The sequence below is a fragment of the Numida meleagris genome, chromosome 3, assembly GCF_002078875.1.
Source record: "Numida meleagris isolate 19003 breed g44 Domestic line chromosome 3, NumMel1.0, whole genome shotgun sequence".
Classification (NCBI taxonomy): domain Eukaryota; kingdom Metazoa; phylum Chordata; class Aves; order Galliformes; family Numididae; genus Numida; species Numida meleagris.
Genome location: NC_034411.1, coordinates 76,265,328 through 76,337,416, shown reverse-complemented (window position 1 = coordinate 76,337,416; position 72,089 = coordinate 76,265,328). Strand labels below are relative to the sequence as shown.

Here is a 72,089-nt window from a genome sequence, read left to right as displayed (position 1 = left end):
CAGGCCCATTTCCAGGCCTGTTTTTTTAAAAAAAAAAATTTTCCCAAGTTGATGGCTTCCTCGGAAAGAGCTCTGGAGAAGGATTTGGAGATTCTCAGCCCAGCAGTGCCACCCAGTTGGGGTGAGGACAGACTGTGGATGCTCATTGTGTGACAGGCATGCATGGACCTCAAGCTGCAGCTTCATAGAGTGCAGTCCAGCTTCAAACTCTGTTTCCAGGGTGTACTTGTGCATGCAGCCTGCAAACACTCTGCTCACAAGTCTTTGTGCAGATAAAATCCCTTCATATGAATATGCAAGAGAGCAATCACCAAGGGAGGTTGCTGGCCAAATTCATTAAAATCTGTGAGTGACAGTGTATGGGAACATCCTGGCAGCGCAACTCCAGCTCTCAAACTTGTTAATCCTTCCAGCACAGCCATTAGATGAGGAGGAAGTGATGGTGATATGTTTTATTGCTGTTTAACAGTTAGATGAACTTTGGCAATACAACACAGACTTAAAGCCCCATCACAAGCAGTTTGAGGGACTGGGTTGAAGGACTTCATCTAAAGGACCTCAGCTGGGAGCATGGCCTTGCTGCCCACTGGAGCACTTTTCCCTAGTGATGTCCTCTTTTGTTCTCCTTTGTATTGCTGGAGAGGACTTTGATAAGCAGTCTCCTCACGCGGGGGCCTCTGTCCTGTGCCTGCAATCAGCTGAGAAGATTCTGTGCCAAAAAATGAACTTTATCTGTTGCAAAGCCACTATCTGAAGAGCCCTTTACAGGCCAGGTGAAGGAATGGGGCCTTTGCTTTTGTGAAAATCCTGGTCACTCACAGGTCAAGATGGACACTATGATGTAGGATTCTTTACAGACATAGTGCAGGAGAATTCTTGGAGGATTTTTGAGGAGACTGGCTGAGCTCTAAGCAAATGGCAGGCTCTGGGAGCAGGAATTAGATCCCCTTCTTCCATACACGGAAGTGTTCTATGGACACCTCCAGGAAGTGAGAATTATTTGAGTGAAAAGCAAATTTCTAGTTCACCTATATGAAGGCCTTTTCAGCATCAGAAAGGGAAATGAGGAGGATATTTTGGGTCATGTGCAAGATGAAGGAGGCTAATGAGGAACAGTAACAGGAAAGCATACATACATGAAGAAGGGAGAAAAGCAAACAGACCTCCAGGTACCAGAGGCTTGTGTAATGAGAATTTCATCCTCACCATATTCACAAGTGGGTCAGGGAAAGTTGCTGATGGGATCAGCTTTCAGATTGATATAACTCAATATAATCAATTCTAATGGGTTTCTTAGGTCATAAATGTTATTTTCTTTAGGCTTTCATCCTGTGCTCCCTGGTAAAATTTCTAAAACCCTACATAAGTAAAAAATGCATATTTAAGTGGTTCCTAATACTCAGGTCTTCAGTGAGAGTTCTCTCTACTGTTTTTTCAAGATGATGATGAGTAAACATTCTCATTTCCTCTGGAGCATGGAAAGGCTTGGATTTTCCAGAAAATACATTCATTCCATATGTACATCTAAAGAAGACTTAATGACCAAGGAGGATCTCTGCTGACTATTCAGGCTAGCCCTAACCCATGCTTTCTCTACTCATTTGTGCAAAGAGCCTTTCTTAGCTGGCAGGTGAGAAGGGCATGGACTCTGACTGGGTGCTGTGTGCTGGCATTGAGTCAGCTGCCCTGACTTGGGGTTGGTGTAAAGACAGGACAAATGGCTGCAGCCATGTCTGCCATCAACGTCCTTCTCTTAGACCCTCTGGGTGATTGTGTGCTCCATGAGTGGGAAACGCTCAAGGAATAATCCTCCCTCTTCAGCCAAAGCTGTGTCATGGTAACAGGAGGGAATGGGGACAGGTTACGCGCGCTCTGTGGGCTCAAGCTTTGCTGCCAGAAGAACGCAGGCTTTGTTTAAGCCTGCAAGCCATGGAGTATGAGCTGAAATTTTTTACTGGCTTCCCTCCATGCACAGAAATTCCAGCTGTTAATCCTCTGGTGTTTTGTTTCAGGCTGTTGCCATACTTTGGAAAGGGATGTGCTAAGCTATGGGATGACTAGTGTGCATTCCCTATCCTAAAACTGTTCACTGATGGTTAGTACTCTTTGTGGTACCTCACAGTATTTTGCTGATTACATAGGTCAACCTGTTCTTTTGTCTGCATAGCCTCTACTGTTTTGGTGTTATCTTGGCTTGGTGTCATCTTTCTACTAAACATCTGCATATACTCAAGGGCAGTTCTCTACCTGGTGAGATCCAAAAATAATTTTAAAGTTTTTATCAAAACTAGAAGTACAAACCAGATCATTAAAAAGAACCAATCAAATATAAAGCAAACGTCTCATATTTATGCACAGTTGCAATTGAAGGTCATTGATTTTGTGAGTCACTAAGCAGAAGAAAGCGTCCAAATGCATTTGGAAAGGAGTCGCAGTTGTGAGTAGGTCTACCAACAAATTAAGAGGGAGAATAAATTTAAGAGACATGACACCTACCCAAAGCCAAATCCAGGGCTGCTGTAGAGGAAGAGGATGCTGATACGATTATAAAACTGGTTGGATAAACACAAGGATACTGTAGCATGTGTTACCACTTGGAAAGGAAGATGTGTTAGTGTTCAAAGGCGGGGCAACTCTGATGCCAGCTCAGAGAAGCTGGATCATTGTTTGAGGAGCTCTGGAGACCTCATTGCATGGGGGAGCAGAAGCAGAGACCAGCTTGGCAAGGGAACAGCATCCTACAAGCACTAAGCGTTACCTCAGCACGACCAGCTTCTTAGGCTTAATCAGTGTCGCACAGCAGTCCTCTCAAAGTATCAAGGGATTAGTTTAAAAGTAGCGAGATCTTTTCCAGGGAGGTTATGACATTTATTACATGCTGTCTCTCTGCTCATGAAGCTGATCTACAGGTGCTAGAACAGAGAAGTAAAGCTAGGAATAGTACTTGGTTCACAGACTACGCAGAAATACAGCTCTGCTTACAGCTGCCTTGGAGTTAGCAGTCCTCTCCTGGTGCTCTCCTGTGGTGCTCAACGCCCCCCTGGAAGTAGCAGTGCTACCCATCTCCCCAGTCTATTCAGAGACGCACTATCCCTTGCTGCCTTACAGGGACCCATTTCATTCTCCTAAGTAGCCTTGCAGAAGTTCCCATGTGCTTGCAGCCTGTCCCAGATGTTTTCTCCACGTCCTGCCAGAGACAGAATCCCAGAATCCCAGTATGGCTGAGGTTGGTAGGGCCCTCTGGCTCCACCTGGCCCAACCCCTGCCCAAGCAGGGACACCCACAGCAGGGTGCTCAGGGCCATCTCCAGGCAGCTTCTGAAGAGCTCCAAGGAGAAGTCTCCACAGCCTCTGGGCAGCCTGTGCCAGTGCTCAGTTACCTACAGAGCAGAGAAGTGCTTCAGGGTGTTCAGAGGAAACTTCCCCACTGGAAAGAAAGTTTCAAATGAATCTTTTTTCTCTGCACTGTACAAACCTGTGAACATAGAAGTATATATTTGGAGATAGACATTGTTTCTTCCTGCATTCTTTGCATAGGCTTCTAATTGGTCAGTTTGCTATGTTTTCTTCTAGAAAAATGTTTAGTATTCCAACAGTTTGATTTAAAAAAAAATTAAAAATGTATTGAAAATGCTATATTGCTTGGAAATGTCCTAAGACTCTTGTACAGCCCCTAAAATCCTTATCCACATCTCAACACCCCGATTTTATTCTACCTCTAATCAGGGGGTGATGGAACAGATGCTGACTTCCAAGTGAGCATCTAGTTTGAGGCCCACACAGTGGAACAAGGAGAGATTAAGCTGCTTGCTCAGAAGGAGAGACGGAAGTGCTGCCTGCGCTGTGATGTTCTTATGCTTGAAGTTTCCTTTATCGCTGCAATATGAGAAGGGCTGACTGGGCTAGGGGAGAGGAGTGATGGCTGCAAGCAAGCCTGGGGCTTGAATCCCACAGCAGGAGGGACTCCAGCAGATGGTGCAGCAGGGACAAGGCTGCCCCAAGCCACCATCTGATGATTCCAACAATGCTGCTGTAATGGGATGCAATGGCTTTAGAGGGGGAGAAGAGACGAACTAGGAACAGCACTGTGATGTGCTCCCAGAGCAATCTTCCTGGGTCATTGGATGAAAATAACAAACACCATGGCAAAGTTACAGGCCCCTTTGTCCAGTCACAGCTCTGAAGATGGTAGCTTAAGAAATGTTTTCCTTCCAGAGCTGCTAAAGGTTTGGAGAAATTAACTGTAATATGTTGATGAGAGGATTTATTAGAGATTCAAGGAGATATGAAAATGAAAGAGTCAACAATATCAAAGCATGACACAAGATAGTATTTTATTTCCATTGCATTCAGTATTATCACTTGGTTGTCAGGAAATAATCTGAGCAGAAAGGCTGCATAGCAGAGGTACAGAAAATGGACGTGATCATTTTCCACAGACGCAAAGAGTAACACTAGATATTTTATAACTTGCTCATGTTTTATGTCATTTCTTCAGACATCTGCGCATTAGAGTGACTGAGAACTGCAAATGATGTATAGTTAAGATATCCCCCTACAATTAAGCTGAAATAATGCTGGATTATTCTAGCGTAATTATAGGGGGCTATTTTAACTATTAGCTCATTAAAAAGCTATGATGCAAATCTTGTTCTAAAAGAGAAGAAAAGACGAGAGTATATGAACAAAATGTCAGTGATCCTCTGCTAAGACCAGATGGAGAGGTATAACTACACTCAATTCATCAGTCTATATATTTAATTACAACCAGGGTTGCATGGAGCCTGCAGTGACCTTTTATTATGTTTAGCTTTTGCAGATTGACATGACAATGCAGAAATGCTTGTGAAGGGAACGTAGTAGCTATGTAAAAGAGCAAACGTTAGCTGAAATTGGTTGGGGTTTGACAGGAAGCCTTGCTATGAGCTCCTCTGCAGATGGGAGACATCATTTAATCCACTTTGCACTTCAGTTGGAGCTCATAGTATTACACAAGCCAGCACTACAAGTCCGAAAATCCATGAATGGGTGTTTTGGTTCTGTGATGAGACCAGCCCTGGGAAGTGCAGAAGTGTTCACAGCTTGTACAATCTCTGCTGGAGTATGGGGTACTCGTCCGTGTCTGATCTGCTCGGGGTCACCACTGATCAAATTCTACAGAGTACTTTCCAGTGGTCCTCAGCGCTAGGACCAGAGGCAATGGGCACAAAATGGAGCACAGGAGATTCCCTCTGAACACCATGAAGCACTGCTGTGCTGTGCAGATGGTTGAGCACTGGCACAGGCTGTCCAGAGGCTGTCCAAGATCTCCTCCTTGGAGATCTTCAGAAGCTGCATGATCCCCCTGCTCTGGGTGGCCCTGCTCGGGCAGGGGTTGGGCCAGGTAGATCCAGAGGGCCCTGCCAGCCTCAGCCATTCTGGGATTCTGTGAATTCAGGCATCACTGCTTCTCGAGTCAGGGTGATTAAGAAAACAGTTTGCTTTGCAAATACGGCCAATTGTGCTGCTCTGCCCAAAGGGGCATCTAATCTCTGGCATCCAGCAGCAAGCAGCAGGGCAAAACAGACGAGCGGAGGCTAAATAAGAAAAATGACTTCTTGTCCTCAAGCATTATGGCAACAAATGGTGAAGAATGCACCCTTGGGGAAAGGAGAAATGAATGAGATGAATGTATAATGTCTAATAAGTACATGTCGAATCAAAGAGCATTCTCTTAGAGGATGGTGCTAGCAGCATTTGGTGAAGGCAAGAAGCAGGGAGTCAGCGGGGGAATTTATTGCTGTGCAGGACTACATGTTATGTAAATCTTGCTGGAGAGCTCTCTGTGACTGCTGTTGGCTTTTGAAAGGAGAGGTAATTAGCGTAAGACTTTATTTTATTGGAAAATCACAAAGAGGTAAAATTAACAGAAAGGCAGGAATGGCAGCTCAGGTGGGCCTGAAGTCCTGCCAAGTCCCTTTGAGGCCTGGTGCTCAGCTCCAAGGGCTGGAAGTGAGTGAAGGAGGATGCTGATGGGGAAGGAGAGGAGGTGGGTTGGGAGAGGAGCCGGAGCTGTATGCCAGTGTTTCTTGTTCTCCCCATAGCTCAGCCCAAGAGCAGCGGTGCCAGGGGCAGTGAGGATGGGGGACCACAGCACTGAATGTTACCTGAAGGACTCAGGGCCAGAGGTGTGTCCCAGCGTTTGGCTCAAGGGGCTTTCTTTGTTTATTGTTGCTTGATTAAAGAACAAGAATTGGACCACTTGCCCCAGAAAGCTGGCAGCATGCATTGGTGTGAGCACTGAATACGCAAGAGACTGGAAACGGTGCACGCGGCGAGCTCGGGTTGGTTCGGTAGCACACCATTGCACCCCAAAACTGCAGAAGGTGTCAAGCGATGCAGGGGAGCTGAGGTCTGCGAAGAGCTCCGGAGGACGGCTGTGGGCCCTGCAGCGGGGAGCTGCTCCGTGGGCGGGTTGGGGCACCTCGGGACGGCGGACGGCGGCAGCGGCACCCCGTGCCTCGGGAGCCACTGGGTGGCGTGGCGACACTTCGGTAGGCGCCGAGCCGGCTGGTGGAAAAACACAGGCTGAAATGGATGGAGATAATTTACGGGGCCTCTCTTCGGTTGCAGGGAGAGAGCAGGTGAAACCAGATTAGGGAAGTGGTTATATGCCATGCCTCCTTTAACAAATAAAAGTCCGAATGATCAAGTATCCAGGAGTAAAGTTCAGAGACTGTAAAAACCATCAGCTAATGACAAATCGCAGCACAGCCTTGCCTTCGCCGGGCAGGGTGCAGAGAGGGGATGGCCACAAGTTCCCTGGGCTGACAGCTGTCCCACGTCCCTTCTGGTGTGTCCTCACCCATCGGGAGTCCCTGTAGACTGTGCCCTGTTCTGCTGGATAGTGGTCTGGCTGTGGGTGCAGTAGTTTGGGCTGGGGGCTGGCAGGGACTGAGAGTCCCACGGGCACAGGTCTGCTCTGGTTTCCAAAGCTGTCCTTTGCTGCAGGGACAGCATCACCTGTCCCACAGGGATGGGCACAGTTGATTCACCCGCAGCTGGCCCCACACTGCAGAAAGCCAGGAGGGAGGCATCAGCACAAGGCAGGAGCCAGAAAGATTTTATCTTGGCACCCTCTGGACGTGTCACATTTTCCTCCCTGGTCTGGCTTGTCCCTGCCTGATGTATAACCCCTGTTATGTTTCACAGGCTCGTTTCCCTCTGATTGTTTAATGCAATTAGGAAAATATTTGTAACATATTCATCTCAGTGGTGCTTGCTGCTTGCAGCTCTCTCTGAAGGAAAGCAAGCCCACAAAGCTCCTTGCAGCTGGGCCTGCCCGCCCTGCAGCAGGAGCTGCTCTGAGGAGTTCCTCTTCCCCTGGCAGGGCAAAGCCCTTGAGCACCAGTGATGAGGAGAAACTGCCCTGATGTGACCAGTGCCCTGACAAATGTTCTCATCTCTTTTTATCAACTGTCAATAAAAATGAACAGGCAGCTCGCTTTGAGGATATTTCTTTTATATGACACAGGGGCTGGGACAAGAAAGAATAGTGCTAGGATAAATGATGTTGTTTCCAGCTAATTCAGATAAACATTTATTCCAAATGCAGCATCATCGCTACGAATGCTCTTCAGCATTTCTGAGAGCTCCCACGATCGTTACAAGCCACCAACGTGCCTTCATGGTATGTAGGCATCAGCAGGAGAACCTCACAAGTAGCAAGGGGTGAAAAGTGGAGCCAACACCGGGGCTGGGGCCATTTGTTCATGTGTCAGCCACCCCCCATCCTCCACCTTTGTTCTTTTGCATGATGTGCAACCACTGGTTGACGCTGCTCTCAGCCACTGGCCATTCATTGCTCACCACTGGCCACCAAGACACTGGGTTAGGGAAAGGTTCCACACCAGAGGGTGACCAGGCTCTGGAACAGGCTGCCCAGGGCGGTGGGCATGGCCCCACTGCTGGAGTTCAAAGAGCATTTGGACAATGCTCTCAGACTAGGGGTTTGAATTTGGAGTGGTCCTGTGTGGAGCCGGGAGTTGGACTCAACGATCCTTGTGGGCCCCTTCTGCCCCACAGCAAAACTGTGGAAGTAATGGCAAAAGTTTTCTGCCTGGCCTTGGAACTGTCCATCCTGCCTCCTGTGTGCCCTCTGTCAAAGGGTGATTGCTGCTCCTGGGAGCTGAAATCCTCAGTGCTTGTGAGTGGTTTGAGCCCCATGAGAGGACGGGGCTGTGGCATTCAGGGGTCTTGGTGGAAGCTGACACTGCAGTCATTTTTCACAGTGAAGTGTTGGAAGAGGCTGCATGACCAGCAGGTCTCTGCCCTTCCAGAGCAGTGGCCTAATGTGCCTGCAGTGATGGAAGTGCAATACTCCAACCGCAACAGGAAAATCTTGCACCCCTGGGAAGGAGGCTATGAGGGCATCTGCCCTGCAGCACCCTTCCCTTGGAGGCACAAAGGTCTTCCCCATCCTGCTGGTGGGAAACTGAGGCAGGGAACAAAACGGAATCAGTTCTCACCTACTGCAGAGGAAGCCCATGGTAGAATAGAGTCTGGAGCAGCTGTGCTGCCCCAGTGTCATCATATTGCTGAGCATGAGGCTGAGCAACCCTCCAGCATGCTGCTGAGGTGACAGCGCTGCATGCCCTGCAGGCAGCAGGGAAGGAGATCCTTACTTCTGGCTTTTCTTCTTGATTCCTTCCAGGATAATAGATTCCTCCCCTTGCCAATGTCATTGTTTGCCTGAGATCAGGTAGTCCAGGACATTCTGTCCTTAAAGACAAAACGGAAAAATGAGCAGAAATAATGCCATAAGGCAGAGAATATTACACTCAAAGAGGAGGACTGCCTGCTTTGCCTCCCCCTGCACTGACCAAGAAAGTGACAACAAAGCCGGGTAGATATGCAACTGCATGCTGGTGCCTGAATGCATTAATCAATTTTAATATTTTTATTTTGCAATAATTACAGCATCAATTGTGCCCTTTCTGTCTAACAGGAAGTTTATGATGCTTGGAAGCACCTGTGTAAGAAAAATGGCTTTTATTGATGTATTTCCTCAAGATGCTTTCATAGAGCATTTCTCATGGTCCTAGAGCACCAGAAAGTGATGTCCCCACTCAGTGCCATCCCCAGGTTTGTGTGAGGGCACAGATGTTGCCAGGTTGAAGGACAACCAGGCTGTGATGTTTCATGATGCACAACTAGCACCTCACAGGTCCAGGTCAGCTCCATTCCTCTCGTACCCACTTTGTTGGACATAGATGTGGCCCACGGTCGGCCTTCCCTCATCTCCTTTTGGATTACAAGTGGTTTTAATGGTTACCTGCATGGATAAATAAAGCTTTTGCCTCGGGATAAGTGTACTCTTGTTTAATCAGGAGAAAATCAGAGTTCTGAACTCAAAGAGAAACACCAAATCCACCGTGCTGTGCTGGCTGCGGGACGGCGCCTGGCAGGTGAGCCCACCAACAACGTGTTTATTTAATTGCAGCATTTCTCAATTTCATACCAATAAAAGGCTGCTCATGTGTAAACTTCCTAAACAAAGGAGGCTGCCAATGGGCCTGACAACGTTTCCTTGGTAACATTTCTTAGCTTTTACCCCAGTGATTGATATCCAAGGATAGCCATTTGCTTTCTTCAGCAGAGCAGGAGAATAGGGCTCAATGATTCCCTTCCTGGCTCCTGGAAGCTGAGAGGAGAAGCAATCCATTACAGTTGTTGTGGTTTTACTCACTACTTATGGGGAAAAAAAAAAAGAAAAGAAAAAAGCAACGGAAAAGAAAAGAGCAATGGAAAAGAAAAAGCAAACAGCAACCCAAGAAAAACAGCAGACCAATTGCACTTGGCACCTGGTCCAAAACAACCTGTGGCTGATCGAAATACTCTTTCACTTTGAAGGGCTTCAGCCCAGGCTGCTGATGTGTGCGCAGGGCTGGCTGCAGCCTGGCCACGTTTCTCTGCCATGCTCTTTGCTTTGCTTGATTAAAACCCTTTTGTGGGGGTGCTGTTCCTCTGCTTGTTTTGGCATATGCCCTCAGTGCCACCTACCTTGGAAAACAAAACCAGCCAGAGGCTGGCTCTGCTCTGGAGTACCAGCAAGATCTCCAAAATTAACACAACCGAGGAAAATGGTGCCTGCAAGTCCAACCGGAGCTCACCCAGCAGCAGCTGTGGGTGTATGAAGGGGGGAACCTTCCACAGGTGGAAATATTTATGGCACATTTGAGCGAATCCAACCCCAGGGATCTGGCAAGGGAGCCAGATTCCTTTGACCCCATTTGCTTCCTGGTGGCTGTGCCCCACAGGCAGCCTTGTTTGAGGGAAAATGTCACATTGGCTCTACACTGTTTGTCATGTCCTCCCCCAGCTTCGCTTCCTTGGAAAAGGTTATTCTCCCTTTCTTGCCCATTTTCAGAGTTTGAGGTAAAAGCAAGTGAAGTTCTGCTCCCCAAATATAGGGGCTGCAAGTCTCAGTAGGGCAGCAGAAATGTGGGAGGAAATGGGGTGTGGTTGCTCCTGCACTTCAGAAATCACTGCAGCCAAGCAAGAATAGACAAACTCATAAAAGAACACATCTGTTTTTCAGATGGTTGGACACCGGAGAGCTTCATCCTTTCTTTCTCTCCCTTTTCCTGCAATTTATCCCAGTTTTGGCTTTTCCCAAGCCTCTCCAACCAAAGGTCCCCTCTTCCTCCTAACTCCATCACAGTTCTTTCCCATCTTCTCCTCATGTGTGCCGCAGGACACTCACCTCTGCAGCCCCCCAGATCCACCAGTGACCCCAGAACAGAAGCCAAGGTGGCTGTGTCAGCTGATGGCTGTCACCCCAGCCTAGACATGGGTCCTCATGGAGGAGGTGGCCCCAGCAGCTGGGGTGGCTAAGGACAAGCAATGAGATCACAGCACAACTCATTCCTGTTGGGAGAGGGGTGAAATCGATGAACACACAACAAATCAATGCTGTTGGGTGGAGTTCTTTTTTCTTTCCCTTTTGAAAGGCAATCTTTTCCATTAAGATGCTGGCTGCTGCTCCATTTATAGTTCGTAGTTAACCATCAGTGCTAGGTGATACCCAAGGCCTGAGGAAAAGCAAAATTAAACAAATATGGACTGTAATTGATCCAGTAAGTCGTATAATCATAAGATACAAGTGGGAGATTTTATTTTTGTAAGCTGAGTACCTTATTTTCCAAAGGCTGAGATACGGTCACACACTACAGAAGCATTATATTGCTTATAAAATTATCCAGTCCTTTTTATAAGCCAGCAGCAGTACAGCCTGTCCCAAATAATTCTTTTTAAGATGCACTCCACGGTCCTACTGTACACGTAATTATTCCTCTTAGTTTTTCCCTGAGATTTGTTTCACCCAGTGCCTCCCTCTTTCTAGTGACAGATTGCTCGTACCTGTGGGCACAAATAAAGTGTGTCAGACCTCTGAGGGCACCTCCACCTCCCAGCCTCTGCACCCCTGTTGCTGCCCCCGTGTCCTAAATAAAGACATTTTGGTGGACGGATTTGGGAGGAGACGGGAGAGGGGAGGAAGGAGAAGGAGATTTTCTAGGAGTTTCCCCAGCCATGCAGCTCTCAGAAAAGCCCCATTTTTTCCCCTCCTGACCCCAAATACCTGCCATAGGGAGCCTGCTTTGGCAGGGGGATTGGACTCAATGATCTCTAGAGGTCCCTTCCAACCCCTACAATTGTCTAATTCTGTGAAATACAGCCACTGGAACAACAAAGCCAGCAGCATTCTTCTCTGCCTGCCGGTCATCCCTTTTGACATGGAGTACAAGATACACAGCCAAATGCAAAGACATGCATTGCTGCAGCTGCATCACTTGTCACAGCCACTATCTCTCCATTTAGAGCACCAAAATGAAACTTTTCCCACACGCCACAGAAATAGATTAGGTCACTGAAAGCCTCCGGACTCTGCAGATCCCAGAAAACATCATCGTGTTGGTAGGTCCATGCTTCATGGCTTTACGTGTGCTCACGTGGATGAGGAGCGTCTAAGAAAAATCAGCTTCTGGGAGTGGGTAGCAGCTTGAAAGATATTCGGCATCACTGGTGCTGCCTGATTTCATCTGAACTTTGCTAGAGTGGATGTGGTTGATGAGTTACTGTGGTGTGAGGGAGCGTACATCCACTCTCCAGAGAAGGAAACTCAGTCTTCAGTGACCTAGACCTAAATGTTCCATGGGAGAGACCCCTTGTTGTGTTTGAATTACAGTCTGAGGCTTTGCTGATCTGGAAGAGGGGACTTTCCAGCTGAAGCAGGTCAGCCTGACTGTTCAGGATACATGCTCCTATCTCTGCCTGAGCTGGTGAAACAAGCACGCTGTAAATCACCCCCTTCCGTGCAGCACTTTTTTTCTCCAAACAATGGAAACTAGAAACTGCCAAGGTGCTGATATGATAAGGGGAGCAGAGGAGAGGAGAGGTCAGAAGTACCCTTGCTGCCGCCTTCCTGGCTGTAGGCACACTCTCTGTGCTGCTCTAAAAGCCAAGGCAGGACTCAGATGCTCTAAAAATCTGTATTAGCTGTGTCAGACCCTTGCCCTTTCTACCTGGATGCATATGGCATGTAACTAGGGAAACTGAGCATGCTGCAGATGCCTTGGTGAGAAATGTCTCTGCCAAGAGCCGGTTCAGACACAGGACATCTATTCTGCAAGAAATCCTGACATTTCCAAAAGTTTGGTCTGGCAGAAAAAATGAGTAATTTCCCTTCCCCCAAAAAAGGAAAATCTGCAGGGAGGCAGAGAAAGGGAAAAAGAACGTCTGGGAAAAATCAAACCGTTCCTATTCTTTATTTCCCCTGGTGCAGAACAGAGGAACAGCTGCCTCTGTCTCCTGAGGATGCCCTAGCCAGGAGCTGAGCAGCTGCCTGTCCCAGTGAGCTCCTGCAGCTTTGGGCTCCGTGGCAGAGCCAAGCCCCAGCTGAGGTCAGGGACATTGTCCTCATCCCAGCATCACTGTGGTGCGCAGCCTGTGTTGGTTTTATTGCTCTTTCTGATTTTGAACCAAAGTTGGTTTTGATGGAAAATTCCTCACTTGCCTTTCTCGATGTATTTGCATGGCATGCTGTCACACTCAGTTTTGCTCCTTTAGAGAAATAGTATCATTCATCTGAAGGGAGGGAAAAAACATCAGCGCAAATCATCACACGTTGGGGTAGAAGCACTCAGCCTCAGCCTCAGCCATGATGACAGCACTGTTGGAGACTGAAAGAGGTTGTGCCGGAATACTGAAACAACCTGTTAGGATGACTGGCTCACTGCTTGGACCGAAATGGCAACGTTTGAACACAAAATACGCTCGAAGATGATTAAGCTGGGGAACTGAAATGATATGTGAAACCAATTCTCATTAATATCAGACTAAAATGCATAGCCTTGTACAAGGGAGAGAAATCTCCATGCTCCCAGTAATGGAGATCAGTGCCTTAATGATCATTACATGACTAAAACTATACACTAATACCACAGTGGGTCACGGGGGTCAGAGCGAATGCTGCTTTCTTTGTATTACACGCTTTTATGTCTTCATTTACTCCACCAATTCTCTCATTATTTCCTCCTCATCTGCTATTCACAAGCGTAATTTCTGTGGCCAGTGCTCCCTCCTCTCTCCAAGAGGCGATCAATGCCCAACATCTGCCTCCTGTGAGGACTCGTGTGCAGTGAGATGTGTCCAGCAAGCTGCTCCAGGCCTTGTTCATAAGCCCGGTGAGGGGACAGGGATGTGACGTCCAGAGCTGAGGCTTCCACCAGTGTTAATAAGTCACTGATGAGGCAAATGACAGCATGAGTTAACTGAGCCTGCTTGTGAATAATAGTGCTCATGGTTGGGCAGGATGGAGCTGTGGGCATAGCTGGGGCACAAGGCAGAAAACAGGTGGGGGAGCTCAGCCTTCCCCAGTGCTCTTCTAATGTTTGCACTGCAGTAAATGGAGATTTCTTGGCATTTACCCCAATCATAGAATCAGAGAATCATTAATGCTGGAAATAACCCCTAAGGTCACCAAGCCCAACCCCAACCCATCACCACTGTGCCCACTAACTGTGTCCCTCTGTGCTACATCTACATGGTTCTTGAACACCACCAGGGACAGTGACTCTACCACCTCCCTGGGCAGCCTGCGCCAATAAAGCAAAGGCAAACTTTTCCCTCTTCTTCATCCGGAATAAAATAAAATCTGATTATCAGGTATTAGCCCTTCCAGCCTTGGTACATGAGCAGCAAACCCTGTCCATCCCCTCTCCGTGCATGCACCCATCAGGGCAGCGCAGCTGTTTCCACAGCACTATCCTCAGCCTTGGATGGGCAATAGCCAGAGGATAAGAGCCTACTCCTTTCTCACAATGCTGAACAGTTTGGGTTTGTTATGTAGCAGTGTTGCCATACAAAACAGTGACCTCCCATCAATTTTAAACACACTGTCGTCTGGGTCAGGAGCGGAAACAACCATGTTTTTCCTTCTTTTTTTTGGTTTATTTTTGTTCTCTTCCTTTATTTCCTGATTCAATACTGCCTGCCTTCCCCTTTTCTTTACTAGCTGGCATTTCCTACTCCTGGACTGTCTGCAAAGGAAAGCTATCTAACTCTGAAATTTAATAAAAGCCTCTTAAGTGATTTGGGAGTGCGTAGGAGAGAGAGATCTTTAAAAGCAAACATTACTGCTGGGGTGTACATGTAGCTTAATAGGATTTTCTTTGTGAATCTGAGCTCTTAATAAGACAATTTGAGATTAAGAAAGAATGGAAAGATTTTATTTATTTAGGTATCCATCTAAACATGCTTTTGCTCCTTTCAGAGAAACATGTGTCAAAAGACAGACAGCCTGCATCCTAATAATGTTAAGTTGGGATTGTACTTTTTTTTCATCGATTCACTGTAAAACATCATTTTCCCATTCTCTCTGCTGTTTTGTCTGTAATTTTGCTTTTCCCTTTACCCAGTCTCTCCTCCAAATTTCTTTCATCCCTCTCCAGTCTTTTTTTTTTAATCCTCTAAGACCAGGCTGCTTCTTTCTGGATGGCTGAGAGGAGTGTGAAAATGACTCGCACCAGACTTACCCACTGCTTCCTCTGTGTTTGCCCTGGATCACTGGGACAGACCAAAGCTCTGCAGATGAAAAGATGCCCACAAGCTACTCTGAGTGAGCTCCTATTCAGGATCCTTCTCTGCAGTGCATGTTTTTCCTAAAACAGGATGCACCAATCCAGCAGCCCCTGTAAAAGATAAGCAATTTAATTATAGCCAAGAGATAAAAGCAGAAATGGCTCTCAGACAAAAATTCTGACGATTGTATCTGAAGTCATGCGAAAGGACACCCACTGAGGAAAAAGGAACTCTGCACTGATAGCGTAAGAAACTACTGCATGAAATATCTTTTCCTAGGGTTTTTTCCAAAATAAGAAACCTGGGAGCTCGTATCAAAGGGGCTCTTGGCTCTGTGTGGCACAAGTTTCTTCCCCTTCTTAGGCTCTCCAAGGCATTCAGGCCTGACCATGTTCTGATACAGTGCAAATGAAGTGTAAGAGAATAGAGAAAATGCCATATTTTGAAATACAATTACTGCAGCATGTCAAAAATAGAGTGAATTGCAAGGAACATCAGAAGGGTCTTTAGAGAGCAAGGTAACTGGGCAATATTATGGCAAATGAAACAGAGTGTGAAAACTCCAGGAGGCAATGGAGAATAGAAGAAATAATTGACTGCAGCCACTCTGAGGAAGGAGGATAGCAGTACCATCAAGGGATGCCAAATGAAGGTGGCTTGTCAGCGGTGGTCCAAAAAGAAGTTGGAGAGATACTAAACTGTGGATAAAAAGTGTCACTGGGAAATGCTGATGTTATAATGTAAATAAATGTGCTCAGCCTTTGGATGTTGAATCTATGTATGGCCACCGTAGTTGGGCAATGGTGTAGCACAGCAGAGAGGAGGTAAAAAAGGCAGGCAGCAAGGAAGGGGCAGGGAGAAGCTGCTCCTGGGGTCCCGCCTGCAGCATGGAGGCAATGTACAGCTTGCAAAGCTGTACTGCTGCACAACGTGCTGTGGAGAGAAACATGGTGAGATGGAACAAGCTGCCCAGAGAAGCTGTTGATGACCCATCCTTGGAGGTGTTCAAGGCCAGGTTGGATGGAGCCCTGGGCAGCCTGAGCTGGTGGGTGGCAGCCCTGCCCGTGGCACAGGGTTGGATTTCAATCGTCTTTGAGGTCTCTTCCAACCTGAGCTGTCCTATGATTCCATAGGGAATCACAACACCTGGGCAAGGACCGAGGCCAGCGGGAGCTGTTGTGCTGACAGGCACCATGCATCACCCTGGACATATGTCCCATGGAATGTGCCCTATGACATCATGGTGATGCTGTGGGAGGAAAGGGGAAGACGAAGTCACTTCTGGGAAGACAAAGTCACTTCTGAGAAAATCTGCCACCATGCAGCTTTTCCAACCACAATTTGTCTATCTGCCTCCCTCTCAAGGAGCAGAGAGCTCACCTCCCTGCCTGCCCCTTCCTTTGCAGCTACGGCGTCTCTAATGCAATTAACTCACCGGCCTCCATTTCACACATTTTGGATGATGGTAAAACCATTTTCAGTAGTGACAATGACCAAAATGAAAAAGTTCACCTGTAATTTGCAGCAGTTGCTCACATTTCAACTCAGGACTGAACAGCTTTTTGAGCCAAAAAGATTCAGACACACTATATACAGGATTGTTGCATTCTCCTAACGCAATGAATGATTCATTCCAGTCGTGACTGAAAAGCTTAGGGCTTGCCTGCAATTGGAAATTTACCAAAAGAGTTATTCTGGAATAACTCTTGGGGTAGCAGCTCTTCTTCTGGGATGAAAATGCCCACACAGCACTTAGTAAGAGTGGGGTTATTATGGAAGGGCTGTTCCGGCCCATTTGCAAACGCAGACTTCCTAATGCCAGGGGCTGGTTATCCCAGCTGTGGGGTTTGCAATGAGAAGGTACGAAAGGTATTTGTTTTGGTGTCTGAACATAACAGTGGATCTGATCTGCAACTGCATTTTGGAGAGATCCATAAAAATAAATGGGTGGAAACAACATAGAAAATTATTTGCACCAAGGTCCTCAGCTAAGCCAGTGCCCTAATGGCACAATGGAACCTAGTTTGTAACTTAAGTTTTCCATCATAGATTGTCTGGGACATAAGGATAAATTGCTATAGTTCAGTCATATTTCTTTCTGGTTTCATATTAGAGCTGCTAGTAGAGAGAAGGACTAAAATAGTAGGGACTGACTGTGGCCTTTGCTACTTCTCAGCGCTGTGATTTCACCACCTGCCCCCAAACTGACACAGTGCAGCACCAGAATACTTCCATACAAGCAAGAAAGCTGGAGAGCCCCTCAGATGCTTTGTTTTCCATTTTTCCCCCCACAGTGCTAGCTGGGAGACTAAGTCTCAAACCTAGCAGGGCCTGCCCATCCTTCAGATTAAGGGTCATTCACTGTGACACCGGCTTCCTTCAGGTGAGGAGAAGACCACAGGCACGAAGCGTTGCTCTGGACAACACCTGTCCCCACATGTGTGGGTACTCCTTGCCATGCTAAGAGCCCAGTGGGGCCCTACGAGGCTCACGGTGTCACACACATTAAAATATGAGACATTAAGTCTCATAAGCAATTTTGACAAAGGCTGTTCAAATTCTTTGGGTCAGAGGCATGTGTGTGTATATACGAGTGCTTTTTGGTTTTGCTAATGCCTGAAGATCCGCTGCTGGACACTGATATTGAGAGGGCTCTTGCCCCTGGGGAAGACAAGCCCCAAGCACAGCAAATGCGGTGCTCAGCGCTCAGCACTCCTGATATTTCTAATTTAAAAAACAACAGCAACCAATGAGACAAAACAAAGCTTTATGTCCCTAGGGAACACAAAGAAAGCTCCAGCAGGCACAATTCCTCCTTTTTTTCCTGCACTTTGCAGCTACCTTTAAAAGCCAGCTGTTGGCAATGCCATGGCCAGATCCAGCCTCCAGCACTATCCCCTTCCATTGGGTGGGAGCACCAGAGCAGGTGCTGGCTGGGGGAAGGAATCAGCAAGAAATAAACCACTTTACTACCTGGGCGATAGCCTTTATTGTTGGGTTCTTAAAATATCCCTGTGGCCTAACATATGCCATAAAGACAGTTTAAGTTCTTAATGGATAAACAAACATAAACAGCAGCGCACAGGCAGGATTTAAGACCATCCACAAACAGTTCATTTGCAGGCATTGTAAACTGGCAGGAGCACATTAAAATCTACGCCTATTGCTGGAGAAAGTATAACTGGGAAGGGAGCCTAGAACATCTCACATGTTTCTGCCCCAAGACAAATGTATTCTGGGCAAAGATTACCCAAGTAATGACTAAAAATTACATCTAAGCTAGGGAGAGCTGGTTTTCAATTTCCTGGGTGACAAGGGGACAGGAAATCTTTGTGAGCGGAGCAAAGGCTGCAACAAAGGATTTGAACCCTGAAGGCTGGAGGAGCAGCAAAAAGCCTCCAAGCATGACCAAGTCATGTGTCCCACCTCACAAAGAGCCCCGCAAGGTGGGCAACTTCCATGGGCTCTTCCCAGGGGGATGCTGTGCCAGGCAGGCAGGAGCTCATTCTCAGCCCCCTCACCACTGCAAGTTTCCTCTGGGCTTGCAGGGATTTATTAGAGCAGCCCAAGAGGGAGCAGCTTCGTGATAAGGGACTGTGGTATTCAAATGTGGATGCTGCAGGTGAGCTCTGCACTGCAATCCAAATGCTCTTATGGATCTAACATCCCACATTGCCCAAACCCTTCCCGCAGTGCAGTATCCCCACACAGTGCACAGCATGATATTTCATATTCATCATAGTATCCCTTGATGCCCACCAACACCTTTCTGTAAACTGGCACCACTTCATTGCTCCTGTGAGGGCTGGAGGCATGACTGCAGCATTTAAATGCAGAGCTTTGCCTGCTTGCCAATGGAGAACCAAGCACAGTTCTGGTGTATTTGGGGAGCACAGTGCTAATTTTAATGAAACGCTGTGGTTAGGTTTAGTCTCAGGATGCTTTTAACAGCAAAACTGCAGAGAACACTTTTACTCCTGTTCCATTGCTGGGTCTCCAGAGTCAACACTTGCCCGTCATGAGAAGCGAACACTGTCTTCAGTAGATGAAGGCTAGGGGGGTCTTATTTTCTGGATACATTTCAGTGGATTGAATTTATCTGTAAGCCCAATACAAGCATGGCAAGAGAAAAAAATAAGATGCATGTCACCAGTAGTTTGTAAAAATGGAGATTTACGTCTTTATGCATGTGCTCATTCCAGGAGCCTGAATTGCTGGAGCTAGCATTTTCCTAATCACCACTATTCTCTGTGTACTCTCTTTCAGAGTGTTACATTCCCTGGAAAACTGGTGCTGGCTCATGAATAGGCAATGGATTGTTTCCTTCTCCCTGCCTGGAGGAGAGAAAAGAGGAAGATGCCACAAGGATGCCTTTCCACTTTGGGAAAATAGTAGCTTACAAATGCAAATGTTGCTTTTTTTGTTTTTATTCTTTATGAGACTCTACATAAGAAAGGCTTTAAAAAACAGCATAACACAGACTCGCCTACAGAGGTTGGGAGTGAGGCGAGTGCATAGTGATGTGGAGGGCTGTGAGCAGCAGTCAGAGATTAACTAGATGTCAGGAGAAGACCTTTAGAGCTGGAGCACAATCCTGGTGGTACGCTGAGAGAGACCAACCCATGGATGGGCTGAAATGAGAAGAATGAGATGAGAATTCCCCAGTGGTGAGTAAGGTCAGAAGGGTTATCCACCTCCAAGCAGGGGTCAGGGTGACAGGGGACTGTGATAGGACCATGGGGTCCCTGTGCCATGCTCGTACCAGGGCTGGGGAGCAAGGCAAGCAGGTTGTTTCTTCCCCTCTGCAAAACATCTCACTCAGACAGTGATTATTTCCCTCCGATGGGCGCTTTTGTTGGTGTTTTCCGTGCAGCCAGCTAGCCACTGCGTGAGAAAAAAATTTCTCTTTAGTTGCAGGAGTTGGTATACCTGGAAGTTTGACTCAAACTCACTTAGATGTTCCAATAACAAGATATTAAAGCTGTAATGGGTGTTATGTTAACAGGCTGTGGTGTCTGTTTTAGTTTAAGGCTTACATCTTCTATAGTTCAGCATGAGGCTCTCTGTTCTTTATGAAAAATGCTAAAACAGCAGTGCTCTCTTAGCTCTCTGTTTAAGTATTTTTCTTTCAGTCCTTGACTAAAGGTATTATTAAAAATAGGAAGTTACATAAAAGATCCTGTATCTCTTTGCCATAAGTGTACCAAATAGGATTACCAACTCAACAAACATTTAAAATACATTTACCCACCCTCTTACCTTCCTGAAATTGATGTACGCTTTATATCAGAGATTAATTGAATTTCCATATTATCACCATTATCTGTAAATATAAAGGGCACAAAGTCTTCCTTTAAGAGTGAGAAATAGATCAAATTGCACAAAGTGGTAGCAGATGTTATTTTTCTCCAAGAAATTCATTTAAATGAACTGCATAAAAACCCGCAGAAAGAACTGGGGAATGGAGCCTATGCTCCTTCTAGAAAAATCAGTTTGTGGCAGTTGTGTCCTGGAAGCACTGTCTATTAGAGAACAATTGAAAACTCCAGTTTCTGTAGTAAGAAGCCAATTTTAAAATACGATTTATTTGCTAGCGATGTCCCCAACAGACTGAAGAACAGTTGAGAGTAGTCATTCTCCCAACCTGCAGAAAGTTCTGCCCAGAACTCAGAGGCCATTTGCTGTCCGATGACTTTCAAGAACTTGTAAGTCTACCCTTAACATTGCAGGAGAAAAATAAGACTGCTCCAAGCACTCAGCCATACCTTTATCAGCAGACTGAAGACCGCATTTCTGTAGCAGAATTTCTTTCTCTCTAAACAACTCATCTATCTTTTGATGCCATCCGCACAGATACAACCTGTCCTGACTTTGTCATGGTGTCACCTCCACTGAGGTGAATATTCATCATGCTCCCATTGCCCCACCCCATCTGATCTCAAACTGCTCTGATTGTTTCTCATGCCTAAAATGGGTTGCTGTGTGCAGCCTGGGACAGTGGCAGCTTTCGGTGGTTTGTACAGTTGGCTCCACCCTGCCCCATCCCATGGCTGCCAAATATCTCAAAGATAACACCTCTAAGATGTAGTAGAATGATTAAAAAAAGGAAAGAAAGAGCTGGTGTGCAGGTTAAATAAGAGAGGAGAAAGGGTAACAAGTCCAAGCAGTGCAGATTGGTTGATTTTTTTTTTTTTTCCACTTTCCATCACTGCTCCTGTAATTTAACATGTTGTTCAAACTCACAAGGAGGAAGATGGCAGGAGGGTCGTGTGGTTGAGGAGAAGACGAAAGAGCAGTTACCCCTGTTCCCAAGAGACCTGGCAACCATCTCTGTAGAGTCAGAAGGGAGGTCCCACCATCCTGCACCTTGGGAGCGGACTGCTTCCCATCCAAGCCCTGGCTCTCACTCCCTGCTACATCTCCATTTACCCATTTTAAAATTCTCATAATCACCCTACACAGAAGTAGAGTACACTCCAGGGACATCTTCTCTTTCACTGCTAAAACAGACTGATGAGAAATTCACCCTTTCTCTCCTAAGATCACTTCTCCATCCTCTTATCATTACAGGCAGATCCAGCCCATGAGCTCAGCTGTGTCAGCTCAGCAGCTTCTTCTTAACACAGGCGCTTGCCAGAGAAATAGAAACTGCAGATTTCCTGGAGCTTATTATGGGAGAGATTTCTCTGGTGACCCAGTGGGGTCCCTCTGAGGAGTCTCAGCATGGAAAGCAGGATTTAGCCCACAGCTAGCTGCCTACAGGCAGAGAGCAGCAGCAAAAAACTCAGTCCCATGGGAGCAGGATGTACCAAAGCCTCCCAAGCCCCAGCATTTCCAAAAGACAACAATGCAGACCCGAATAAGCTATTCTTAGGAATGAAAAGCATATGCAATGAGAGAGACCCTCAGTGCCAACTTAACAAAGCTTTGTTGACTGCAGTGAAACTTTTCAGACAGAGCCCTTAAATGCTTCTTTTTTGGAGTGTATATTCACTATTTATAAAGGAAGGCTTACTTTAGCACTGTAAATCACTCCATAAAAGCCTGTAGGCAGAACTATATTTTTCCCATAAACCAGGCTATGGTGGTTCTATGGCCTATTAGGATAAGGCCAGCCATAGCCACATGCATTTCACAGGGCTGAGATGATCCCAGTTGGAGGCTATTAGAAGGTGCACGCCGTCTGCAGGGATCATGTTGCTGGTGCACGCTCAGGAATGCCTCCTCCCATTGCCCATGACCCACGTCTGCTGGTGGTGCGCTGGCCCCACCTGGAGCTACCTGCCACCCTCCTGAGCCCCGGTGCTCAAGCTGCAAGCAGTGGAGCAACTCTGAAGGCTTTCACAAGGAAGAAAATGCTAATTCTTCTGCAGCTGTACCAGGCACTGCTGCAGGGCCGGTGCACATTTCCCTGACTTTGATGGAGTTAGAACACGACTGAAGAAATTCAGAGAAGACAAACATCTTATGAAGGACTATAAAATACAAATCCAGGGAGTCCCTGGACATCATAGTGCAGGAGGCTGGTGGAGTGACCCAAGGGGTGAGAGCTACATCTGCTTTCTCCAGCCGCTGCTCCTTGGGCAGAGACCAGAAAGTGCCAGGAGTCCTTTCCCACCCCTTTTCACTTCTTGCTCTCCTGCCTTTGCACTCAAAAAGGTACCTCCTGCTCATTCTGCTTCCCAGCACTAGGATCTGAAAAATCCTCCAGTAAATCTGAGAAGAAAGACACATGAGCAGCAGATGGCTGTGCCCTGGCAGTGGTCTTCTCTGAAGACTTGTCCCTCCTCAGCTTTTTGGTTACGGCACTTGGACATGGTGGGGAAAATGGTGTTCCTAGCGCCAGAGGACTGGGAGGTCACCAACACTCTATCTCTACACAGGAGGTGAGGAGAAAGCTCCACCTCCAGAGGGAAGAGCATGGGAGAAGCGACCTGAAGGGACCACCATGGGAATGTGCTGCCTCCACGGTCACCACCAATGGACTAGGGGTAGATTCCCTATTCCCACCTCTGAAATTTGTAAAATCAGCAGCAGCTCAATATGGGGGCGAAGCAGTCAAAAACCTGCCAATCAAACACCCAGTAAGTGCAGCTCCCACTGTTCTTGTCTCAGCTGCTCAGCATTAGGCGAAAAGGACTGACTACAAGGAGCATCACTTAGGTCCCATTAAGGGCACAGCTGTCAGGGAATGTCTTGTCAACCCTGATAGTCTGAAAGTGCAGTGGATCAACTCAGGACACTTCAGCCCTTCAGAGCATGTAAGGCACTGACTGGCTCAGGCTGTCACATAGCAGCAGTGGCATACAAAGTGGCAAGAGGTTAGGGGTGCAGTTTCTGTTTGTTTTAAAAAGCGCTTTAATGTAACAGCTCTGTCCAGAATATGAGGTAGCATGAAATAGTGAATTATCATTCATTTTTCCAAAGCATTTTGAACACTAAACATGAAAACAGCTTAGGACTTTAGCAGAGGTTTAAAAAGCATTTTTTTTTTAATATGTGAAAATAAAGATACACCTTCAGCATCTTGTCTCATATTCAGAGGAGATAACCCTAACCTTGACTTCCCCTCCAGCAGCACCTTCTTCCCTAATGGCACATTCTCTTTGTGTGCATTTTGAAACTAAAGTGCTTACCAGCAGTCAGAGCCCAGCAGAAGCAGCCCCTCAGCAATGGAGCATTTCAATCAAAGGAGAAGGCAATAAACAGACTCAGAGATTTGGACAGAGAGGAAGAGACATAAAGGAAAAAAAATCCTTTAGTATACTTGAAAACAGGTTTACTGCTTTCTTCTCCTTGAAAGTGGATTATCACATTTCAGAAATAACGATTTCAGATACATTTCTCAGAGTATTTTTCAGCCTTCTGGCTAGGAAATAGGCTCTGGCTTCAAGGTAAAGATTTGGAGGCAATATATATTGCATACTACAGGAAAGTCAAGTTAATTTGACTGGTTCCTGAAGTTCAGGTGTATAATATGGAGAAGAGAAAGCAGTATTCCCAACTAAAACTGGATGCCCAGTACCCAGTTTTCAAAAGCTTCTTAGTCTCTTGAAAGCTGAGCTCGAGAGACCTCCTCCAGCAAAGCATGGCTTTAAAACTGTGAGCAGCCCCACAGACTTCAGCAAAAATCCCATAGGTCTCCTTCTGAGGTTTGCTGGATTAACGCCTTCATGTCCTTACTGTGATGCAGATGCCAGTGTTACTGCGTGCTCCCTCTTTTTCTGAGTGGAGAGATAGGGAACCAGTATCCAGCCAGACCTGCTAGGGATGAAGTTCTAAGGCATTGGTGCTACACAAACTCATTCAATGGGTTGTTCAGCTCTTGTGCAACAATGCATGTGAACACATCAGCCCAGTCTGCCCCTGCTTGGAAAGATGGGATTGGGGTACCTCAGGCTGGGCACCTGACTTGCCACCTGCCCTGCAGGCTTCTCCTGCAGCCATGCGCAGCCCATGAGGCAAAATCCCTGCCAGCCCACAGCCCAGGCAGCAGCTGGGAGCCCTGTTCCACAGGCTCTTCTCCAGCCCTGATCCCCTCTGCCAGAGGCCTGCCCTGCTCTCCCGTAGGATGAGACAGCACTGATGAAAGAACCTAGCTGCCATCAAAAGTCTGGGGAGACGTGAAACACTGTGTCAGTCTCCATTCCCAGATCCCTGAACACCTTAAACTCCTTACAGCATCTCTCCATCACTTCGGTTCCCATCTGACACCTTGCGAGGTCTCGCAAACACCTGTCCCTTCCCTCCTGCCTCTCTGACATCTCTTTGTCCTAGATATCAGCACCCAGAGCCCGTGGACTCTTTCTCAGTTTTCTTTTCCCACTGTTCCCAGTGTTTCATTTTAGCATTAGCATCAAACTGCATTCTTCTTACTCCATGAAAAACTATGGCTGGTTTGAATAAAATCTGGTATTTGTGCTTCTGGAGAAGAAGTGTTCTGCAAATATTTAGTTTTATTTTTTCCTGATTTGCAACCCAACAAATTCTGCATTGAGTTTAGGGCTTCAAATAAAAATCTGACAGTGCTCAGTGTGGTCCCCAGTCAAATGCAATTTCTGCTTCTGGCTGAAAAGTGAAAATTCAGCATAGCCTCCACTTGAACCTATAAATCACCACTGGCTTAGAGAGGAGGTTTATGGACCATTCAATCCATGTGGTTCTTGAGACAGATAAATGTCTAATTTTACAACATTCTCAAGCAAGATGAGGTTCATCTGTTATGCTTATGAACCTCTTATACAAAGCAGTAACACAAAGTCCCGAACTGGAGAAAGCTGTTGCTGAAGGAATGGCCTCATGCCAGTTTGCACCATCTGAGACTATCTCTGTCCAGTATATATAACAGCAATTATAGTGCAGGGTGCGCTGTACATCTGACAAACCGAGCTGCAGCATAATCAATAAACTTAATTACCTATCACAGCCTGCCCACGTAGTACACAATTTTAATTCAATTATAACTTCCAAAAATTGATACATAGCAGAGCAGATATATTTATCACTGAGGTCTAAATCAGCTGTGCGTGTCAAGGCTGACACTTAAAAATGAAGACGTTTATAGTTTCTGGAGCCCAAAGAAACCCACATAAAAAGCACATTCTTTTCTTCTCAGAATAACTAAAAATGATTTGTCACTGATGGAGGAGTCACTACCCAGAAAACAAGCCCAGAACCACGGTAAGTAGCACACTGCCTGCCCAGAGCCCTGGCAGCACACAAATCTACTCAGGCAAGTGGCAATGGGAAATGGCAGAGCCATCCCTGCTGGAGTGGCCACTAGGTTGGCCTGCCTGCTGCCCAGCCTCTGGGATGCAGTGAGTCAGGGAGATGCCTCCTAGCCCAGCAGGGCCGCAAAGAATCCCAGCCTGCCTAGCACAATATTACAAAATACAAGCCTTCATCACAGCTGTCCCAAGCACAAAAACTTTCCGCATGTCCTCACCTGTCATTTTCTGTTTCATTTGTAGGGATCTCTTTCATCCACACTGCTGCCTCTGCAGGTAAGCAAGATCCAACAACTGCCCCAGTTTTCAAAGTTCACGTAGCTCTTCCTGTGAGGTGTGATTTCGGCTGTCCCTTCTCTTTTATCTCCCTTTCTCTCACTGACATCAGGAACAGCTTTCCCTATCTCCTGCACGACTTGGGATGTGGGCGGTGGGGGGGTTAGGTACTCTTGCTCTAAATATGTCTTTCTATGACAAATACACAGGGATGTTACACCCTGAGGAATATGAAATGACTAGCTGGCAATGAGCATAAAGCTAATAGCAGAAAAATTAATCAGCAACAACAGCCAGGGGACTCACCACAGACCTTAAAACCTATGGGGTGTCCTGGTCACCGAGGCAAGTCCTTTGCTATTGTAAGCACCATGTCCCATAATCATATTCACAAATGTATTCATGGCCTGCTCATATCCTTTTGTTCTTGTGCAAGTGCTGTCCCTCAGCATAACAGCTGTTTTCCTTCCCTGGCGTCTACCCCCAATATGTTTATAGGCAGCAATCAGACCCTTTGTTTTGCTAGCTTTAACAAGACGAGCTCCTCCTCCTTCTTCTGCATGAGGCTGCCCATTCCCTCTAGCACGTCCCTGGGCCTGTTCCAGCTGATTTTATCTTTTGTGATGTGGGATACCAGGTTGGCACAGAGAGCAGAGGTCTTATTGGTGCCTTCTACATCAGCACGGCTCTTCGCTTTCCTATTGTGCAAAATACCTGAACTCTGAATTGTTTTGACTATTTTTTTGCAACTGTGCTGGGTGGTTACCATTACTGTTAAGTCAGGTTCTATAGAAATCAGCCCATGCCATGCTTCTGGACACTTTTCATCCCGAACCCCACACAGGTCCTTCTAGATGCCCTTTGCCTGAGCAAGTCTCACAGGAATGGGCCTGTGCCCAAATCAAAAATGTCACCTTGCTTCCTTCCTCACCCTTAAGCAATGTTTATTTTAAAATCCATATGGTCTCCCTGGTCTGGAACTGAACTTCAGTTGCTAGTCCCAGTTGTGTTTATCTAGTGCCTGTAACTGCAGTAGTGGATCTCTGGGAGTCTGCAGCCATCCTGGAAGGAGCTGTGGTCACTCACAGCAGTGGGAATCCCGCACGGCCTCTCCAATCTGCTCTTCTTCACTCCTGCCATCTTACAACAAAGCCGTTCTTGGGCCAGCTCATATTCCCATTAGCTTGCTGAGGCCCATGCAGCCCTGATCCTCTCACTCTCTCTGAGAAGTGCCAGTTCTACACTGGACAGGAATATCTCACTCCAGACCTCGTTGTATTGGACTGGAACTGGAGACCCCGGCAGCCATTTCAACTGGAGGCCTTCAGGCAATGATTTTGAGGAACCAGGAGTGCCAGGAGCTGGGCTAAGAGCCCCTCAGTAAATGAAGCTGAGAGATGCTCATTCCCTAAAACCTGTTGTCTCTACGGTAGAGTTGCCAAGCACCTGGCCTGCTGGCTCACTGTGTCAGGACAGTTTATGTGTTTTTATAAATTGACCTTATCTTCATTAAGGAAAAAGACCATACTCCTGCTATGTACCAGCTGTGGCTGAGGACATGAAGATAGTTTGCAGAATTAAAACAAGCCACTAGGGCAAGATGTGATTTTTTTCCTTCCCATTCTGTTAATTTTGACACGTAAACAAGCATGAAAGCTACAGATTGTGTTGGCTTCAGCAGGGCTTTACCTCAGTAGTACTGCACATATTGGCTGATGTCAGTGAACAGCGTATCTCTCATTCCCCTACAAATCCTCTGCTTCTGTATAATCTAAGCAGCCATTAAAAGAAAAGAAAAAAAAAAAAGAGAAAAAAAAAGGAGAGAGTTTCCAGGCTTTCTGATTACGAATTAACCCCCAAATGCGAGCAGAGTGTAGCTGATGCTGTGCAGGCTTCTGCTGCTCCTGGCAGACTGAAACAACGGCTCTGAGATGTGTGAAATCTGCAGCCCTTCTGAGTATGACAGCAGTGCTAACATGGGTACTCAGCAACAGACCCAGGCCTGACAGCATTGCAATTCTGTGTCATTGGGAGGAGTGTGAGTCAAACAGGAGCCAGAGGACAGAGGAGGCACGAGGAGATGCCACGGGGAAGAGAGAACAAAGGGAGGAAAGACAGAGTGGAGTAAAGGTGGGTAGATGTGTGAGCAGCAGTAAGAGGACAGAAATGAAGGATGGAGATCATAGAACTACAGAATCACAGAATATCCTGAGTTGGAAGGGACACACAAGGATCACTGAGTCCAACTCCTGGCTCCACACAGCACCATCCAAAATACAAACCCAGTGTTTGAGAGTATTGTCCAAATGCATCTCGGACTCTGTCAGCTTGGGGCCATAACCACTGCCCTAGGAAGCCTGTTCCAGTGCCTTCTGAGGGAGGTATGCTTTGGAAGTATGGGATAGATGAGTAGACATTGAAGTGGATCGAGAACTGGCTGACTGGCAGAGCTCAAAAGTGTTATGATCAGCAGTGTAGCATCTAGCTGGAGGCCTGTAACTAGCAGTGTTCCCCAGGGGTCAGTGCTGGGTTCAGTCATGTTGAAAATTTTCATCAGTGACCTGGATGAAGGGACAGAGTACACCCTCAGCAAATTTGCTAATTTGCTGATGATATGAAGCTGACACACCAGAAGGCTGTGCTGCCATTCAGAGATCTGGACTGTCTGGAGAGTTGGGCAGAGAGGAACCTTATGAGGTTCATCAAGGGCACGTGCAGAGTCCTGGGGAGGAATAACCACATGCATCAGTACAGGGACTGACCTGCAGGAAAGGAGCACTGTGGAAAATCACCTTGGTGTCTTGGTGGACAACAGGTTGGCCATGAGCCATCAGTGTGCCCTTGTGGCCAAGAAGGCCAATGGGATCCTGGAATGCATGAAAAAGAGCATGGCCAGCACATAGGAGGAAGTGATCCTCTCCCTCTACTCTGCCCTGGCGAGGCCACAACTGGAGTACTGTGACCAGTTCTGGGGTCCCCAGTAAAGAAAGATGGAACTTCCAGAGAGAGTCCAGCAGAGGGCCACAAAGATGACTGAGGGCCTGGAGCATCTCCTGCATGAGGAAAGGCTGAGAGACCTGGGACTGGTCAGCCTGGAGAAGACTGAGAGGGAATCTGATCACTGCTTATAAATTTCTAAAGGGCAGGAGTCAAGTGGGTGGGGCCAGACTCTTTTTGGTGGTGCCCAGTGACAGAAAATGGCAATGGGCACGCACTGGAACACAGGAAGTTCCACATGAAAATGAAGAGAAACTTCTTTACTTCGAGGGTGACAGAGCATCAGAACAGGCTGCCCAGAGAGGGTGTGGAGTCTCCTTCTCTGGAGACTATTCAAAATCCGCCTGTAATTACACTGGATGAGCAATGAATGTTCAGTTTTTATATTTTCTCTCCTGAAAATCTATTCTGATTTTCAAATGATAGACCAGCACTCTACTGATTACAGGATTATGTGACTAACTTCCAGCAGAAAAAGAGAAATCTGTCACTTTTTTTTTTTTCTGCTTGAGATGGAAGCAAAGTCATCAGCACTGAAGATTTGGCATCAAGACTCTAGTTTATTTTCAGCCGAAAATTGAGAATTCTGGGCAAACTCAGCACAGTCCATCACATTCAGATCTTTTCATGAGAGACTTAGCAAGACTCATGGCACTGACGGAATAAAGGAGAATGCAGGGATTATTAATGCCAGCAGTATTATGTAGTGCTTGGTACCTACCTTCCAGGAATAGTAGGAAACATTGCTGACACATAGTACAGTTTTATTTATTTTTCACTACTCAGTCTGTTTCCAAATTACACAAATCCCACTTGTTAAGGCTGAGATGTGAGGCAGTATGATATGGGGAGTGAAGGGGGAGGAATCTGCTTGCATGCAGATATTCTGCGTAGGACCTGCCTCACTGTGATGTCCTGTGTGAGTCTGTCCCAGGCAGGAGTAGCATCTGCTGCTTCACATGACATGTCTGCATCCTACCCTGAGGCGCATGCATCATTTGGAAAGGCCCTGGAGGTCCTGAGGTCAGTCTTAGCCCCAAACCCATGTGGCCACTGCCCACTCACTTGGTTTTCCTGTTGCTTTTCCATATAAATACTCCTAGCAGCATTTTGAGCACCATGGGGCTAAATTTGATGCCACTGGGAACACACACTGTGATCAGCTGGCAAAAACAACTCCGGAGTCTGCTGTGGGTTCACATGCTGCAGTAAGGGTCAGACGCACGACTACAGCCAGAGAAGTCCCTGCTCCTGGAAACACATACAGTGCCACAGCCCCAAGGTTATGGGTTGAGGGACAGGTGGGAAGGCAAGACAGGGGCTAGGAGGACAGAGCAGAAGGGGGAGCTGTCAGCCTTCCCACTCCTTCTTATGAATCCATGCTGAATATTCAATTTCCTCACCAGCCTGGTGCAGTGATCAGAGTTTGCGCAATTCCTGGAGAACTAAATGTTCCAGGTAAGTGCTATTATTAGGTGTCCTGCAAGCAGAGGAGCAGAACAAGCTAGCATCCAGCTTTGTAACCTGCAGGTACTGAATTTGAAAAGCCAGGGAGAACAGAAAGGCAGACTCCTCAGGAAATGAGTTGGACTGGAAGATGGAGATGCTCCTTCTGCAGACACAGAAGGTGCTGTAACAAAGTTGAGCATGTGAGTGGGCAGAGATGCAGGGCAGAAGCAAGGTTTGAGCTTTGGCTTAGAAGTCTTACTTTTGGATCTGCAGTGAGCTGCCTTGCAGAAAGAGAAATGCTGTACAATGCCACAGAGCTGGTTCTTTTCCACCTGGGGAAAGAGTTGTACCTAGAAATCAGAAATGGTGCTAGGGTTGCAGTGATGTCCAGAGAGTAATTTAACTGTTTCTTGTAACACAGGATTGGGGTTTCCCCTGAAACAAGCAGGTTTTGATCTACCACCCACTCCATATCTCACACAGAGCGTCACTAACGGGGGATCTCTTTGCCACAGGAACTGGTGGAGGCCAAGTGTGTTAATGGGCTCAAAACCAGATCAGTCACACTCAGAATTCAGATTCAGATTCTGAGGTGGTGTCATGGTTTTATGATTTTCGGTTATTGGTACTCCACATCATAACATCATGTAGTGAATGTACCTGGTTCTCAGAAGAGAAGGACTACTACATTCCCCACGGCACTTTGCTCCTCTGTTACCATTTTCCAGCCGGAGGGAAAAGATAAAAGCTCACAGTATAAAAACTTGCAGATCACGAGACCTCATCCCTTTTTCCGCTGTCTCTCGTCTTGGCAGCACCTTGCTCTCCAGCCGTCTTATCGTCGGTAGTAGAGTAAGGCCTACCTTGATTTTGGGACATTCTCTCTCTCTGTATTGGATTTATCAGCTTAAATTGTAATTATATTGTATTATAGTGTGTTGTTTTGCATTCCGATATTTTATTTAGTAAATTAGTTTGTTTCTCCTCAGATTGTTGCCACTGTTCTTTGCTCTCAGGGCCATCTCCCTACCCTTTTCCCCTTTTCCCTTTTCCCGGGACGTGGGCCCGTGGGTCCGCCGTCCCCTTCGTCACGGAATCGGGCCTAACGCCCGTAAACCGTTGACAGGTGGATATCAAACGTAATGATCCACTGTGATCTGCTGTGGAAGCCGACAAAGCTCGGTGCCAGAGGAGCACAGCCCAGTGGGTGAACTGCATACGGGGATAGCCCAAAAAGGAGCTGGAGAAATTAAAGAAGCAGTGCCCTCCCCCTCCCCCCAAGCCTTCCAGCTGCTTCTGCCTGCACAGCTGCTGCCTGACAGCAGGCAGCAAGGTCTGTTGGACCCTGGGAGAAGGAGGGGAAGCTCCCCTGTCCCCAGCAGCCAGCACTGCCCAAACGGCCCACCCCGGCTCAGGGGGAGCCCCAGAGGGATGCTGTAGGAGGGCAGAATAAAGCATAAAAATGCCTTGCCCATTTGCAGCCCCCAACTGCCACACTGTCCTGTCCTCAGGCTTGGGACTGGACTCACACGGAGCCACAGCAAAGTCCTCAGTGGTGAGAGCAGGGATGCCCATCTTTGTGCTCTGCAGAAGCTTCCTCGGGGACTGACTGAGCCTAATGGCAGAGAACAATAATTACTGTTGCTTAATTGGGACTGTTTGAGGATAAAATCTATTTAATGAGGATCCATTCTGCATGCATCAGGTAATTAATGGATGTTTAAACAGGAAAAGAGGTGTGAGATTCTCAGCTATGCTTTCCGGAGAGATGCCACAAAGTTAAGTCAAACATGGATTTGGCCAAGTGTTTGTAACAGGCAGAAGTGCCCGGAAGGAGGAAAAATGAATCCTCCCACACTTCCTGTTCCCACACCTTCTGAGGATGGTGCAGGGTGTGTATGTATGCACACACACATGTGAGCAGCCAGACCTGAGTGGAACCTGAGCTCCACAGGAGATCTGGTGCCTAGCTGAGCACCCTGAAAATTCATAGCCCACCATCTGCACACCCCAGGGATCACCATATGAATGATGAGCAAACAGCTGTGATTTGAGGGGCTATCTCACTCTACTGGACAAGTGGAGGAAAACAAAGAGAAGCCACTTTCTGTTTCTTTATATCCTCAATACTCCATGCACCGTGGTGCCTCCCCTCCTTCCCCTTGCCCTTCCTCAGCGACGCCAGCAGTCGTAGATGCTGAAGCACGATAGAAAAAGCTTCAGGGAGAGCAGTGGCTCAAGCGATACTTAAACAAAAATGTCACGTTTGGATTCTGCTCACCCTTGGAGACCTCTCCTCCTCTCCTGGCACTGCCCTCCTGAGTGCTGCATGTTTCCACAGGCTTTGTATTAGGTCTGCAAAAATAGCGATGTGGGAATGAGGAAGGGCTCAAATAACTTTAATTCCTCTCAGCTCACACTCCTCAGCAATCCCTAAGGCGCTCACTCTCCAGCAGCACATACCTCCAGAGAGCAGATCACACCAGCTATCAGTGGCACTGGTGGTGAGGGAGAGGATGGAGACTCCTGGAAGTAGCTGCTCCTCTGCCAGCCTAACCAGAATGACCAGTTCAGATGTGTCACCCAGAGAGATGCATCTCACCTAATTTTAAATGCCTGTCTCATAATGCTAATGCTCCAGACTCTCTTTATAGTCAATGCAGAAAGAGCTACTTCTACATGTGACTCGCGAGAACTCTTTTAGACATATTTTTTAGGATGAGATGTGCTTACACATCAGAAGTGCCTATTTCTCTTCACTGCCAATAAAGGAGCCAGTATGACTAGCTCAGCTGTTGACGTGTGCGCTGTAGGAATCTAAATTTGGGCAGATTAATCCTGTTTCCAACTTTCCAACTGCTGAAGTTAGGTAACTTGAGTTCCACTGTGGGTATGTGCTAAATATCTGAATATATGCTGTTTTTTTAATTCACCTCTTTGCAAGGCAAGCACATCAGTAGGGCTATCTACAGGAAAAGGAAACACAGTGCATCATTAAAACCAGAAGACACCTACATGTCATGCTTTTTTCTAGCACTGATTACCATGTGAGCTACAGTGGATTGCTTAATCCTTCTGCATTTTAAGTTTTACCATTATTTGATTTTCAAATGTTACCTTACATTTTAATTCATGAATGTACAATGCTTTTGAGCACTTTGCTGCTCTGTTTCTTCCTCCTAATATTTTTATACAAACACACCATTTTGTGTCCGGATTCCTTACGTTATAAGAGCTTCTGCCCTTCCTCTGGGAACTGCTATGCATTTCTTTTGTAAATCTGGACCCTCAAGCCTGAAGAATTACACCAGTCTTCCATACCAGATCAGCACTCCTCCACATTTGCTGGCTGCAAGAAAAGCATTTCTCATTTTCTCTCCCTTCTAATTTTCTTAGTTTTGCTGATTTTCTCAAATTCTTTGCTGATGTGTAGGGCAGTATGTTCTGTTCCAGAAGAAGACTTGGGAACAAATGCCTGCCAGAGAAAAGGCTTTTATAATCTATTGTGTGTGTGTGCCATTGTGCTAGTGGGTAGTGTGACACCTATTTCTGCTCGGCTCACAGCTCCTTATGGGAAAAGTTCTTTCACTTTGAAGACTTGAGAGGGAACTACTGAGGGCAACTACTGCTTTCAAGAATGCGAACGTTCACCCCTTTTCCCATATGGCAGAAATGTGATGGGGGGTTTCTTGTTAGAGCTAAATGCTGGTTTAAAAAATCGATGGGATGAGGCTTAAAATCCACCAGAATAGGTGCTGTATGGGGAGGGTTGTCACCGTACCCAGATTATTCTGCCTGTAAATCTTAAGTGGGGCAGACCTTGCTGGAAGCACCAGCAGGATGCTCCCCACCTCCAAGCACATGAGTGGGTCCACAGGGAGCTCCCAGCTCATTGATGGAGCCCAGGGAGCAGCAGGGATGGCGCTGGGGAGTCCTGCCAGGGTCACAGCTGGAAGGGTGGAGAGCATCCGAAGAGCTCACAACTATGTTTGAAATGAACAGGAGTATTTTTCTCAGGAATACATTAGAGAGAGCCACAAACATGGAGAAAGCGTAGAACATGCACCCACAAAGACTAAATTTAAAAGATGTGCTTAGCAGGGAACACATGCATAGCATATGGATGCAGCTGACGGAAGAGCTGCTGGACTCCATTCAAGATACCACTCACACAGCAGATGAACCGTCATAAATTTAAGCTACACATGTCACATCCTTACTGCTAAGGTTCCCTTTAGTCATGTGTGAAAGTGGTTTAGCTGTCGGCTCTTGGCTCACCAGCTAGCTCAGTCATTCTCTGAGTGCATAAGCGTGGTGGGCAGGACACATAACGCAGAGAGATCCCCAGCTTCTCCTTGCCTTCCATGGACTCCGAGCTCCCAGGCTATCTGCAGCCCATACCTTGGCATTTGTCAGCCCTGGTGCTGCCTAATGGCTGTCACATGCTGTCCTCTGGCTTTTCAGCTGCTCCATGACTGACAGGCCATCTTCTTGAACACTTGCTTTGATACATTTTCTCACATTAAGTGAAGCTCCTTGAGCTGACTAAAAGCCTTCCAAGATTGTACCATTGCCAAGGCTTCTACACACACATGCGTGCAGCCTGAGACAATCATTCTGAACAAGGAGACAAATAATAAAATCTATCCTCGATCTCTCCAATTATGATGTTCATAGCTGTCTCTGTCCTCCGGCCAATTTTTTTTTATCAGTGAGCCAGTCCATGTCTCTGATGGATATATAAGAATGGCGAGTTATTATTCTTTGGCAATTACTCTCAGCTATAACAGTCTTTAAATTACAATATAGTGACAAAACTGTTAGAACAAGTAAACATTTACTGAGCAAAAACCAGACCTTCTTTCACTTCCATGCAGCACTGCAGTTGTAAGAGATTCCTAGCAGCTGTTTGTAAGGAATTAAAGGTTTCAGCTTTGCACCACCCTTTTGGAACCTAATTTTATAAGCAGCTGCCTACAGTCCATTAATTTGAACCCAAGATGCCCTCTGAGTTAGTCGAGTGCTAAAGAAAGCATTGGTTTCCATTCCAAAATGTGCTTTATCACACGTTCATGCTGCCCTGTTTGCATATCTGTTTGACTCAAGGCAATAACAGCATGCTATTTAAATGTCAATTACATTTTGGTAATCCACGCAGTATTATAACAGGGAAAGGAAGACGGAATGACCTTAAACCTTGTTAGAATCAGAAAAAAAAATCATAACCACAGACTTAGGCATTCACTGGAAGGATTTTTAGGGAAGTATCGCATATTTCTTGGTAGTGAAGCTTCTTAACATTGTGTCTAATACTCAGATTTTATGGAGGTACAAATCTGGAACTTAGTTTTCTGGATCTTGAGATTCCTTTTTTCTCTAATGAATATAAATTGAATTAAAACTCACACATCATTTTTCTTTAAATAAAGTCAGGTTTAAGAACAATATTTGTCACTAATGCATCTGTATTACGGTAGCAGCCGGTGATACCATTCTGTGATGGCAGTTTCTTTCAGACTTGGGGCTGTATGGTAGAAACACAGATGCAGAGACATCTGTGATGTGATTTAGAGGATAACCTGCTGTTTCATGAGGCTATAAGTGGTGCAGGATTTGGAGGTTTCTTTGTTGGCAGGTTTTGCTGATGTTACGATTACTGACTTGTGGCAAAGATGTAATGAAGAGAAATGGTATGAGTGGGAAAGTAAGATGGAGTAGAAAACGTAGGAAAGAAAAATTATCATTGAGTCAAATAAAGACAGCAGTGGTTGTTTGCTTGTTTGTTTGTTTTTAATATGCTGAGCAGAGGTAAATATTAGTACCTCTCTGAACTTGGAGATTTTCCCCAAATCTAAAAGGTCTCATAAGAAAAAGATGCACCTCTTAGCTGGAAGGGTAGGCTGATGGGCAGAATAGGCTGAAACCACTGTAATGAATGGAACAGTCAATGTCATGATTTGACATATTTGAGGAGGGCTACCAAGATGATCAGAGGACTGCAGCACCTCTCCTATGAAGAAAGGTTGAGGGAACTGGGCTTGTTTAGTTTGGAGAAGAGAAGGCTCCGGGGAGACCTCATTGTGGCCTTCCAATACTTGAAGGGAGCGTATAAACAGGAGGGGGATCGATTGTTTGTAAGGGTGGATAGCGATAGGACAAGGGGGAATAGTTTTAAACTAAGACAGGGGAGGTTTAGGTTAGATGTTAGAAGGAATTTTTACACGCAGAGGGTGGTGACGCACTGGAACAGGTTGCCTAGGGAGCCTGTGGATGCCCCATCCCCAGAGGTATTCAAAGCCAGGCTGGACATGGCTCTGGGCAGCCTGGTCTAGTGGTTGGCAACCCTGCATACAGCAGGGGGGTTGAAACTAGATGATCATTATGGCCCTTTTCAAATCAGGCCGTTCTATGAGTCTATGATTCTATGATTTATTAGTCTAAATAGAGATGGTGAAGATAAGAAAAGATCCTCCATTGAGAGGTGAGAAATTTTGAACCGTCGGATGCACTTGAAGAGCAGAGAGTTGTGGCCAGGGACAAGTCTGAAACACAACCAAAATGGTTAACATTTTAAATGAACTCCGGGGAGCTAAAATTGCCATCATGAAAGGCAACAAGAAAGGAAGTGTTGATGACAAAGAAATTGAGCTTCTGGATACGTGTTACTGGGATGAAAAGACAATAATCAACAGGTGATGTGGGAGGACTAAGTCGAAGGGAACATATCCATGACATTGGAAAAAGGCAAGAAGAAGGCAGAGCTTTGCACAAAGGAAAAACAAGCCAGCAAAGCATGGCTGATATTTCTGAGCCCAAAGTAGCCAAAGAGGTGCAAGGCTTGAGTGGTAAGAGATGGGCCAGAAGAGCAGATTGTCGTTAGGCTCTTCTTGTAAAACACCTGGAGTACAAGGTGAGGACAACAAAGTGAATGACAGCAGAGAATCGGTAAAGAACTGTGTCACAAAACCCCCAAAGTGAACAAGGCTTCAAGAGCAAAGTAGTAGATTAGTTTCAAAAGCCAGACAGCAAAAATTGTAGTATACATGCTGAGACATTGTACTGCTCCATATCTAGCTTGTAACAAAGCTTATGCTTGCGCTGTATTTATAGAGACCCTGTACTTCAATAATTTTTATTTTATTCAAAATTAAATTGACCAAGATACGCCTATGTAAGATTTATAATGTTCCATCTGCTTGGAATTTTAGACTCATGAGCCCTTAACAAGAGGAAAACATCTTGCATTAAATTTTCTGAGCAGTCAGAATGCTTCTCATTTTTTTTCCTCTAGTTTATATTTAAATTTATGTTTCTAAATTTACATGTTCAAAAACTTCATATGAAACCTGTTTTGAATTTGGATGACTTTTTTAATCACATTTCACTTAATTGCAGCTACTTCTGGGATTGAGGCATCACCCCTGCAGCTATTGGATGCCAAAGGCCAAAAAAAAAAAATTGCTTGTAACAAAACTGAAGCCACATTTCTACTCTGCATTTGAGCTGCTGACATTTTCTACATAACACCAAGAGATGTCAGAATACTGGCTGCTAAGGCAGTCTATGTTTGGAGCCTATTAAGTTGAATTCTGAGAGTGAAGGAAATGTGAAGACTTCTGGAGGGACTGACATATACCATTACTTGTTTTATTTCAATTCTATAGAGAAAAGAAAAAAAATTCTTTTTCCTACTTTTTTGACCGAGATTTTTTCTTAAAATGTGACAGGTCCCTGAGAGCCTGCAATTTCACTCTTAATTTCTCTGTGCATTTGAAGCTCCTGCCCTTCTGGTGAAGAAGGGCTGAGAAGAACTACCATCAGAGCCTCCTAATCTCATTACTGCCAGTAGCCACTGCTGACCTGTCTTCCTCTTTGGCACCCGTAAATCTTTATTGCTCCACATTATGCTGCTAAAGAGGTTCAGATTGCCTCTCCTTGTCAATAAAGGTGTAGCTCCCCTGAGGTCTTTGGAGTTACACCAGGGTAAAGTAATCTGGAAAGAGAAGGGGGCTCTGAGCGTATTGTTCAGGTAACTTTGATGTCACATAGAACAGTCAGAATGATCTTGGTTCTGCTTCCTGAGCACTCAACTTGTCTTCCCATGCAGTAGTAAATTTAGGGAGGAAATTGTTTTCTTGTGAGCTGAATTGTCCCTAGAACTCCTCAGCATGCACAGACAATCCGGCAGGACTTCCCTCTAGAGACCTCAATTCCCCTCAGCCCCTTGCTCCAGCTCCTCAGAGGCACCATTCATATATACCCTCCGCACCAATGAGTCTTCTGAACTGTGTTGTGCTGTGCAATGCAGGTCTATCAGCTGCTTCCTTCAGTTGATCCCAAAGTCTTTGATGTCTGCCAGTTTTGGATTATCATTAATATTGTTCCTGACTTCAAAGATAAACAGATGCATTTAAAAGCATTTGAACAACTGCCATCTCTGAGTACAAAATATTACAGAACAATTTCTTTTGTTCAGCAGTTGGCTGGAGGTTTTCTGCTGAAACTCCCATGAAGCTCAGCCTACACTACTCTTAGCACTGATGTTCCCCATTTCCCTGCATCTGCCTTCTCCCATGGCACGATCTTTCAGTAGCACTGCTGTTGCCAGCCTCAAAGACAGCTGGGGTGTGTATCAACCTGACTGGGGCTGCTATAGGACCATGCTGATCCCTTGTTGAGCCACTGAAAACTTAGAGGAAGCAATCCGAGCATACAGAACTGTGTCCGGCAATGCACATCCTGGTCATGAAGGCTGAACTCAAGCAGAAACAGCCCAGAATGCTGAAATCCTTTGTATATGATGGTATCACTACCGTGTGAAGTACTTTGCAGCTAATTTCACTGAATTTAGCTTTCATAGAATCATAGAATTGCTCAGGTTGGAAAGGACCTTCAAGATCAAGTCCAACTGCAACCTAACCATACTACTCTAACAACCCACCACTAAATCATGTCCCTGAGCACCACATCCGAACGGTTTTTAAACACATTCAGGGATGGTGACTGAAAACATCTCCCTGGGGAGCCTGTTCCAGTGCTTAACAACCCTTTCTGTAAAGAAGTTCTTCCTGATATCCAACCTAAACCTCCCCTGGCGCAACTTGAGGCCATTTCCCCTTGTCCTGTCACCTGTCACCAGTGAGAAAAGACCAACCCCACTCTCACTGCAATCACCTTTCAGGTATTTGAAGAGAGCAATGAGGTCTCCCCTCAGTCTCCTCTTCCCCAGACTAAACAGCCCCAGTTCCTTTAGTCGCTCCTCGTAGGGCATATTCTCCAAGCCCTTCACAAGCCTTGTTGCCCTTCTTTGGACCTGCTCCAGCACCTCAATGTCCTTTCTGTACTGAGGCGCCAAAATTGAACACAGTACTCGAGGTGAGGTGAGGCCTTACCAGTGCCGAGTACAGGGGCAGGATGACTTCCCTAGTCCTGCTCACCACACCATTCCTGATACAAATCAGGATGCCATTGGCCTTCTTGGCCACCTGGGCACACTGCTGGCTCATATTCAGCCGACTGTCCGTCAGCACACCAAGGTCCCTTTCTGTCAGGCAGATTTCCAGCCACTCCTTCCCAAGCCTGTAGGGTTGCCTGGGGTTGCTGTGACCAAAGTGCAGGACCCAACACAGCCCTGTTGAAACTCATAGGGTTTACCTTGGCCCATCGATGCAGTCTATCCAGGTCTCTCTGTAGTGCCTTTCTACCCTCTGGCAGATCAACACGCCCTCCCAACTTGGTGTCACCTGCAAACTTACTGAGAGTGCACTCAATCCCCTCATCAAGATCACTGATAAAGATGTTGAATAGAAGAGGCCCCAGCACCGAGCCCTGGGGGACTTTCCAGTGCTTTCCAGTGCTTCTTTTCAGGAGCTAAGATTTACCTCAGTTTGGATCTGTGTGTTATGACTTGTAGCAATGAAGGATGCAGTGGGCAGGGGTAGGTAGCTGCTGCTGGTGGGAGCACTGTGCACCAGATGCACAGAGTGCAATGCAAAGACTTATCTTTTCCAGCACTTTATCTTAACTCGGCCCCTAGATGACTAGAGTGCATTACAAATGGCTCACGCCTTAATGTAAGAGCTCTGATTAACTAAACCAAGGTCAACATAAAATTCAGTGAAGCATGTTTCTTCCGAGTGAAAACATAAGAGGCTGAATGTTTTTCAACCTAAGCAGTAAAATATGACTCTTCCCAAGGCCCTATGATTGTTATCCTGTATCTGAGATAGTCAGAAAAACAACAGACCTTATTCTCCTCTCAAACTGGAATTGAGTGGGAGGTAGTCCACCAATCTCAGGTCACTTAGGAGGCTGATATGCAATGCAAATGAAGAACGAGACCTGTCGATTTTATGATTTTAACTCTCCTAAGTTGGAAGGAAAAAGACCACCTTGAAAATATCAATAGCTATTCCTGAGGCGATCAGAGAGAAATATGTAAACATCCCAACCAGTGCTGAAGAACTGGTTTCCAGAGGGAAAAAGTACTGCTCAGAAACTGAGATGATACTCTAGATGACAAAAAAAAAAAAAAAAAAAAGAAATAAAACCCCTAAATTCCCTTCAACAATGCATTCAAGGACATAATCACATCACTTTACTTAGTCCAGCCTATTTTTCTGATCATATTATTAAGTATATACACCAGGAACCATTAATATTTTGCATATGTAGTTGGTGATTTTATTCAACATTTCAAAAATCCTTAAGCCTGCTGTTTATTTTGATTATTTATCATTTTGCTTGAAGAAGACAGGCACCCAGAGCTCAGAAAAAGATCAGAGTCCAGCTTCCCTCAAGGCTATTTTTTCTCTTTAATCCTCAGGGACCTGATTGAATTTTTCCCTGTTTGTTATTATTTTATATTTATTTTCCACATTCTATTTATTTATTTTGATTTATAAATTATACCACCATGCTAAGGGCAACTGTTCTCTGTGAATCATTTGTCTTGCGCCTGTGACATTTGTGCCAGCCTCATGTCTGTGTTCTGCTCCCACCTGAGCCCTCAGTCCCAAACTACTTTAGGCCACTGTATTGTTTAATTTTTTCCTCACTTGACTAAGCAGCCTGAAACCAACTGCATAATATTCTATTTGACATTAAGCCTCATATATACTTTACAGTCTGTGAGTTCTCAGGGGCAATAGCTGTCTTTTAAAATTATGTACAGCCAGGCCAGCATAATGGGGCCTCAGGCCTTTGGATGGCTCCCTCAGGCACTGCCACAATACAGCACATATTTCTAACAGCAGAGGATGTGAACCACCAAGAGAGTGCTGAATTCTCTGTCTCTTGGTAGCTCTGCATCCCCGCTGGAACACGCACTATAGCTAAATATGAGTTCAATACAGGGGTAAGTGATGACATTTAAGGGCTTGTGGAGGTCAAAAGAGATGATCCAATGGTCCCTTCCAGCCTTCGATCCATGAATCTATGAATACAGATAACAGCAATTAAAAAGCAGCTCTGTGAACAGATTTCCTCAGCCACTGCTGCAGTGACACTGTGAAAGTACTGATGGAAATCTTCTTCAGGAGTGTGATCGTGGAACAGATCTGTTTTCAGTGACTAGGTATCACCTTGGGGAAACAAAACATCTGCCTAGAGGGAGGAAAAAGAGGTGTGTCTCTGGAATAATGTTGTCTTAGCTGAGCTGGAGGTATGAAGACTCTACTGCTGATTCCAAAGGGTTGCCACAAATATATTAATAAATTCCTCAAATGGAATATTTAGGAGTGAGTAACCAGGAACAGCAACCAGCATGGGTGAATTTTGAGGACTGGCTGCTGACCCACCTTTAGATTTCCACCAGTTTTACCACTGGTCATTTCTGCTGGCCCTGGGTTCACACTCCAACTCAAAATAAATTGCAGCTAAAAATCAAACAAACAAACAAAAAAAAGGGAAATTATTTGCAGGTTTGGTCCGGGCAAGACAAAGATGAGGAATCCCAGACAGCCCAGCTATGGAAAAATAACTGAGCAAGGCAGGGACTGTGCAATTCTCCCAGATGGCAAGCAGCTCTTTGAGACATGGCTGAACCTTACCTTGCTTGTGCCCAGATAGGGATTCCCCATGGATAAGAGCTGGCAGGCAGTATGCACCCAGCTGTTAACTTTATGCCCTTGCTACACCTTCACAGAGCACTGCTGAATGGCAATGTATCGTTCACTGCCATGGAGAAAGGAGCTGCCTTTTGCAACTAGCCTACTTGCTTAAACAGCAGGCATCATCAGTAATTGGCAACGAGAGCAAAAAATAAACTTTGAGCAACCTCACCCTCCCACCAAATCCTTTCCCAAACATGTATTGTTTTGCAAGCAGATAATATTTCTAGTAATGAAGCAACAAGGCAAACACAGTTCAGTGCTCTGTAAACACAAATGCACTCAAACCAATACACAAGCCTCAGGATAAAATACTCTGAAGAAGCGCTTCTTCAGATGCTTCCCAGTGATGGAGTATACCTGCCAACACAAAACCAGGACTTTTCAAAAACTGCTTTATAATGCAAAGAGGTTGAAAGTCGTGCTTACAACTTTCCAAAACAAGTGATGTTTGGGTCCAAGTGGCAACGGGAAAGGCTAGAAATGTGAATCTGGTGGCTGCTGGGCCTTGGGTTTGCCTTAGCTCCAAAATGACCAAGCAACAGTTCTTCTTCACTTTCTATGCTCTGCTCTATGTTGGCACAGAAACATCCCTAATGCTCTGCCATGATTTCATGAAAAATTGTTTGATTTTCGCCTGCACATTTTTGCAAGGCCTGACTTGTTTCTCCTACTGCAATGTGACACCTTCCTGACAGGGCTCTTTCAGCACCAGTGCTGCTGCTGCTTGGAGGAGCTGATGATGATAAAGAGTCTGGGTAACCTCGGGCTGCCCGGAGCAACCATAAGCCTGCAAGACTCTCATGAGAGCCAGTCAGCTCCAGACATCTCAGAAGCGCTAGCAAAATTGAATTTTAGTGCAAAAGAGAAGGCTGTGGAGAGTTGGGCTTTCTGTCTCTGCCATGGCAGAGGGCTTGGGGCAGTGATGGGGATCAGGCTGATGGCAATGGTTTGGGGGAAGCCCTCAGGTCTTCACTGCCACCACCAAACCCAGGGCCCCACAGGCTCTGGCTGCTCCACCAGCACCAGGCTGGCTCTCCAGGCTCTCACAGTGACAGGCGGCTGCAGAGCTGAGCTCTCTGGTTTCACCAGCAGTCTGTTGCCATAGGCAACTGCCTATTTTGCCTATACCTAGAGCCGGCCCTGAGCAATACACACAGCAGGATTGCTATGATGAGATTAGCACTCTTTATTATACTATCCCTGCTCTTATCACCAACCCCAGCTCTCGCAAATTCAAGATAAGGAAATTTTTCTCATGTAGTCACCATGGTCTTGAACAGCACTTTAGAGAGAAGCATTGAACACCACAATATTCACATTTACATGGGAAAATGTAGGGAGTCATTGCTATTCTTCTTCTCAGGTCCTCTGAACCCTTCAGTGTCCCAGCTCTGGTCCAGTTGCTTATCAGTTATACCAGATTGAGTAGCTTGAGGGTGTCCTCTGCACCATGCTAATACCAGTATAGGACCACAGCACCATAATCCTCTCAACTGTAGCCCATAATCTTCAGAATTTGTTAAAAGAAAAAATATTTATCTTCTGATCCTTCTAAAACACACAGGAATAACCTGCTTCTTAGGCCAGCTTTAGCCTGTGCAGCCCATTCATCAGCTGGTGCAAGAGCTGCTTCTGTTAACTGTACTTGTTAACTGACATGAAGGTAAAACATCTCTGAAAGAGGTGTGAGTCTCGCTGAAAGTCAAAACAGGTCTTAAGTCTCCACAGAATCAGCCACACAAACAGATTACCAGCATTGAACAAGTCACCGTACACCAGCTGAGCGGCTCAGCTGCAGGCCTGGGCCTAACAAGGCATCACCAAAGAAAATGGAAAGGGCTCCAAATTGGAAACAGTGAGCCTGAACCCTTTCTTGCATGCTTTCCACTTAGGTTCTGAATTCTTTATTGAAACAACTTGTTGATTCTGGAAAATACCTCAGTAGACGTAGCACGCGCTGTCAAAGATACTGCTCTGTAACCAGGGTTAGGCATCTAATTCTCCTGAAAATTGGAGGCTTTAGATTCTTCAGTATATACATTGTTCTAAAAGTATGAGCATCCGAATGGAGTGAGATGTTTATGTAATGTGAAATCTTGTTGTACAAAACAACAAATATGGGCCTAAATTGACCTGACATTGACCTTTTTAATAATAGAAAATCAACAAAATAAACAAAGCACAATGCAAATGTCGATGATTTGGTTACAGTAGATTTGATCAAATAAAACACACAATCTAATTAACCAGTGATTAGATTAAGTAGAAGTCTCTGTATTGAGTGATGGATAATTAACTGGAATTGTATTTACTTATTTTTATTGTACTGCAGAACAAGGCACATCTTTGCCTTTCTTTCCTTTCACTGCAGCCTTTTAATTAAACAAAATTATTCTGAATGTTCTACACAGATTCTAAGTCTCTAGGTAAACACAGTAAGTTGGAATGACAAAGGCAGCCCTATACTGAGATTCAGTCGTAGATCAATACTGCTTGGATAAATCTCATCCGACTGAGCAGCTACAAGCCTGGACTTTCAGAGCTGCTTGGCATTTATAGCTCCAACTGAGTGGAATGGGAGCTGCAGGTGCTCAGCCCTTTGGAGAGCTATGCCCTTATTGTTCAAATGTAATTTATGCTTGAGAGCAAACAAACAAACACGTTCAGGGCAGCTCCTAATTTCTGCACCTGAGCCAACAGAGGTTCATTTTTATCAAGGCAAATGCACATAAGAGAAAAGTGCACAGCTGATCAACATCGAAGGCAGAAATGTATCTTGCTCTTTGAAATCCTTATCAGAATATGATGTGGTGACTTTTAAGTGTAGGCTATGGAAAAGACAGTCTATTAAAGTGACTTAATTCCCTCCTTTTAAAAGCTGTATTCTGGAAGATCAGTTTGGCTCCCCATTACCACCAGGAAAACCCTGTACTATTGAAGACACCCTTTTAATAACACAGCTTGTCAAATGTTAGATGTCATTTTAATTTTTTGTAAGTATTTTATTAATTACAGGTTCGCCAGAGGCTCTGTAATGTCGTATAAAAACTCTGTCACAGCGCAGTCACCAAGTTCACCGTACACACGGCCCATGTACTCACATGTTCCTCTGCTCAGAATACATAACAGCTGATTGGATGAAATGTGTGCTGGGAAAATTTTCCCCCTAGCTGTAGGATTACTGTCTGTCTGTCTGTCTAGACGCTGTTACTGCTCTCATTACCATGGTATCTCAGTGCATCCAGACCCATGGATATCTGAGGAGGAGTTAATAAGCATTTGCTCTTGCTAGGCCTCTTCAGAGGATGCTTCTGCCAAACTGCAGGGGACAGCAGACAAAAACAGCATGATTCCTGAATGTGATCAGCTGCCTGAAGAACAGGCTAGCAGGACAGTGCGGGAGCTCTGGCATCTATTTAGCAGTGCCTTGCTGTCCGCCTCTGGCCAGGTGCAAGGGCATTTGTGTTGGCTTATAAACAGTCGTGTGCAGAGACGAGCAAAGCTACAGCTACTGCAAGCTCTGTGCTAGCAAGGATGCCAAGGAACACCATGTGGAGGCGGGTGGATTCTGGATGAGAGAGTGGGTAAACAGAAAGGCTCAAGTGCCAGAGGTAGCCTTGGGGGCATTCCCTTAAGGAACAAACAGCAGCTGATTACTGGTAACAGACAGAAAGTAAAGCCTCACTGCAACAATTAGCTTTGTGACCTGGTCTAAGGTAGCAGCTAGATTTGGAACAGAAAGATATGGCTAACAGATTACATGCATGCCTGTGGCTGCTTTATTTTAAGGCTACGTCTTTGGTCCTGAAATAACAGTCCATGAATTTTCCCATTTACCTAAAAAGACTCTTTTATAATGCAGACTTTATTTTCACTGGTGTTGAGAGCAAGTCAGAATCAAAACTGCAACCTTTCTAGTACTGTCAGTACTCAGGGCTTGGAGCCTGATTCTCTCAGTGCTACAAAGAAAACACAGAATCATAGAATCATAGAATGGCTTGGGTTGAAAAGGACCTCAAAGATCATCGAGTCTCAACCCCCCTGCCAAGTGCAGGGTCGCCAACCACTAGACCAGGCTGCCCAGAGCCACGTCCAGTCTGGCCTTGAATGCCTCCAGGGACGGGGCATCCACAACCTCCCTGGGCAACCTGTTCCAGTGTGTCACCACCCTCTGTGTGAAAAACTTCCTCCTAATATCTAACCTAAATCTCCCCTGTCTCAGCTTAAAACCATTCCCCCTTGTCCTATCGCTATCCACCCTTACAAACAATCGATCCCCCTCCTGTTTATACGCTCCCTTCAAGTATTGGAAGGCCACAATGAGGTCTCCCCGGAGCCTTCTCTTCTCCAAACTAAACAAGCCCAGTTCCCTCAACCTTTCTTCGTAGGAGAGGTGCTCCAGCCCTCTGATCATCTTGGTCACCCTCCAACATCTCCTGTCCTGCACATGAGTAGGCTTCTAACTAATTGGACTTGCACTTAGTCCCCACTTAACATATGAGCAATTACTCCGACCAAAAGAGGTATAACAGGGGGACCAAAATGTGGCCTCTGGTCCGTACAGATGTAGCAGGTCATTTTAGCAGTCGTTCTCTGTTTTCAGTCTCCCTTCTCTTGGAGTTCCCATGTCTCTAACCTTTCTCATCAAAGCCTCTTCAGAGTGTTAGGATGATGAATGGGACTACATGAGAAAGTCTAAGAATGTATGTGAGTTGTCTGATATTTCTGGCATAAAATCTTTAACAGGTATTGTTGAAAAGGCTGACTGTCAGGAAGGCAGGTGTACCTCCTAAATAACATGAACAGAATCACATCATCAGGAAATTCTACATTTTGTTCTGCATCTATTCTGTGTGATTAACAGAATTCAGCAGGCTGTTGTGCACAAGCAGAAATTCCCCCGTCTTTCTTGTGATGCAACGGAGGCAAAGAATTACATATAAGCCACAGGACTTAGGAGTGTTTGCGTGTGTCCAGCAGCCTATGTGCATCCTAGGCTTTGTCTTCTCCTCCTCTCTTACTCCTTCCTCCTTGCATTCACTTCTGGAAGGCCAGATGTTTAGATGCAGGCAAGAGGGCCTTGCTGCCACTGAGGAAGGAGTTGTAGAAGATAAAGGAAAGTTACTCTAGTTTTTTTTTTTTTTTTTTTTTTTTCAGGTTTTTTTTTTTTTTTTTTTTTTTGGAGGAAAGAACAGGTAACAATAAGTAGATACGGAATACCACATCTCCTGAGAAATGCCATGTAAGAGGAATAGGAGAAGCAGCACCTAGTTTTTCTGCTCAGTTGTGATATGTGCAGACACCAGCCTAAGAACTGTTGGGGAACTCTAATGAATCTCTCTGAGTTGTGTCTATGGTGCTGATTACCACTGTTCCTGCAGAAGCCACTTGTATTTGTGATTTGGAGATGCTTTCAGCAGGCAATGAAATACTAGCCGCTATTTAAAAAATGTACTGCATAATTGCAGAAGATAGCATGTTCCTGTTCTAATTAGAAATGAATAACTAATACCTGAAGAAGCCTTGTGCAGCATCTGTAGGTAAATACTGCTCTTTTTAAAGGAATCTATGCATATAAAAATGCATAATAAGCTTGAGAGTGGTAAAGTTTAGATGTAAAATACTGAAGTAAAAGAATCGCTATTCCATGGAGAAATCTAAGTAGAGTTTGAGATGTTTTTCTTAAAGAGATGCAAAATATATTGCTAGCAAATTGTGCTCTTCTTGACTGCTTGTATATCAATTGGGAAAGAACAACACTTTCTTTTGTGAAAAGTTTGTCTCCAGCTCTTCATGCCACATTCACAAAAACATTTAAACATGGCAATGCTTCACCTTACACCAATGTTTGTCTTTGTACATTAACTGTGCTTGAAGCCATTCTCCAGTACTGGGCTCAACTGGCTCAACCCACGCACACTGACTCTTAAAACCCCTAAACATCGTGACTGTAGCAATCTATTTACTGGGAATGGGCGTGTTTCCAGTAATCATCTCAGCTAGCTCACTGCTAGCGTTGAGATGTGCCCAAACTGCTGGGATATGACAGGGGAATGTAGCCTCTATTCAGCATGTACGCAGTCATTTGGCATGTGTATAGCCAGACAGCTGATGGGCAGGTCTTCTGATAGTGTATGTGCTGAAAGTGTTTGCTGACAGTGCCGGCACTGTGTCTAAATCCATACTTTTGTAGATTCTATCTTTATCTTATGCAAAGCTTCCATTTCTTTCCCATCCTAGAATTCAGAGCATCTAGTCATATCTATGTCTAGTCTAGTTATATCTATGCTGTGGTAATGTTAGGTCTCTACAGAAAGTGCTCATGAACCAAGTAATGAACTTTAAATTAACTGAAAAAATGCCACTGAACTGTGAAGAGAACTAGATCTGGACCCTCAGTAAAAAATGCAACCAGTTCTGTGGCTTAATATCATTCCTGTATTCAGTGAGGTGTTAATAGGACTATAAGGGCTAAGTTCAGGGCTTTGATTAAGCAAAAGCAACTCTACTCTCTAGTCAGAACTGCATGTGCCATTCAAAATCTGATTCTGACCTCAAATATTTGTACACCATGGTTTCATTGCCTTCTTTGCGTAAACGTACAATGCTGAAAGATGTTTGAACAAACTTATTTTATAGAAAGGAATAGAAATATATACAGGGTAAGGCTTCAGGCTTGCAAACAACAGGAATACCTGAAAAACCCTCTGTTCTGTTATTGATCCAAAGGAGTGCTGGAAACATTACTATGGCAACAATTCTTACCCAGTGGAAGAAGTATGCCATTATCTGTGCATAGGAAAAAAAGATGAGGGGGTGTTTTTCAGAGCTGTTGCCTACCTCCCCCGGACCACTACAGAAGTGCTGACCTTCGGGCATGAACTCCTGCTGCAGGAGCTTTCAGTGAGATATGACCTACAGAATTATTTATTGGCCCATGCACAGAGAATAAAGCAACTGCACTGAGTAAAAGAGTCCTGACACAGAAAACAGCACTGCATGGAACTCCTGTTTTCTAAGAGTATCAAACATCTTCCTTACAATGTTAACAAGCTGAGTTCTCGTGAATAAAGGAGATAAGAGTGCTCTGGCTTACTGTGTTGTTCATGCCATGTGGTTGGATGCCTCTTGAACCTTTCACAAGTACAGTTATTAACTCAGAAAACTAATGAGCATCTAATTTTGCCATGTCCTTATTGAGAATGAGTTCATACTAAAGTACAAATCTGCTGATGTTGTGGTAATGGCATTATTTGGTCTATTAATTAGCAACTAGAATAATAAAACCAGCAAGAAACCATTTCATATTATATGGCTAACTTGAAAGTCCACATCTCATGTAGCCTGAAGGCAGAATTGAGAGCTAATCATATTCCAGGTGTTTGTGACACTTAGGAAGTTGTCTGTGCCTCCTAGCTACATCTCTCATTCCCTGCTTTACATGTGGGTAATGCAAAGGAGGACTGTGACTCTGCTCACTGTCCCTAACTCTGGGGATGGGAGTGGCACTGACTACAAGTCCAAGCAGACTGTTCTTCCTGTAAATGGCTGAGGAAAACAGTTGTGTGGAAGATGGTGTCAAAGTAGGAGAGAAAAGGAGCAGTCTGGAAGAAAGCTTCCAAATACACACTCCTACTGCAGCAACATTTTATGGCTGTCCTGAGGCTGGGGAGAAGAACAAGCAGCTGCAAGCTCTTTCCAAGCTGTTTGTTTGCCAGGCTTCTCTCTGGGCAGCCTGTGGCACAGCCAGCTGTGAGAGCAATGCAAGTAGGTGAAACAGCTCTGCCCACTCAGTGCTCAATGCTGCTCCAGACACACAGCACAGCAGAAGCCAAGTGCATCTTGCCCATTGCTGTTGCTAATGTTATCCCTTTATTTTTCAGAACAGAAAAATACAGAGTTATAAAGCAAGAGGGAGAACCTGGGCAGAAGATAAGCTTTAGAAAGAGACTAAGACAAAGTATGTGAAGGAATGGAAAAGACAGTTGTACTAATACACAAAATATACAAAATGTCATCTGGGTGTTTATTATGTCTCTGCTGAAAAGCTGAGTTCCTGATTATTCTGTAGAGATAATAAAGATCTATTTCTTCCAGTGAAGTATGTATGCCTGCTGGCCCTGGAAATTATTCCTCTTTCCTTTATGGTAGCTTTTTCCTGCTTCCCATCATAAACAGCCACAGTGCCACAAGATATGCATGCATCAGTGTATATGCATAGGTACGTAAAATGCACATTTAAACATACCAATGTTGAAAATGTCTAACTGAAACAAAAACTAGAATTGGATGCACACATTAACTTATTCACTCAGTCATTTTCCCTTCCCGAGAGACAGCTCTTTTTATTCAATATTGACTTTGTTTTCCAGTTCTAGATGACTTTGGGTCCTGAAGATATAGAAACAGGAGCTATTATTATCACTATTATTTTAACAACATTGACTCTGACAGCTTCATGAAGTTTATTGAATGAGCAATGGTTCATTTCCCATCAGACAGCATTTTCACACTTCTCCAACTTCCTCTGCATTCAGTGGTGCAATATCTGAGGGCGTACCAAGTACTTCATAAAAGCAATAACCTTTCACTTCTTCCCTTTTGGAAAACAGATTGATTAGTTACAGGAATTTTCTTCCATATCTACTATGGGAAGAAATGACTAAGGAAAGGCTAAGTCAGAGGGGTAAAACACAGACAGTCTGAAGTGCAGTGAAGCCTCTGCCCCTTTCCAGCTACTATGAAAGCAAGTTTCACACCGCCCAGGTCCAGCTCTGCACTCACAAGCATCCCTGCTGAATGCATTTTCTTGTGCTGGGAAACCCTGATGGAAGTTGTCCTAGTTGAGGGGGCACTCCCCAGTAGCTCAGGTTTTTGAATAGCAGACCACAACACAGGCTCAGTGCACAAGGTGGGAGCATCACTTGCACAGCCTGCCCCAGGCTGCTTGCTGCCAGCAGGCCCTGTGCACATACCACTGTCCTGCACACCCAGGACAGGCCTTCATCACCACCCTCCCCTCGAGATATGGGGGCTTTTCTTGGCTGCGCCCAGACACCCTGCACAGGGCTCTGGTATGCAGGGCACTGAAAAGCACCGTGGAGAACCTAAGATGGCATTTTAAGTGACAGAAGCCAGCCACAAAAATTCAAACTTCATTTGCTCATTTGTTTGTTTTTTGGACTCTGGAGAAGAACTAGAAGCTTCAGCAGCAAACACAAACGTTATTATTTCAGGACCACCCCCGATGGGGTGCTATGAAGTCTGTCGACCATTTTATTAGGAAACAAGGGCTTGAGCTCGTGCAGTGTTTCTGTCAGGACGGACAGGCAAGCCATGCAGCCACAAGCAGCTCCAATTGCCCGCAGCTGACGGCCCCGGACAGCTTTCGAGGGCCGGGCAGGTCAGGTCAGGGCTCGACTCGGCTCCCGGGCGGGGCTCATTGTGACGCCTCAGCGCTTCCCGGGAAGCTAGGAGCGGGTCTGCGGGCGGGCGGCCATGGTAGTGCGGGCAGGCGTTGGGGCGCTCCTCTTGCTCCTGTTCGCGTCGCTGCTCACGGCCCTGCCGGTCGCCGAGTCGCCGGGCTCCGAGGACGAGAGCGAGCAGGAGGAGCTGGGTGAGGCGGGGCCACGTCCCCTCCGCTGCGCCTTGTGGTTTGGCTGTGGCGCGGGCGGTGCTGCTCCCTGCGTTCGGACCCTGGGGACCCCATAAGTAGTGAGCCCCAGCTTTTGGCAAGAGCACCAGACCCCGCGGATCCCTTCCCCTGGGGCTCGCTGCCGCGACCCGGTGCTGCCTGCTGGCTTCCGTGGGCTTTGGGAGCGATTATCAGAGTATCCTGCGTGTATGCTGTGATGCAGCTTGTAATTAAAATGGTGTCTAACGGCAAAGATTTCTGTTCTACATAGGTTTTACAAGGCTTCCAAATGCAGAGAGGAATACAGGCTGCCTTTGCTGTGCTGGTGCTAATTGCAGCCCCCTGACAGGAATGCAAATGCAGTTCCTCAGCACGTTCTTATCTCAGCATGTGTGGGATTTACATATATAACTCCTATTAATGCTAATGGCAGCTATATCCATAATTCTCTGTACAGAGCTGATGCTATATTTTTATCTGAACTTGATGCAACTGGAAACAGACATACAAGTGGAAAGATCAGTAGTTTCTTATGGGAAGATTTCTTAAAATTCTGGCTCATTTTATGTGGAAAGGAAGATACGCAAACTTTGCATTGTAATACTGGCATGGAAGGTTCATAATATTCAGACAAAAAGTACCATCTAATCCAGAAAATGATCAGCAAATCTGCTCCTGTTTCCCTTAATGTTTCTTTCTGTTTTTTTTTTTTTTTTAATTTCATGTAATCAGAAATTGAATCGGAAATCAGTACCAGTGATTCCTGACTGACTTGTTAATTTAGAACCAATCAGCTTTTATTGCTTAGATGTGTGCAGAGGTTTACTGGGAGTGCTTTTACTTAGACAGTACTGCATCTTTTCTTTATTCAGAGCTATTGTCCGCTGGTTCATCACTGATTCTCTGACAGAAGAGTAATGGTTGTATGTTATGGTGCTCCTGGAGCCAGAAGCATCCCAAAATGGCACTGTGGTTGGAATCTTCCTCTAATCAGAAGACATTCACTTTCACTGGCAGCAAAGTCCCTCAGCCTTCTAATAGCAAGACCTGAAGTTCACTGTCTCTGCTTATTTAAAAAGTTTTTTTTCTTTTCTTCTTTTTTTTTTACTTTGTGTCTAGATGGGAGATGACTACTTCTGTTTTCAGACACAACATCCTGCCATAGCTATACTTACATTGTCAAGTCAAAACTGAATTAATGCCTACTTTTAGGGCGGAAGTTTGGGGCTTTTCATAACCTGATACAAATAGTCAGAAATCCTCTGAGACTTTTTCACTATCTGAAGCTGTCCTAGCTCTGCCTCCCATTCATTTTTGCACACTTACATTTATTATGCACACAAATATGCATATCTCATATTGTACCAAGTTAAAAACAGGACTGTATTTAGACTGTAGAGAGGGTCCTTAAATTCCCCTCCTTCACTGTGATAGTTGTGAGACAAGACTGTTGAATGACTGTCCCATTAATTTACTAAGGGAAGAATGATAGGGTGTCAGAGACTGTAACTGTCTTCTGAATAAGTGATTATTTTTTAAAGCTCATCAGATATAGTGTTTGAGGATACCCAAGCTGTTTTACAGTTTGTCTCCATTTTCGTATGATTTTAGGTCTTATATTTTCCTGAGGTTGGAGTCTTACTTTAGCATTCAGCTGGGTAGTTATTGTTTAAGGATTGTTGTGCGCAAGCTAGAAGACTGTTCTGATGAGCACAGTTTATATGCTGAAATAAATGTCAAAACCATAGAGACAGTTAGAGATAACAGAAGAATAAGATGTTGATGGCTCATGTGTAATATTGGGAAAAAAGAGTCCAGTGTCAGTTTATCATTGTGGAGAATTCAGCGTGCTGCTGTACTGTAAATCCTTTACGGTGAAGAAATAAGTATATTTGTATACCACTGACTGCAAGAGAAATGAAACTGTTCCTTTCAACCTGAGAAATTTAAAGTTTTAGTCTGTGTGTGGAAAATGTAAATGTTATCCAAAGATTTAAAAGCAAGAAGTGATATATAAACTTGCATTGCTACACAGAAATAACATTTTGTAAACATAAATCTTGAATATAAAAAACTGAGAGACAGTGAAAGCAAATTTACATTATCAGAAAAAAATAATCTGAGTAGGCTGGACTGGCAATGTAGACTTGTAAAAACAGTCATAGTGACTTGTCTGTTCTCTCTGCATTTGGAAGAACTGGAAAGACCTATTGCTTATTTAATGACTAATTTCCAAAGGTGCATCATTAAGTTAGTTTCTTGGTGGAACAATTATCTCAATATCCTTATAAACAAACATTGAAATTGCGTGCTATTAGGTATAAAATACATAATCCAGATTTGAGTCCCAGATGGAGATAAGAACCTTTTGGTTCTGTATGTTCTGTGAAACCCATTCTGTAACCTTAAAGTACCATGAAAAATGGAAGGAACCCAATCACTGTGATTAAAATGCCCAGTACCTAATTAAAACACTGCACCTGGTTGACTCATCTTTTTGCTAGCTGTCTAAACCTGACCTTGAAGAGTGGTGGGGAAAAAATCATGTGGGAAGGCTTACGTTAACCAAAAAAACCAAACCAAAACAAAAACCAACAAGGAAATGAGTTGATTGAATGCAATTTAATGAAAAGTTTTCTTAACTCTTTTCAGGGAGGACCTATAATTTGCATAGAACCTAGACACTGTGTTTTCCTGAGCATTCAGTAGGCTAATTTAACATCTTAAGTTGTTTCATGAGAAAAATACGTTTTTCCCTCTTAACGAATCATCTTAAGGTTTAAATACGAATGCTATTCACACTAGATTTTATGAACTATATGTCATAAATGTCTTGTTTTTGTGGTGCAAAAATGTTGGCAAATTTTGCATTTCAACTAAAAAGTAATAAAAGAATGAGTTTGCTGTTATTTGGACATTTCCACTCCTGTCATTGTATTAGAGATGTAACTTCAGGTTTTGTGTTCAGGTCTGAATGCTGTTGAGTCAAGAGAACTAGAAATTCAAGAATGCACAGTTACATGTGGTAAGTAGCAAAGCAGATGAATAAAACATATTGTCATTTGCTTTTGGGGAAAAAAAAGTGCTAACTGTAGCAGTTTAGCAGTTGTAATTTGCATGCCCTCGTTCACCTCTCATTGATTTCAATTGCCAATAACTATAATTAACAAAAACAATCGGGCTGATTGTCATTAGAAGTTTAGGTCAGATCTGTTGTTTTATTAAATTCACAGCCTGCAAGCTCCTATTTTAAACCAGTTCCCTACGTTTATTGGCACATGAGCTGCCTTCCCCAAAGTAACAATTTTCCCTATTTGCGAACATCTGTGAGATGTTCAGAAGATGAAAGATCTTCTGATGCTTCTCACAGATGTCTTCCCACATACAATATTGCCAAAAAATTGCTTGCCTGCAATAGCCTGTTCTGTATTCCACATTTATACAATTTATAAATTGTGCAACAGAGAGAAGAGGTATCATTCTGGAGTGGGAAGGGAGAGAGGAAAAATGAGTTGAGCCTTAGGAAGACATCTCTATGCTTAGGGTGGTGATAGCAACTGCTGTGAGGTGGTAATTATACTGCTTAGGAAGCAGGCTTGAATCAGAAATGCTATTATTTTTTTTTTTCTGAACAAATTCTGTTTCTCGTAAGACCACAGAAAAAAGAAAGAAGAGTTTTTGCCTCCATCAATTGGATGTTTTCTAGAGTATACTCCTATATTTCTCCAGTCACTTTTTCATATTTCCAGTGATATAACTGCCTTGGTTACCTCAGGAGAACTATTTTGGATAGTAGGATGTAATGGTTTTAGAATATATTATTTTTGCCTCTATGTACTTTAATATTTCCTTTTCTTCATAATTTCAAAGCTGTTTGTATATTTGGTATGCCCATACAATATATGTACTCTTAGTAATCTCACTTGCTTTGGAGCACACATGTTTAGGGTACTAAGAAACTGCTCTTTATGTCCCATGCCTCTAGAAGACCTCTCAAATATTGCTTATCTTCAGAGAATTTCAGTAAGTTTTCCCTCAGTTGGTTTCCTGAAGTTAATGTTTAACCCTTTTAATGTTAGAAAATACATACTTTACTAAAGAATCAAGAAATTAAAGATCTGAAAGGAACAATAAAAGTTCATCATCTCATGTGTGGACTTCAAGCCATGTTTGTAGCCTTCATTCTAGTCTGGGCTGTTCAATGCATTGCATGTTTGTCTGTTGAAAGGTTGGAAGATACCTTATTAGTTCATCTAGTAAAACTGCAGAGCTCTTTTGTGTGCTTCCAGTTCTTTCTTATTGCTTAGATTCACCTATATATTTATTGGTTTCCAAACTGACTCCCCTTTTGTATTTTTTTTCCAAGTGATGCTATGGCTCAGATCCTTTGTTCTCTCTATTCATAGTCCAGATTTACATAAGCATTAAGGCACAGTTAACACGTATATTAATTACATCATATCTGCCTCAAGTCTGTATTAGTCTCTCCACGGTCCAGTTCCTTTGGCACCTACCTCTAGATTTCTCTCAGCTGCTGTTTTTCTATTGCTAAGAATTCAGCTCTCTGTGGGTCATCCATCCTGCCTCTACTAGTCTATTAATTTACGTTTTTCCAAGGTGAATTTCATTAGGGTAATTTATTTTTACTGCATCCAAGCCAGTTTCCTTTAAGGTAATTTGGATGACTTGGTGAAGTTAAGCCTTCGTTTGTTAGAGCATCTCAGTAGATTAATTTCATCAGCATTGGCAGCTACTAAGAAGAGGTGAGGAAAGGAAACATGGGAGTGAAAGAAGAAAGCTATCTGGAAAGAAGCAGAAGAGGAGTACTGAGAGGACTTGCAGATCTGATTAAAAGAGCTTTTTTCATCAGCCCTTGGAGTGTGATATACTTCCTCAATTTTAATATTGCAGTAGATAAGACATGGTGAGATTTTTCTCTGATGAATGTCATTACAGTTAGCCCAGCACCCAGATTTTATCGAGCCATCCTTTTGGATTTTCGTAGGTTTCCTATCTTATTTTTGTTAGCTAAAAAAACCTACATCGCCCTGAAGAAAGAGGAATGCCTTTAATAAAAGTGTCAGTTCATTGCCATTTACACCTCTGTCTCCACATCCGTGAGATGAGACATTTCTCTGGAGTGGAGAATGATCCTCTTTTTGTGTCATTTTCAGTAAGTGGTGTTGTCTCCCTCTGTCACTTGAAGTACTGTTTCACAAGTAGCATGACATCTCTGAAACAGTCTGAAAGCCACAGGTTTATATAATACACATTTAAGGAAGGCATATGCATCGTACATGCAGTCTTCAAACCAATTCCCCATGTGTTATCATACTGCAAGACGGGGGTAACTCTTCTCTTTCCATGCCTGTTAGTAAACAAAATGATTCTGGAAAAATGGCAGAACCTTTTTCTGTTTACTGGGCTTCAACATATTATTCCTGCCTCCCCCACAAGCTATGTCATTCCAGTGAACTGTGTACACACAGTTTGGCAAAAACAATTAGAGCACTTGTTTTGAATCTGTTCATAATTGTTAAAATGAGGATGTTTCCATTGAAACCCTGATAAGGAGAGTGAACGTTTTTTTGCTTACTTGAATGCTGTGTAGGAATCTTCCTTAGCTTTACGCATTTGTGATAGGTTATCTCCCATTTTTTGCCTTCAGTGGTAACCTCCACATTGCAGGTGGAATCCTGGTGTTCAACATTTGTTTTCACCAGCTTCTCATCGGAAGCCCTGTGTTACTGACCACCAGCTTCTGAGCACCTAGGGGCTTCCTTCTGGAGTCAGTAGTGGTATTCCTGTGTCACTTGCTGTTAAGGCTCCTCAGTCCCAGTCCCAGTCCCAGGAGGTTTTAGCACCTTCAGTTTCTGCTGACCTCGGGGGGAGCTGAAGACACTCCAGCAATCACAAAACTGGAGGCAGGCTGAGTTGGCAGTCTGCACAGTATTCTCTGTGCCATCTGATTCGAGCATTTAAAGGCCAGGAGCCGGAGTGCTTTGATACTTAAAGTGAATTAACTGTTTTGCAGAACATACATTAGTAGCTTCATTTCAAATTCTTTTTCTGTTAGAAAAGTTTTGAATTCGTATTGAATTCTTCTGACACACAGAATGATGATTCCAAGGATGTGACTCCCTATGGTGCAGAGTCTGTCAGATGTAAATGTTGCTTTGAAATCTTAGATACCAACACAGGATAGCTTTAGCAGGCACTCTGAGAAGATCTGGTTTGCCTGGTGTTTGGTAGATACATCATATTAACATCTAGGATAAAGAGAGAAAGCAAAAACAGAGTATGGAGAAAATGAAGAAGTAGAGAGTATAATTTTTTTTCCTTTTTTTCCCCAAAGGTATTGGCATTCGAGAAGTTCTGGCAACGAGTGGATGCCCTGGGGATGAAGCAAAATGTATTGTCGCTGTGAAGGAATGCCGTGGGCCAGTGGACTGTGGATGTGAGTGGAACAGTGTGATGCAGTAATCTAAAGCAAATAAGTAAATTCAAATGAAACATTCTTATTTGTTGTGAGTGTCGTGGAAGTGGAATGCAATTATTGTATTCCACCCTCCAGTTACCCTGTTCAGCAGTCTGGTAGTGTTTACGGTCTCATTTTTGTACTGATGTGCATTTGGTTTCACGCCCCTGTAAAATACCATTTTTCTTCTGTGTGCTTAGTTCCAGATATTGCACTAAGCAAAAAAAAATTGAAGTAATTTTTAAGAGAAAGGATAATTTCCAAGTAACATTCTGCGGTTTGAAGAATTATGAGCTTTATGATCCATATAGAGATGTCTCATATAGTTGATGATGTACCTATTAAAAATCCCTCCTGTAGGGGGAAGACCAGTTTCTGAGAACTCTACAAGTGTGATGATGACTTGTATTTATATCTATCCTGAAAATCGATTTAAATATATTTGGAAGATCTTAATTCCAGGCAAGGTGAGTAACTGAACACCACTTTGTGTAGAAAAACTGCATAATAGATGTGTTTACCACATGCCCCATACAAAATGTTAAAGCATCTGTGCTGATTATTTCCTTTGCTGTTACAGTGCAATTAAGCCCTGATTTGTCATGAGTGAGTTAGTTTATATGGCCTTACACTTTCATGCAATCTTTTCCTCTTTTTGTAGGGGAGACAGTAATTTTAGAATTTCTTTATTCTTACTTCAGAGAGGTTGGGCATAGTGACTGATGAGTGAATACATATTATCTAGTCACAATCACATTGCCCTTCTCAGTTGTTCTCATAGGAGGTGCTGAAGAGATGGGGTGAAAACAGTTGGAATAAACTAAGCGCTTTTCTGTGAGTCTGACACGATGTGATTCTGCTTTGCAGATGAACTTAAAAAGAGACAAACCATGTATTTTTCCTTTTCTTTTATATATGGGCAGCCAGCAAGCATTCTTCTCGATGATTCGGCTATTGTGGTGGTACACAGAGATACGCGTTCAGTTACTTACCAGTGTGAAACTATAGAAAATGGAAGTGTAATTGCCTCTGTAAAATACACAGTGAATGCAATACCTGGTAAGCTCGTAAAGACACTTACTGTCTTCCAGTGTTACAGCCTTGTGTTTGTTATGTGGCATTCAATTTTCTTAGGGTTGCATGTCACCAGTAACGTATAGGCAGGGGCTTGTGTGCCGTGGTAGTGACTGTCATGAAATGCAGGCCGATGAAATAGACATAAAAAAGAAAATGACAGAATGGGTATGAAGAAGTTCCTTGTGGAAGAAAAGAGTATTTTCTTTGCTTTTGTAAAACTCAAGCTAAAATAAGGAGGTTCTCCTATTTCCTACTCATTTGTTACTGCACCCAGGTTGGGTCCTTTTTGTCTCTTTGAGCTACATAGAACCAGCAGCACATCAGACAGTTCTGCGGTTAAGTCTCCCTTCCACTTCAGTACTGAAGCTGTAAAACAGCCTTTTGAGTTTTTTCTTTCAGCTGCCATCTGGAATTTGCTTATGCACAATAGATTTAGGGAAGTTTAACTTTGAAAAGAATATTTCATAAGACAGTTCCCTGTAACATCTTTCTCCCCTCCTCTGCTAGCTGGATTTTTGCTGACTCCATAAGGAGAGATAGCAGTGTGCTGATTTTCTCAAATCATGGGAGTAGCCATGTGAAAACCCCAGCTTTTGTTATCAGAGAAAGGGTGAAAGTTCCTTGCACATCTTTTTTTTTTTTTTCCCCCTGAAATAATATAGATTCAGGTCTTATGAAAAATCATGGCAGACAAGAAAGAAGGAAATCATTTGTGAGACTTACCTCCATGTTACTGACCTCAGTGTTTTTTGCCTCCACTCCTAATCTTCCTTTTTTTTTTTTTTCCTTCAGCAAAATGGATCTCTCTTGAGGTTCTTTAATGAGGAGTTTATTTTCTAAATCCTTCTGGCAGTCACAAAACACCCAAATCTCTGGTTACACCTATTTGATTCTTCTTCTTTCTTTTTTTGAACTTCTCCTAGTATTTAGTTTCTGCATTTCTTTTTGCATAAAAAGTTCCTTTTTGAGATCTGAATTAGCAGAGCACATAATCTGTTTTAGGCTTAAACATGCAAATAGTCCCATTGATTTGAGTTGGTGAGTCATCAATGGGACAACATGCTTGTATTTAAACTCTGGTTAAGTTGTTGTGGTGAAAAGTGGTCAGATGAAACCCACCCAACAAATACATCCATTGAGAACTTCTTAGAAGGATTGAGTCTGTTGTCTCAGAAAATATTTATGAGTAGACTGAAACCAGAAGAACATTTCTAACACTGATGAAGTAGTTAGAAAGGTTGATTGTTGAAGAGCACCAAGACAGACCCCTGGGGGACACTACTCATGACTGGCCTCCACCTGGACGCAGAGCCCTGTGGCTACAGCCATCCAACCAATTCTTTATCCACCAAATAGTCCAGCCTTCAAATCCATATCTCTCCAATTTAGAGATAAGGATGTGGAGCGGGACCATGTCAAAGGTCTTGCACAAGTCCAAGTAGGCAACATCAGTTGCCCTTCCTTTGTTCAGTGATGCTATCACTTCTGTCATAGAAGGCCACTAGGTTGGTCAGGCACAATCTGCCCTCAGTGAAGCCATATCGGCTGTCTCGGATCACCTCGTGTTCTGTGTGCCTTGACATCTCTTCCGGTAGGATCTGCTCCATGATTTTCCCAGGCACAGAGATGAGGCTCACCAGCCTGTAGTTCCCCAGGTCTTCCTTTCACCTTTTCTTGAAAATGGGAGTGATATTTCCTTTTCCAGTCACCACCAACTTTGGCTGACAGCTATGAGTTTTCAAATATGATGGAGAATAACTTTGCAACAACGTCAGCCGGTTCCTTCAGGACCCGGTGATACATGTTGTCTGGCCTCATAGGCTTGTACACATTCAGCCTTGTGAGGTGGTCTCTGACTTGCTCTTTTCTTCAACTGGGAGGGATTTTGCAAACCCCCAGCAATGGGAGCAAAATGGTCTTTGGATGGTCACACATCTAGTAAGATCAGAATACTGCATTTAGTTTTCCAGTAGGATCAGGAGGATGTTACAAAGATTGTTCTGGCAGCATCAATACATGTGGCAAAATTCCATGTGCTTGGTTTTAGATTTTCATAGCTGTTGTCTTCTGTTTTGCAGAGTTGTTCCACTCTCTAAGTGCATATCTTGCTGTGTTCCAGGCTTTGGAGATGGGTAGTGTTTCTTCCCACATCACAATGCTGTCTTTTCCAGTTTCTAATTAAAAGATTTTTTGAAATGAGGGCTGGGGAATTTGAGACTTAATTTAAGCAATATGGTTTCTCTACCTGCTCTAGTCTTTCTGTTCTGAGAACACCTTTTTCTGTTCCATTATCTGATTTTCAAGATGAGATGTAAAGAAGGATAGAATCACAAAATCAGTATCAGAAATAAGGCAAAATCTCATTTTTCACATAATCTATTGGACTGAATTGGCTTTTTTTTTCTTTTTTTTTTTTTTCCATAGCATCAAACTGGTCTAAAAGATTTCTGGTCAGCATAAGATGGACAGGTGTGATGGGCTGCTTTTGGATGGTTGCCAGACCCCACTGAGCTGCTCTCTCACTCCCCCTTCTCAACCAAACAGGGGGGAGAAAATAAAATGGAAAACTCATGGGTTAAGATAAAGACAGAGAGATCACTTCCTAGTTATCATCACAGGCAAAACAGACTCCACTTGGGGAAAATTCTTTTAATGTACTGCCAGTTAAAACAGGGTTGGTTGGTGAGAAACAAAGACAAAAACTAAGACAGCTTCCCTCCTGCTTCCTTTTTCCCAGGCTCAACTTCACTCTTTCGTTCCTAAATCTTCTACCCCACCTCCTTGAAGAGCTCAGGTGGATGGGGAGTGGGAGGCTGTGGTCAGTCCATAGCAGTTCCTCTTTGCCACTCTTTCCTCCTAACACTTTTCTCCCCTGGGTCCTCCACGGGCCACAGTCCTCAGAATAAACCTGGTCCAGCATGGTCTCCACATGGATCATATTTCCTTCAGGGAATCTCCACCTCCTCCAGCATGAAATCCTTCACAGACTGCAGCATGGAGATCTCCTCCAGTGTGGTCCTCCATGAGCTGCGAGGTAATCTCTTCCTTCTGCTGCAAGCTTGGTGTCCTGCGTATCACTTCCAAAATGACTTTTTTTTTTTCCTCCAACTGAGAGGCATCTGAGGTCAATCACATGCACAAACATTAGTTTGTATTTTGTCCTTCTCATCACCTATATCCCTCCCTGTGCTATTCCACAGTGATAAATTTCTTTGTGATAGTACCAGAACTTCAGGATGGAGCTAAGGATGCAGAGCTGCACTTGCTTAGTGGCGTTCACTTCTTGACACTTATCTAGAGAGAAAAACTTGGAGTGGCCAACAAAGCTCAAAATAACCAAGGGAGCTGGTAAGGGGCAAATGTATTTGTTTTGATCTCATCCTTTCTCCAGTTCTGTTGTTCTACCTGTGTGAAAAACGGTGGCAGATTTGGAAATACTGTCTCTGAACCTGACATCAAAGACAACATTTGAAAACATGTAGTGTGACCCTTTAGTTCAGATTTTGACACATGTGAGGTGGGAGAGTTGGAGGGCATGTTGCAAAAGAACTAGTAAGGCCTTACATGAATTCGGCTATATATGGCAGGTGGCAAAACGTTATATGAGTTGATTTTAATGCTATGCACAAAGAACTTCCTTGTGTCCTTTACCTCTGATCACTGTGCTTCTCAGTGACCTTTAATTGAACAATGGTAATGACCTTTCTGTATGAGTGAGTGGTTTTTAGTAATTTGTCTTCTCATTTTTGGGCTGTTTTTTTTTTTCAGAACTGTTCAGACTGATGTCTCTTTGTCTTTTATAGCAAGAGGAACAACAAGTATTTTATCATCAAAAATTACTGAGATCTCTCCAAGGAAAATCTCAACTTCTAATAACTGACATTTCTCTACGTCCTTCTTAATAAATCACTACCCTGAAGTACAGTAGAGGGTCTTGTTTCACACTCCCACCCATTATGTTGTTGGGTGTTTTGTGAAGGCTTTGGGACTGGAAGACAGTTTGTTCAAATTAACTAATAATAGTGCTGTGAGGAGGGAGGACTTTGCAAGGGAGGAGTGTGAGAGCCGAGAACGATCCTCATCACCATGCTCCGTGAATAGTGTCAGCCTCCTGAGATCCCAGCTGTACCCCAGCTCCACGCTTTTCATGGGCGGAAGGGCAAGTTGGGCTGTGTGCGTAGTGCCCCTTCTGCAGAGAAGATAGATGCAATAGTGTTTTGTTTCTCAGAGGGCATTGCAGCTCCCACTTCTTTACAGTTTGTTTCTTGCTGATGACTTCAGTTCCAGACCTTCCTTTAAAGGCAGAATTCACATCTCTGCCATTTGTCACTGCGCAAGCACATTATCAGCATTGCTGTGTTGTCCTTGCATTTGCACAGAAAAGGAATGGGTGATCTCAGTGCAAAGTGTAACAGCGTGGATCTCCTGTGTGTGTGTGTGTGTCTGTGTGCAATCCTGTTCCCACTTTTGCGTATACATTTTTAATATGTAGGAAAATATGTAGGAAAATATATTTAATATGTAGGAAATATATACATTTTTAATACGTAGGAAAAATCTTAGAGATAATTTGAAAGGGAAACAACAAAAAAAAACACCTGTGCATCGCCATTGTATTACAGGAAAGAGCAGTCTGCAGAGACAGCGAACACACTCCTTTGCGTGTCTGTTGTGCGCAATGTATCTAAAGAATCCCTTCTTGTTGTTTTTCACATCATTCTCCAAGTTCAATTCCATCTGCACCTTGGCTTTCCTGATCCCATCCTTGCACATCTAGAGAGCATCCTTGTTTTCTTCCCAAGCCACTCATCTCCACTTCCACTGCTTATACTTTTCCTTTTTTTCCCCTCAACCTGACCTGCTGGAGAGAAACTCATCTTCATAGTTGAGATCCACTTGTAGTGCCTACAATTTAAGTGCAGTAATCTACTCTTGCATTTCATTTAACTGTGTTGCTTTTTTAGTCATGGTAAATGTAAGTAATCAACAGGTATATTGAGATTCACAAGCTTTCCCTAGAGTTGGAGAATTCTGAAAAATACAGTAGCAGGAGACAGTCTGCTTGAGACTAACGGTATAATATCAATTTATTTTTGGTCTGTAGAACCCTAGAAAGTTTCCGGTGATGGTGCTTACAAATTTTGGAATTTCATTACAGTGTAATTGTGGAATATATATATGATAGAGTTTTTCTTCATCATTCTTTATAACAAAGTAGTCCACAGGCTGTCAGTGAGCTGTAGACTCCAAGCTGATTGTCCTTGAACTAAACTTCACTTTTTAAAAAAGAATCCTTCTTTCTACTCTTGCTAAGATAAGTGGATTTAAAAAAAAAAAAGTGGGGTAAATATGTCTTTGCAACATTTACTGTGAGCTTTAAGGCATATTCTGGCTGCAGCAAAATTCTTTCTGCCTAATTGGGAATGTTGCCTGGACTTTACGCATGTGATCAGGGGCTTGATACTGCTGCTGATGTGAAACAGTTTTTGCTCATTGTAAAACAGCTTATTGGGAAGCTGCTTGTCTGTCTGTTTTCTGCTTGCATTTTAAATGTGTGTATATTTGTAAGGAAATCCCTTTGTATTATCAGGTTGTCTCTAAGGCAGTTTTAGATCTTGACTACTGGAAGAATTTCTTGCTTAGGAAGAAAACTTGAGTAGATCAGCAGTGAATAACAGAAAGCTTGCTTTTCTCTTTAGCAGGTTCCTGTTACAGAGTGTAAAAAGAGGTATTCTTAGATCTCTAAATTTACATCTTGTCAAGGAGAAAAATATATTACATTAATGAAATTGCAAAATCAAAGATAATTTTCATTAATGTCCATTCCCTACATCTGCATGTAATTCTGGAAAGACAATTCAGTCAGTGAAGCGAATTAGTCTAAAAGCAGTTAACACTGCATTGTCTGGAAAGCCCAGTATTCAGACATACTATGTATGATATGCACAGCTTGTCCACCATTCTCCCTGTCTTGTGTCTCGCAGAAAGATCAGGAGAATCCTGTAGATGAGCTGTGGTTTATGAATGCCAAAAACTTCTGTGATGCAGGAGAATAAAACTCAAATGATGTGATGAAAGAGTTGTTTAGATACTACAGAGATGACAGTGGCACAAGACCTTATGTAGATATAGAAATGCAGTAGAAATAGAAATGGTTTTCCTGCAGTCATTCTGCTACAGAGAACACATGCCAGTTTGAATAATTTTGTGTACCAATAAGCAATGAGATATCACATTATAGTTTTAGAAACTCATATTAGAGAAAATAAAAGAAAAATTAAAGTTGGCCTGTCTACAGTTATCAAAGCTGGAGAGGTCTGGAAAGATGTGCCCTAGTTCATTGATTTGATTGAATGTGGCTGAACAAATAAGTTCAATTAAATTTCAGAACAAGGTGACTAGGTTTGATTTCTAGGGTCAAAAAATAGATGGGGGCAATTGTTTGATCATCTTCAGCATTTTCCTCTTTTCCTGAGTTGTTTGTTAGAATCACCTTCCAATAGTTATCTCTTGTCTTAGATAAAAAGCTAAAACACTGGTAGAGCCCTCCGTTTCCTTAGAAATATTCCAAGGCTGAACAGTTTACAGCACTACAGAGTACGTTTTTATTTGAAATCTTTTCTACATTTTTGTCTTCTTATCTTCATGGAGCTGCTCCTCACTATTTGTTTCTGGGCCATGCAAAACAAGTCCTTTCCAGTCATTCTTAGCACATACCAAAATAGATATGTTTTCCTCTCTGAGGAGGCCCCACATCCTCTGGGCAGCCTGTTCCAGTACTCTGTCACTCTCAAAGTTAAAGCAGTTTTTCCTCATGCTCTTACGGAACTTCCCGTGTTCCAGTTTGTGCCTATTGCCCCTTGTCCTGATGATAGGCACTCATAAAAAGAGCCTGGCCCCACCCACTTGACTCTCTTCAGATATTTACAAGCATTAATAAGATCCCTTCTCCATATTCTCCTGAGTCCCATTCCAAATACCTTGATCTCTATTTCTTTGCAACTTCTTTGGTTAGACCTCCCTTTGCAAGGAAGGCATAGAATGTTACTATTCTGACTTTGTAAAGGCATGAAGGTCATGAAAGACCTCAAGATGAAAGAATAAAGTACTGTTCCTTTTCAGTGCTGTTCATGATATTAAATGCTTGATGCTTTTGAAAAATTGAATATGATAATGGCTATATATTTCTTTTCTTCAGAACTGGAAACAGAACAACAAAAGGAAAAAGGAAAAAGGCAATCAAGGAAAAGAAGGGCAGATGCCATTCTGATCTTTTGTGTGGTTACTACAGTCATTGTGACCATTGGTGCGATCTTTGTCATAATCTTTATAATCCTTCACTGGTAGGTGGACAGCACGTGATTTATGTGTTACTTGATCAAAATATGGTATTACAGGTGACAAAAATGACCTGGGCTGAACTATTTCAAGTTTCTCTGCAGTTTAATATTTGTATTGCCAGTAGAGAAGCACAAGCAAGCTTTTGAAGACTGGATGGAAGTACTTTTCAAAGCACTTACAGTGACTGCAGATGGGAGGGGAATGATTCAGAGCAATTTATGTAAACCTACTTAAATGCGTGGGTTTTTTGTTGTTGTTGTTTCTATTTCAGGGCTGTTATAAAAACTGTTTTGGACTCAGAAAATGGTCAAGATGACAAAGACAAAAAGCTGACCAACAAAAGTTCAGTGATTTCCATGGAATAAGTAGCCTCTCAGAGTCAGTGTCGGCTTTCAGGGTGTTGAAGTTGCTGCACCTGCATCTACAATGTTCTCACAAACTGCATTAGCCACAATACAAGAAGTGCCAGAGGCCTCACCCACAGAGAATGAAGTACCGAAGCCCTTCCAGCACTTGAATAATGAACTAATTTAATTAAAAAAAAAAATTGGAAGATCAGATTACACAGAAACAGGATATAAAGAAGATTAAACAACTAGGAGTACTTTTTACAGTTTATTCACTGTCTTGGATTACTGAATTTCAAATAAAATAGTAAAAATCCTCCTATTTTAAGGTGTATGTCCCTTCCAGGTAGTGTAATAGTTTGAGCACCTCTGAATTGGAGAATTAAAGCCAAATTTTGGGGAGGAGGTTGAAAAGAATGTATTTAACATCTGTTATATTGATAGCAGTGTTAATCTAGACTATATGAAACTGAGCATACAGCCTAGGCAAAAACTATTTTTGCAGTGTTCTTAATCTCTCTGATGATCATATATAATCACTCTAATCACTCTAATCACACTTCTAGACATATGGAATGGTATGTAATGGTAGGGAAGACTGATAAAATTTGCTGTATAAGCTTCGTTAATTTTTTACCTTCACACTTGCACATATAACCATTTCTGCCATCAAGGGGACCAAAACGTGTGAACAGAAGAGTAGTTCCCTCGGTCAGGCCAAGGGTTCATCTACCTCAATCAAGTCAATGGACAAAGGATGTTGAGGGAAGAGTACAGAAACAAGTCAAAGTTGCACGATGTTTTCCCCACGTATTCTTCCAGCTTTCAGCCATTTACAGTTTTTTTTTCTAAGCAAGATGCAATTTCTAAGCAGTAAGCAACCTGGAATGGATTTCTTTTCCATGACTTTGTTCAGTGTTTCCTTGTATTTATGTAAGCTTCTGTCACATGAAACATCCTGTGATGAGGAAATCCACACACAGCACAAGCAGTGAACTATTGGTCAGTACGGTACCTCTCCCTGAAAAGGGCATCTTCCAGGTCTCCAACATATTCCCTGGTTATTTTCTTTCTAGACTGAAAAATTTAAGCTTTCTTAGTGATTCTTCATCCTGAGGCTCTGCCATACCTCTGACCATCCTTGCTGACTTTCTCTAACCATCCTAAATTACGTGACTGTTGTGTTTATGAAGGTGCTTTCTATTTGTGTAAATAAACATTGTTTGATACAATTTAAAAAAAGCTGGTGACATTGAAAAATGGACTGTGGACTGAGTAAAATGTTTAACAGATTTTATGATCAAGCTTTTTTCTTGAGTATAATAGACGTGCTGAAATAAGGCCAAATATTGAGCACTTCACATTAGAGAAAGCTTCTCAGTAAAGAATATTACAAAAAACAAAAACAAAACAAAAAAAAAAAACAAAAAAAAACCAAAATAAAATAGATTGGAGGTAGTAACTTGTTCTTTCAAATAATTCTTATTCTCTTCAGTTCCTGTATTGCTGCAGATGTTCTAACTGCACCATCTGCACATCCTTAAGAAAGCATTATCATATTTTTCAGAGATACATCATTTTGTTTGCTGTTTAGTGAAAAGATCATTTACATTTTTGCAAATAAAACATCATATTCAAAAATGATGTGCACTTAATTCCATAAAAATAACTTTTTTAAAAAAGAAGATGATATTTTTGGTAACACTCTCATTAGCTATGTCATTTTATATCATTTGGTGGACAAACGTGAAAGTGCTGCAACGTTAAGAAGAAAGTACATAAGGAAGGAACAGACGATGATTTTGCAGCTTGCAAAACTAGATTACACAGTCCATGTGAATTTATGATCCCATGCAATCAAAGACAGCCTGTTGTGGTAAGGCTGGGATTAGACCTTGAATGCAGGTCTCAAAAATAGAGTTAAACCAGCGGTTATTACTCAGGAAAGGGTTCCCATGGAAGGTATGGTAAATAGGAACCCCTACCTCCAGCTCTGGGATTGACTTCTGAATTCATAGCTGTCAAACTGTAATTTAGGTATGCCATGACTGAAAGAAAAAGAACTAGAGTGCTGTTTTTCATAAGGATGCGAAGGTAACTGTTCTACAACTATTTTGTATGAGGGCTGCTCTGAAAGTAATGCCTCCTATTTTGTTATGTTGGCCCGTGACATCAGAGGCGGACATTGGTGGGATGGCAGTAGAGGTTGAACCATCCCATCAGTATTCTGTTACATGTTTCTGCCGTGTGACAGATGGCAGCAGACGGGCAGTCTGACAAAATGGCATCTGACACGGAAGTGAGGGCCACAAAGATGATAAAAGGCCTGGAGCATCTCCCCTATGAGGAAAGGTTGAATGACCCAGGTATGCTCAGCCTTGAGAAAAGAAGACAGAGGGGATCTGATTAGTGTTTATAAATATCTAAGGTGCAGGAGGCAAAGGGACGAGGCCAGACTCTTTTCAGCGGTGTGTGGCGATAGAACAAGGGGAAATGGCCGCAAACTGAAGCATAAGAAGTTCCACACAAATGTGCGTAAGAACTTCTTCACAGCGAGGGTGATGGAGCACTGGAGCAGGCTGCCCAGGGGGGTTATGGAGTCTCCTTCTCTGGAGATGTTCAAGACCCGCCTGGACGCCTACCTGCGCAGCGTGGTCTAGGGAGCCTGCTTTGCAGGAGCATTGGACTCAATGATCTCTAGAGGTCCCTTCCAGCCCCTACAGTTCTGTGACTCTGTGATTCTGTGAAGTGTGGATGAAACAAAGGTGTGTCATTAAATTTCTCTATGTGGAAAAAAATAACACCCATTGATATGCATTGATGCTTGCTGAATGTTTGTGGAGACCAAACAGTGGATGTGAGCACAGTGAGGCGGTGTGGTGTGTTTCAGCAGTGGCGACAGCGACATGAATGACAAGGCACACTCTGGATGGCCATGCAGATTTTTTACAAGCACAGCATGCAGATTTGTTCACCGCTGGCAAAAATGCATGGTTAATGGTGGCGACTATGCTGAAAAATATTGTTTTGTAGCTGATAATTTGCTCTATTAAATAATTTATCTGTTGTATTTTCCACAGAAATAAGTAGGAGGGTTATGCTAAGGAGATTATTTTGCATTTCTTGTGTGTTTCATACTGCATCTAGTACAAAGAGCGATTTATTCAGGCTTACATTTAGGACAAGAAAATGATAATACGGTGGCTGTGCAATGATTGCTTGGCCAGAATAATCTTAACTTCAGGAATTTCCTCTCAAAGTTTCTGATATTGCAGCTTTGACAACAGAACAGCCTGTTTACCGTATCTGATGAGCAGTAAGGCGCTCTTCCACATTTTTACAGTTTTGCATCTGATTTATAAGAGGTTTTATTTTTGTGTTTCAGGAAGCTTTAAGGAGTTACAAAAGAGGGAAAAGATGCAAGCCAATAAAGAGCAAAAACTCCTTAGTGTTCTAAGGCTTCCCACGCTCACCACTACAGATTAGCTCAGCCTTTTCTGAATTTCATTTTCTGAATACTCCGATTATGTGTCTATTACTTCTTGATGGATTTGCCAGCAAACCACTATCAAAATATCAACCCAAATAAGACTGGAGATTTTTTGCTAATGTTACTAAAATACGTAGGTCGATCTGAAAGAGCACAATAACACTATTTGATAGAGCAAATTCTCAGCTACAAAACAGTGATGTTCAGCAAGCACCAGTGAATGTCAATGGGTGTTCCACATAGAGGAATTCAATGCCACACCTTTGCTTCATCCGCACTTCCATGTCAGATGCCATTTTGTCAGACTGCCCCTCTGCTGCCATCTGTCACATGGCAGAAACATGTAACAGAATACTGATGGGATGGTTCAACCTCTACTGCCATCCCACGGGTATCTCCCTCTGATATAGTGGGCCAACATAATGAAATAGGAGGCGTTACTTTCAGAGCAGCCCTGGTAAATTTTTTAACGCAAGCATTTTTAAAGTGATGAAGAACATTTGCTGAAATACTTATGGCCAAAAGCATTCACCATCTCAGATATATAACGGTCCTCTATGCAACTGCTTTTATCTGCAGTGCCTGAGAAATGTAAGGAATATTTTCATTGTTACTTTCTGGCAGTAGATTAATTAAAATGATATGCAAAATTTTCTCCTTTTGTACAGATTCGAGCACAATATTTCTATCTTCTCTAGCTTGCTGACTGCAGTGGAAACATTACCTTTACTGCTCACCCCAGGGTATAAAGCATTCTTATTCTCAGAACTTATGTGTGTGTCCAGCTCCTGCTAAAGCCAGTGCCACTGGAGCTCTGAAGCAAGATCCGTGGCACTTCTAAGGGGAAAAGCACATTGAAGAGAGTAGGGGAAGGGGCAGAGGTCACATAAAAATATCGGTGTGATCTCAGGAGTTTACGCTGCCTAAAAGAGTCTTTGGCCAATGCAGCTGAGGCAGCCTCCCTGCTCGGCTCCATGAAGTGTGATCTACACAGTGATCCCAGCACTCTGTGGGCTCATGGCTTTGCCCTTGTTGGGACAC

General features: G+C 43.9%; 1 protein-coding gene across 1 annotated transcript; it reads left to right on the top strand.

The window, feature by feature from the left end:
• SPACA1 (sperm acrosome associated 1) lies at nt 51,857–68,835 on the top strand. The gene is made up of 7 exons (XM_021392815.1): nt 51,857–52,297; nt 55,284–55,340; nt 58,671–58,772; nt 59,154–59,260; nt 59,717–59,852; nt 67,069–67,213; nt 67,483–68,835. Exons 1-7 carry the CDS (start codon nt 52,180–52,182, stop codon nt 67,574–67,576), a joined length of 759 nt encoding a protein of 252 aa, XP_021248490.1. The 5' UTR covers nt 51,857–52,179; the 3' UTR covers nt 67,577–68,835.

What these genes read in the sequence shown, in the direction of transcription:
- SPACA1 (XM_021392815.1), top strand. Translation starts at nt 52,180, where the DNA reads ATGGTAGTGCGGGCAGGCGTTGGGGCGCTCCTCTTGCTCCTGTTCGCG. An exon ending in AGAATGCACAGTTACATGTG is followed by an intron (nt 55,341 to 58,670) that starts GTAAGTAGCAAA and finishes TTTTCCCCAAAG; the next exon opens with GTATTGGCATTCGAGAAGTT. An exon ending in ATCTTTATAATCCTTCACTG is followed by an intron (nt 67,214 to 67,482) that starts GTAGGTGGACAG and finishes TTTCTATTTCAG; the next exon opens with GGCTGTTATAAAAACTGTTT.